Source organism: Vanellus vanellus (genome assembly GCF_965231255.1).
Source record: "Vanellus vanellus genome assembly, chromosome: 10".
In the NCBI taxonomy this organism is placed as follows: domain Eukaryota; kingdom Metazoa; phylum Chordata; class Aves; order Charadriiformes; family Charadriidae; genus Vanellus; species Vanellus vanellus.
In genome coordinates, this window is record NC_138915.1 from 1,744,816 (window position 1) to 1,816,316 (window position 71,501).

Sequence of the window (71,501 nt, forward strand, 5' to 3'; positions counted from 1 at the left end):
CTGCACTGAGTTTGCCAGGGCTCAGCTGCAGCCTGTGACACTGGGGTGGCCAATGCCTCCCCCCCAGTGCCCTGGGCAGAACCAGGGTGGGGGGAATCACCCCATGAACCCCCCCCTCCCCAAAACGCAGATCCCCCCTTCTTCCCCCACCCCATTGTCACCGAGCCACAAGCCCTGAAATGACAGGTAACCCCCCCCCAGAGGACAACTTCATGGGATGGAGAAGGAGCCCCCCCAGGATAAGGGGTCATGTTGGGGCTGGGGGGGCTCTGCAGCTCCCGGGGGGGGGGAGGACCCGGCCCCACAGCGTCGGTGCCTCCTCCAGCAGCTCTGTCCCCAGCCCCAGCCTGGGGATGGTGTCAGCCCCACCTTTATTTATGGAGTTGACCCAGTTCCTCAACCTCCTGCCCCCCCCCCCCAGGAAAGGGGCCACCCGTGTCCATGCTCCGAGTGGTCCTTTGAGTTTTCCCGCAGCAATGGGGACGTTAAACCCCCAAGGAGAAGGTCCGACAGCACCGGCCTGTCGTCTCCAAGAAGTGGCAACGTTGGTTTCAGTATGGAGAACCCAGGTCCATGGGGACGGCCACCACAGGGCTGCAGGAGAGGGCCACCAACCCTCCGCCGCTGGGCTCGTCTCGAGGCTTCGACACCGCACTCGGCAGCCCACCAGGAAAGACAAGGGCTGGTCCCAAAAAGGAACAGCAGAAGGACAAGCGAGAAGGCGCGATGGACATGCTGATGGAAGGCCACCAGCAGCCCTCGAGTCTTTCACGCAGCAGAACACGGGCCAGAAACATCTCCCCGGCGACACAAATGGTACATGTTCTTCTTGCCCACCCTAGGAGTGGCCAAAAAAAATTAAAGCACCCCAGAAATGGATGTGGTTTTGCTCTTCGCCCACCACCCCAAGGTGAGGAGCTCAGCATTGACTAAGACCAGATTCCTCCTCACTAAACCCGGCGCGGTAGCTCCATGCCTCTGCTTTCAAGGCTAACCACAGACACGGTCATCAATTCTCCAAAGGCTCTTGGAGGATCTTGGCAACGCACCGTCCCACCTCTCTTCTCCCCCATGAGCCCGGTCCACCACCGTTGGCATCTTAAGGTCCACCTGTACTGAGCTGTTTACGCCAACCGCTTCGGCTCTGTAGGGGGATGGTCCATCTGGATGCTAAGGTGGAAAATTGAAGGAACTCTTGGAATCAAAGGGTTGTGCTAAGCATTGTCCCAACGGTCACTGGTTACAGAGGAGGCGACTGTTCCTCTCTCTTCAGTGTTTTTGAGACCGTAGTTGGACCCTGTGTTCGGTTTGGGGCTCCCTAGTATAGGAGAAGTAGGCATGGAGATACCGGAGCATGTCCAGGAGGTACAAGGAGAGGCCGAGGGCGTTGGGACAGTTCAGGGGCTCTCAGCGCTGCCAGCAAACGCTTACCAGGAGGGTACGGGAAAGAGCCAGGCTCCTCGTGGAGATGGGTGGTGGTGACAGGACAAGAGGCAACAGCTCAAGTTGGGCCATGGAAAGCTGCGACACATAGATGTTTATTATTCATTGTAAAACCACGAGGGTGACCACCCATTGGAACGGGGCTCTTGGATGGGAACCCCCACTCTTGGAGATGCTCAAGTCTCAGCGAGGCCGGTTCCTGAGCTATCTACCTGGACTTGCTTGGAACAGGACGACGGATGCGGAGATGGGGCCTCGCCTGCACAACACCGCGCCAGCCACAACTGTTTGAGATGCAGCACCATAGGATCTTAATCTCCCCAAATTATCCCTCCCTCATCTCATGTGTGGGGAAGGTCCATCGTCTGCCCAAACGCGATTCCCCAGAGGGTCACAGAGGCTGTACGTGACTTGGATGCAAGATCTTCTCAACTCCAGGCCCTTAGGGGTGGTGCAGATGCCACTCATGAGGTGCCTACAGGCCCCAGTTGAGCAGAGCAAGGCTGTTACCGGGGAACTTGGACTCACTCTGCAGAACCAACATCACCCACTGGACGCGTTTGAGGAGCTCGCTCCCAGCTGGAGAGCAGGACCTGGTGGTGACAGGCACCACAGACCCATCCCACCAGGGTCCGCAGGGGTCATCAGGGGGGGCAACAGCCACTTCTTCACCCTCACGTCAACCCTACTTGAGTCATAAAATCATGGAAAGGTTGGAAGGGACCTTGAAGACCATCTCGTTCCAACCCCTCTGCCATGGGCAGGGACACCTCCCACTAGACCCGGTTGCTCCAAGTGTGGCTGGTCGCTGGCAGGACCCTGCCCGGCGCAGCTACTGATCCCCGGCTCCAAAAGAGGCCCCGAGGTTTGTTTTTGGGAGACAACCAAAACACACCACCGCGCTGGCGGAGAAGGTAACGGGGGCCGCCCTGAAACAAAGCCACCCGCCTATTTGCGGCCACACTACAGGTGTGGTCGCATCTCTGCCGGAGAGCGGAAGGAAAATGTTGGTTTCAAGAGCCCCCAAAATCCCTGTGCTTTGGGAAAACAGATTTGTACTAAGAGAGAACGGCAGAACTTCGGTCATCACATCGCTGGCCCCGGAGAGGCTTCGGAGAGCCGGCGTACCCGCACGCAGGGTTTGGATCCCCATCAGAGGGTGGTTTGGTACCCCACCCCACGTTCCCCCTCCCCCCCCCCTTAACACGAACCCCTTTTCACATGTTTAATCCCTAAGGAAACCCAAAGGCAACTCCTTGTAACCATGGAAATAAGGCAGCGCTTCCCGCTGTCCTTCCCTCCCTCCCCGGCAGGAACGGCTGCCTGCTCCGAGGATGTACTCGCAGCAGAAGGTGCTTCGATCGGCACCGGAATTGTGGCCGTGAGCCATCTTCTGCTCTCCTCAAGCCACGACAGCCGCCCGTTCTCCTGCAAGTGGAGCCCTTCCCGGTAATCCCTCGGAGGTGATGCTCCTGAGGCTCCCACAGCACACGCGTCGGCAGCGACTCATCCTCTCGCTGGGTTTGGGTGCAGAAAGCCGTCAAGTTTCTCCACCGCCTGGAGCGAGAGCAGGGACTGACCTTGTCCAAGCGGTGGGGCAGCACCCGCAAAAGGAAACCGTAGTCGCGTTTCGGCTTGTTCCAGCCCAACGTCAGGCAAAAGCGACCGCGGGCGAGATTTGCTCTTCCCACTCCAGGATTGGCACCATATTCCACACCTATGAGCACCGAAGACAAGAGGAAACCCTCCGTGGCATCTCCATCCCATCCGCAACTTCTCCAGAAACTCCGGCACCTGAATTGTTAATAGGAATCTCCGTAAGTTCCTCTCCCGCCGGGATGCGGACTTGAGGATTCTCATGGAAAACACACCCAGCCCCGACGCATCTGCTGAGGGGGCGGTACAAGACGCGGGCTTTTAACGCCGTAAAGATGGAGAAGGGATGGGAGACTTTGCGCGGAGCCCATCCTCAGCTCTCCGGCCGAGACGTGCCCTTCAGCTCCCTGTTCCCACATCACGGACTCACCCTCTCAGGTTTTTCGTCCCCTCCCAGCGCGCGTGCGGGCAGGGATGCGGGGGGAAAGCACGATTTCGAGGATACGAAGCGGAGAAGCAGGCTCAGAGTCACCACACCCTTTTTTTTTCTTTTATATAGTAATTTGATGCAGCAAGAGAAGGGGGAAAAAAAAAAAAAAAAAAAAAAGCAGAAGAGATGCTGACAAGCATCGGCTCCCACCCAGCACGCCACAGACTCCCCTAACTCACAGTGCTTTTGTTGGTCCTACGTTTAATGGAAACGCACACACAAAAGAATAGTCATTAAAAAAATAAGACAGTAACGTCAAATAACATCGGTGCCAAACGCCGTCCAACTGGCTCGCCGTAAACATAGCTAATATAGCTCATGCACACACCACCCACAACCCCCCCCCAGTTCCTGCGCTCCCCCGTGCCCGCGCCGGTCCCTCCCGGCTCACCGGGATGAAGACCAGGAGCCCCAGGACTATCTCGTCGCTCGGTCAATGAGGATCTCCGGCCCCTTTTCTATTTACCGAGATCTTTCCATCGTTTTGGCAGGCGTCAAGAGGCCAATGCCAGCCTGACTGCTTCACCTGCCGCGTGAATTTTGCCTCCGCGTGGGGGGAAAAAAAATAAAATAATAATTATCTTAAATGAAACTCTGGAGTGGCCTTCAGCCAACAACACCCCCCTCAATAAGGTGAAAGGAGAAGTGCGGCTATTACACATCTGCTTGCCAAAGCTGCCCTCGGTTTTAGAAGAAAGAAAACCCGCTCTCCAAAGCTCTCGGATCCGAAATCCCTGGTAGCAAAAAATTTATTTTCATGACTGAAGACAAGGAGAAATTTATAAACACAGTCTAGCAACCAACCAGTAAAACGGTAAATATTCCAATTCCTGTGACTTATATGATCACCCGGGAGCAAAACATCCAAAACGGCTGTGCCACGTGCCACTACGACAACCAGGAGTACGAGACCATGTGCACATCACCCGTCCTTACTTCTTCCCAACCCCACGCGCACCAGGGAAGTCTCTTTTGAAGGTCCGCAGTGTATCCAGACATCCTCCGAGTGACTAGTGTCCAACGTTAAAAAGGAGAAAAAATAAAGCAGCACACTCATTTCAAAGCCCAACAAAGACATCGACATTGTTAGATTCTCCTAAAAATAAGTAGTTCCAATTCATTTTTTCTCCCCCCAAAGACCGCGTGTGCCTCGGCCAACGTTCAGCGCATGAGCAGGCTGTGCTTTGGTCCGTCCACTCTCTCCAGCTTCTCAAAGTGTTTTCTGGCATTGCGGATGTTGATCAGCGTAGCCGCAGAAGCTGGGACGGAAAAAGGACCGGGGAGATAAAAAAAAAAAAAAAAAATAGAAAAAGTTAAAAGGGATGTGAGTAACCAAGTCCTCGGGAGTTAAGCGCTGCCTAAAAGCCATGTCCCCCCTCAGCAAACTCTCTTATTTCAGCCCCCCCTCTGCTCCCCAGCCGGGCAAAATCTAACGCCGGAAGGTCCGATCCCACCCGCGACAAGTCAGGAAGGGTGAGAGCGAACTACGGTGGAGCGGTTTGCTCACGGGGATGGCCCCACGAGTCACCCCCGCCGCTCGCTCGCCGCTCCTGCGGCGCAATAGTAGCGCGGCTGCTAATTCAGTCACGGGGTTCCCACGGGTTTGCCCTAATTCAGTAAACCATTCGAAAAGAGGAGGACAGGAGGCGTCAATGCCGTAAGCTGTCCTGGATCCTCAAATCCTAACAGCAGCAGTTTCAACCGGGGTTGTGTAAACAGTTGAACAGTCGCCCTGTGCCTGCAAGGGCTGGCGCCGCTGGCTGCAGTTGCTTCTTTAAGATAAATAGATGCTGCTATAATTAGAGTCCTCGCCCACCGCGGCAGCCCAGGCAGCAAGAGGGAAGACTCGACTACGATCCGTCTCTGCTTCCTCTCGGGGGAGAGGAAAAAAAAAAAAAAAAAAACAAACCAACGCTGGGGTTGGCCAGATCAGAACGGCCCAAAATAGGTTATTAGGCATGACCTACTAAATCAGGTCACGTCTGTTAAAGAGTGGTTCCCCACCGCCGCTACGATTCTCCACCCGCCGGCACCAAAGGGCTCGGCCGGCAAAGGCACTCGTCTCTCGCCTTCTGCAAAGTCACTTCTTAACCACCTTCCTCCGCCCTCTGGCTCGGACAGGGCACACCAGTGGGACAGTAGAGCCCTCTCCATCTTTTTAATTACAATAATTTTTATTGCTTTGCCTGGTCTTCGTCGTTCTCTAAGAGAAACGCAGTTTAAACTGGACTTATCCGGCTTTTCGTCCCCGCAAAGAAAAACAGGGCAGAGGTTTATCTTCGCTTCAACTTACGTATTGAAGGGTCTGACATAACCACCATCACATATGTATTTGATGTAAAGATGTCAATGAAAGCAGCAAAGTTAGAGTTCCTGACCTCCATGCTCTGGAAAGAAGCTGCCAGCTTACTAAGAAGGGAGAAAAAAAGAAAAGAAAAGAATAAATTAAAAAAAAAGAGTAAATGAACCATTACTGTAACATTGCTCAAACAGCTTTTGCCCCCACAGAGACACCATCCCGTTATTTGAGCTGTTGGTAACAAAGAAGTGTTTGGAAGCACCAGGTGCGACTACGAGTTTTGTTGTTTGGTTTTGTTTGTTTTTTTTGTTTGTTTGTTTGGATTTTTTGTTTGTTTGTTTGTTTTTTTTTTTTTAAAAGAAAACACTCTTTAGGTTTAGGCTAAACAAGAACAATATAAACCGATTTGCGCATTGAATGGTGACAGTAACTCAAGTTCTACAACCCCACCGGCTGCCCACGCCTGCGCCCAAGCGGTCACTGTCCCTTGGCCCACGGGTGTAACAGCTCGGCCATCGGAAGGACAGTTGAACCCTCCGTGGATAACCAGGTGAAATAAATATAGAACCAAAACATCTGGAGACGGCTCTGCAGACCGTGCAGCCGCTTCTCCAACCTCTTCAGGCTCCCACCGCTGGCAGATATTACTGACAGACTGCAGAACCTGGAGCCTGCTCAAAAGCCAAACTTCTCCAAAGCAAAAACTTTCCACTTTGCCGATGGAAATATCGGTAAGCAGCATCCATAAGCCTCGTCCTCCCGAACCAGCGTTGTGGCACAGGGGCTGAAGCAAAAGCTCTCCACCTGAGCTGCCGCAGCCCCGCTGGCTCTCAACTAATTTATCGGCTCAGTCCTGGAACTTCCCTACCTTGCCCGGGAGAACGAGAAGAAAATGGTTGTTTCGAAACAAACCTCTTTCAACCATCCGCAAAGGAGGAAGTTACAAAAGATAACAATTAACTCAGTTGTGTTTAAACACGGCGCAGTTTAACTACGGCAACTGCTGCGGAGTCACAGAACTAGTAGGAATTTGGAGAGCCTCCGTGCTTCTGGATGAAGCCGCAGTACCTGCTGAGGCATCTTCCCCACCTCATCGTTAAACCAGCTCACCTGCAACTTAGCTTGAATTGTTTAATAATGTTGCTGATTTTCTCAAATCTGTGGACGTCCCGCTGTTCTTTGCATTGATAGTGAGAAATGACCTGGAAGGCAGAAAGAGAGAGAGAGAGGGCAGAGTGCAGTCAGTAATTTATCTCAGCGCGGGTTTCCCAACAGCTATTACAGAAACGGGTGGTGGTGACCAGGACCGGGATTCCCTTTGCTTTTTGCTAATTGAATCATGGAAACTATTGGCAACAACGCCTGTGGTGCTTTCAAGGTAAAATAAGACTCACTGACACAATCACCAGGAAGCCTTTCACAAGTGCAGGTATGCAAGATATGCAAAAGACACTATTGTCCACTTGAGGTCTGAATAATCCAACCTAGCAGCAATTCAAATCTTGATTCAAAGAAACGGAAAGTGCAAGGAGAGGAAAAAAACCAAACAAAAAAAAAAAGGCAAGAGACTCACTTCAGGTAGGGGAAACAGACACTTGACAGATGCTGGAATAGCTTTTCCTTCCTAAGTCTACGGTGCTGCGGATTCTCCAGGGCTGAACCTGAGAAATTTCCCGTTCTGCAGCACGCACTGCGCTGCTCTCAAAGCCAACGCGAGCCCTTCCTCCCCAAGAAAAGCAGAACCGAGGCGGCTGGTTTCCCAGGGAGTTCTCTCTCCATCAGTTAACTGAGTCAGCCCCAGCCGGCGCGAAGCCACCTGCGCTCAGAGCCGTTCCGCTCCTCTTCCTCCCACACAGCCATCCAGCAGCACCCCGCCGACCTCAGCGCCTGGCCGCAAAGATTCCCAGGATCAAGAGTTTTTAGGGAAAGCTTGCGGCATGATCCGCAGCTACCTCTCCCCGACCCTTTTCACAAGGCTGGTGGCCTACAGATCTTAACTCTTCAGCCGAATTAGCTAACGGGCCGAGAACTGCATTTACTGCAGAAGGGGAACGGCGCCCAATCAAATAGTTACATCATCTTTGTTCCCATAGAAAAGCAAACCGGAATATTTTAAGAACCCTGTGCTGCGTGCTTTAAGCTCGTAAGAATCATGAAACCAACAGCCACTGGAAGCGTCAGACACCCTCGCGCGAGGATGTTAAACTCTTTCCTACCTACGGAGTCACATTTAACTTGTGAGAATGAAGTTTTTTGGGTGGGTTTCTTTTTTTTTCCCCCCTTGAGCACCTTAAAAAGATCATCATGTACTGCCTACTTTTTAAACCTGCCCAATTATTCATACAAGTACAGGTTTAGCCAGATTCAAGGATTACATTCATACCAAAGCCTTCATTGTATGCAAGTTCGTTCCTTAACTTTCCAGATGGATTTTTCTGTTACTGTGATTTGAATATAATTTCAGAGCAAGATTTCGCTTCGGGAGAAAGGAGTCCTGGGGAAGTTTAAATATACGAATAAAGTGAGAAGAAAGAGCTTTTTAAGAAGTCGCCACTACACTGAAAATAAGCAGAGCGTTTTTGTAGCAAAGATTATTCTTTTTCAGTAAAAAAAAAAAAATGTACTTATAATGAAAGTACTGTTACATACCACCAAGGTGGAACTATTTATTCTCTCCAAAAAGGTCAAAAAGCAGAACTTGCCAGAAATGGCAGGTGTTTACTTCTGATAGTTTAACAAGTGAGAAAAGTAATGGCTCCCTTTCCCTTTCCACATTCCCTCCGTCATTTCACAAGCAGACATGTGGCCAGCAAAGGAGAGCACTCGGGGGAAAAAAAAAAAAAAAAAAAAAAAATAAAAAGAGTTCAAACCCCTTCCTTCAGGTCAGCAGGAGCTTTGGTGCAAAGTCTGAAGAGACCGATCCAGAAACCGAGAGTACGGACAGACAAGCAGCAATGGTGGCTTTAACCTACATGTTCTACTTTGCAGAGACAACAGGTTGGACACACAGTTACTACGCAGTCGGCAACTTTGAAAGCCACTGCAATCCAATCGCTTGTGATCCTCTATCCATACTCAGGGTTTGTAGAGCATCAAACAAAACAAAACAAAACAAAAAAAGAAATCAAGACCAGTTAAAAGGCCAGGCCAGGAGGAACTGAAAAGGCTTATTTCAAGCTAAAGGAGGTTCTTGCAGAAGCTGTGCAGAAAGGAATTCTCTGAAAAGTCCCACGGCTCACAACAGAATGGGGATATGAAAGGGTCTCACAGCTTGGAAGAGGGAAATACCGATCGAGCCCTGAGTTCAACTGCTAGAAGTGGAAATTTTGGGAAAGTCCCATGAGCCGTGGAGTCCCATCAGCTACTTTCAATATCACAAGGCCTGGATCTGAGCGTTCTGCCATCTGGCGCCTCTCTTTAGGCTACTGCCACAACGGCACTTCCCATGCAGGGAACTCCGTCCTAGGCTGGGCGGAGGAACCCGAGGGGCAGGGCTGCTGTATTCACCAGGAACGTGGCTCTCTCAAACAGAAGCACTTCATCTGCCTCGATGATCTGAGCAAAGTTCCTCAGGTTCATTTCCAGCTGCTGGACATTGGGGATGAGCTGATAGACTATACTGGACCAAGCCTGTCAAGAGAGAAAGACACAACATAAGGGCTGCATTAACGCTACTCTGCCTCATCCTTTTGTGACGAAATGTGCTCAAAACCTGGTTATTTGCAGTTGTCGATAGCCTGGGCAAGATTGAGAAGCTTCTCCCACTTCCCTGTCCAGGTATCTCTCCTGCAGAATACCATTGGTGCCCCAGACCTGAGTAAATTCTTCACTAGGTCAAGTTCTTCTCCACATCAGTCACAGAGAAACTAGAATACTATTAAACAGGCTTAAATCATCCTAATTTTAAGCTGGCAATGCTTCTATCTACTGCTCCCAGATAAACCCGCTCAAGTTTTCAGAGTTTTTTTTTTAATCTTGAGCAAGGTCAACATGCAGACGGATACTTGGCAGCTGGTCACTGGTGCAAACAGAAAGCTCTAATCTAACCCAAGTCAGGAACAAGCCCAGAAGGCACTGGGGACGCTGTAACAGGCATCTGTCCCCATTCAGACTCGGGTCCCCCAAGCTCAGCTTCACCTCACCGCCCACCTACTGCCCCGGGTTTGCGCCAGTGCCTGACCACACGTTCCCCCACTGGGAGTCAGGATGGATATTTGTGTCTCCTATTTACCAAGTACCCAATATTCACCAAACACTCCTACCGTCCCACTTGCCAAACTCAACATTAAAAGCCCAAACCAAAGGCAGGAGCTCTGAAGAGCTCCGGCAGGGCTGTGTCTAGAATACCTCAAATAGGGTAACCAGCGTAACTGATGAACGTTAGGGACGCCAGCAGGATGACAGGGTGTGCCACTGCTCGGGAAGGCCAATTTCTAGAGGGAGCTGGGCACATGCTTTGTGAAGAGCGATATCTGGCGTACGGTACTGCATCAGCCTCAGCCGAACACACCACACTCTGAAGGAAGGGGAATTTGCTACGGCTTTGGATGGATTTGCCAGGATGGTGAAACCTGCCATCCAAAGTCCCACTCAAGTCAAGAGAAAGCGCCAAATGGTCCTCACTTTCAGCGATTCATTGACCTTCACCAGTGGTTCTTCAGTGGCAACCCAGCCACTACGCTACCATCACTGCTTATTAGCATTAGCTGGCAATTATAACTGTCATCTGCTACCAGAGTAGCCCAGGGAGCACTCACCGCTCCCACACCTCGAAGACCTCTGACGCTGCAGTCAAGAGTGACAGCAAAAAAAACATTCCCTCCTGAAAGCAAAGCAAATTCCCCAAAGGGTAAATGCTCATCTTTTAGCAGCGCCGCAGAGCAGCACGGGAAACAATTATCCACGCTGGATAAACAGGACTAAGAGATGCAGAAGCTCCTCCTAAAGTAGCCAGGCAAAGAGTTTAAGCAGTGTTAACACACTGACACCATGACTCCAACGTGTGGAGGGGCTTTACTTTTTCTAATTAAAACCGGGATGCTCTGATGCCATTTACAACAGAAGCAGTTGCTGCAGAACTAAAAAAGGCCAGTCACTAACCAGTCACTAGTAACCAGTAGCAACTAACCGCTCGCCTTCCTCGTGCTTGTGTTTTCAGGTGGGAGGGGGGAAGGCAGATATGGAGAGGAATCTGTACAAACCTTGTAAAGTGTTTCATCCCAGATGGAAGTTCTAAAACAAACACATTCCAAGGGACGGGAAAGGCGCTTCAAGTCTTCCTCACGCTCTTTAAAAATCTGGGAAATAATTAAAAAAAAAAAAAAAAAAAAGAAAAAAGATTAGCAGTTGAGCGTAACTATTTGTCTTCGTTGCGGCTGCTGTGTTGCATTTACAGCACGTATTTCAAACGGATCTCGAGTACCTACAGCACTGGGAGAAAAGACAACAGCAGAGCACGGTGGCCAGGACAGGCTGGCAGAAACCCCCTTCCGCTGGCGCAGCGGGGACAAGCAGACCATGGCTGTCTCGCGATAGATCTGACTGGGACTCAAAGCCGAAATAACTACGGGTGTTGTGGAGTGGGAACGGAAGTGGACACACACGAGCATCTCCGAGGACCTAAATTTTGACAAGTCCCTGGTCACGGGCAAAAAGCTCCGTCACTGAGGACAGGATAGGAAGAAAGCACTCGAGGTTCATCAATATGAGGAGATTTGAGGTATGTCTTCTCTTCTCACACCACACTCTGTCCTTAGTAGTTATGGTTACAAAAAAAAAAAAAAGGGGAACAGCAAAGAGCAGCCAGCCTTGTGCCAGGCTCCTACAGAAGTGCTAAAAAAGCAGCAGGACAGCCAGCAACATTCTCCTGCAGGGGAAGACATGACGACCGCCTTCACCTCAGCTTACTGGTTTTAGGAACACTTAGGAGCATTAACCAATCTTCATGAAATGCTGCGTAGGCTGACAGTTACCACTTGGGTCCTGGGATACCAAAACCTTTAGTAAGACTTACAGAGAGAGCGATTTGGCCCAGCACTTGCACCTTCTTCTGAGAAGCAGATACCTTAAAACAGATCTTGACGGATGTGCAATGATACATGTTGAAAGCGTATCTGAAGTAAGACCCCCGTTCTGTCTACCCCTCACTTCAGGGCCTCGCTAGAGTCTGCAAAACTGCGTAAAACCAGCATTTGCCCACTAGTCCCAAAACAAATCTGGACAGAACAGCATCAAGACGATTTTAGACTCATCCTTCAGTCTGGAGGGAAGGCAGAGGGAAGTGAGGAAAAGCTCCTTGAATCAACCCTATGAACAAGGTCTTTGAGCTCTTTCTGCACTGAGCTGGAGGGAAGAACTAAAACGGGAAGAGGACCACCACACTCAGGCAGCAGCAGCGATCTGAAGCCAACCTGCTACGTGGAGGGAGTCTGGCTATGCAGGGGGGTCAGGGGGTGATTTCAGCCACAGGACCTTGCGCAGCCTCCTTTGCAGCTGCCCAAGCACATACTCACCAGGAATGAGAAGAAAGTTTAGTAAGACTTCTTAATTCAGCCAAAATCCAACAGCCTAAAGGGGCCCCCAAAATTGCTGCAAGCCAGGGAGCGGCCGAGCAGCCAGGGATGTGCTTGTCTAACCCACAAAGCTGATTTTCCTTTTGGTATCGGGAGTAGGTTGCTTTTCAGTCCAAGCTGAAAAAGCAAGGTTGGTAGAAACTCAACATCTTCCAACAGCTCCGAGAAGAACAGAACGCACCAAATAGCTCTGAAAGGTGCATCCCCTGCCTTTGCTGGGGCAGAGGAGTGCTTAAGAGGTGATCTCTGGGCAGGCAGGTCAAACTGATAGAGAACAGCATGAACCGATAGAAACCACCTTCAAGGCAACTGGGAAAGTTTCAACCTCTTTTTTTGTTGTTGTTGTTTTGTTATGTTTTAGAACAGAGGCTACGCTGGACTGAAAGCAACAGCTAAAGAGAAACCAACCATCACCGTCACCACCACCATCTGCAAAACCATCCAGACTGTGAATAATGAGTTTAAGATTACCCGATTTCTTTCAGTTCTACCTTCCTCTCAGTTTTACCTCCATTCTGGAGCCAAGGTCTGGTGAAAGTACTAGAATCAGTGCTATAAAAGAAAAGGCTTAGGGTAGTTGTCATTAAAAATCATTAGTTCTGTTTTCCACTAGATTATACGCAAGAGATAGCAATGACATACAATTTAGAAAAAGGCAGAAAAAGCTTAAAGGGCTTTGACAATTCTTAACTTCCGAGAAACCCTTCTAGGAACGGTGCTGATGGGGTTGTATTTGAAGTATGAAATCACAATGTGTTAACACAGTCAAAAGATGTTCTATTTGAAAGCATTTCTATGGCAACTATCAGCCTCTCACCAAATCCCGCTGATCCTCCTGCACCAAGTCCATCTTGTGCACTAGACAAAAGATCTTTGCATCGGGAGAGTTCTGAAGAATTGCCTCCAAGCATGACTGGTAGTAGTGCATGTCCTTCTCCAGTTCACGGCTCTCCACATCAAAGACATAGATGAGGACTTCTACATTGCGGAAGATGTTGTCCCGCTGACTGGTGAAGTAGTTCTCCATAAAGGTGTCCTGCCTGAAAAGAAGAGCAACGAAACAATGAGATTTCCATTAGAGCAACCAGGTCTTGCTTAGCATTGTCAGGAGAGGTGCTACGCGTAAAAGACCTCCTGCTAGAAAGGCAAGGTTTGCATTTTGAGCTCGAGACCCCATCACAGGAGTCCAGACAAGAGCCCCACAGGTGGCTATACTCCCCATGACATACGGCTCCCTAAGCACTTCCAACCAAGCCAAGCTGGATGCTCCTGAAGAGCATCTGCTCCCCGTTCCCACAGGAAGCTGACGCTTCCCTCACGTCACAGCTGGCTGCACGGTGTCCCGCGCAAACGGAGCTACGTTGCTTCTGGGCCCAGCCTGGCTTTTGGAGAGCTGCATATAAAAAAGCCACACCACAGCAGCAGAAGCTAAAATACAACCAAATCCGTCAGTGTGGCATCTTATTACAGAGTTTAAATATCCTTTAGCTTTTGCTGAACGTGGCTCAGACAACGCATGAGGACACGAGAGCTGATGAAGCTTAGCAAAGTCGGACGGCTCTGCTGGGGCTCTGTCGGCGGGAGAGCGTTCTTCAAAAAAGCTGCTTCCAGGAGCCACAGGATCACTGTCAACCTTCAGCGTCGCTTCTCAACACATGCCCCGTCTGGATCAAGCTGGTGATAAGCAACTCTGAAACCAGCGTCACCTCCCACCACCTCAGGAGAAAGCCCAGGTGAAGGACTCAGGCCTTGTGCCAGCAGAAGAAAGCAGCCAGCAAGGGAAGGGTGGACCTACACGCTGCTCCTTTTACGTAGAGATAACCCAAGAGACAGTGTAATCGTGCCAACCTCTTCCACCCGCCTCCACGCATGTTCACACACAAGCGGCATCCTCATCCCTCGGGGGCAGGAGGACCTCTGTTTGTTACATCCCCAGCCTTATTCCCCAGAGCTAACCCCCAACGGTTTCAAAAGCAAAAGAATAAACAGTACCTACCCTCCGCAGTCCCACAGGTTTAATACCAGGTTTCCTAGAAATCTAACATGGGAGTGCTCCACATCAACTGGAAAGAGACAACAGGAGTTTACCGACTGTGCCACACGCCCAGATCAGAACTACCTCCTCGGGCAGCCAAAAATGCCATTCTTCGCAACACAGCCCACACTTTGTAAAATCCCGTCTAAACAATACTGTTGCACGTAAATCGGTAGCTGAAGGCACTGCGGAAAAAGACAGTTCCCGGAGTAATTCTAGCCTTCCTACTCTCTACCCAGGACACTGTTCTCCTGAGAAGCACAGCAGGTGGTTCCCCTTTAAAAACATGTTCTCTGATCTCTGTGATATTTTAAGAACGACATTAGTTCCAGCACACTCTGCAAGGCCTTAAGCAAGCCTTAAAAATAAATCAGTAACACAAAGACTGTAAACTTTATGAGCAGGCCAAGTTTACAGCAGAGAGGAAGCTTAATGTCACCAATCCGTGACACGAAGTCCTCACAGACGCTTCCCAATGAGGAGCGTTAGATCCTGACAATTCCTACCCCTGTTTCAGAGGAATCGCTTATTGCTTTTTCAGATCTTTGGAGAAAAAAAAAAAAAAAAAAAAAAAAAAAGAGGCAGAAGATCCTAATTAAGCCTAGTGTATTATCCCGCAAAAACCACGGGCGCGGAGCAAGATCACTACATCTCCCGCTGCGCCAGCCATCAGCTGGCTAACACCAGGAAAACTTCACCAACAAGGAGGACCACCCAATAATAGGTGTAGCTGCAGCAAAGGCTGTGTACTGATAAAAAAAAAAAAAAAAAAAAAAAAAAAAAAAAGAGTTAAGGATAAAAGTTCAACAATAAAGCAGCAAAACTGAACCCAGTGCTGCCTTCCCTTTCACTCCAACTTCCCACCTGCCCTCAGCTGAACTCGGGAGTGAAGTTCCCTGTGAGGTGTGGCAGCCAGGAGGACCAGCAGACACCCACCCACCCACCCCAGAGGCAGGGATTGCTGGAGGGAACAGCCTCGCCTCTTTAATGAAGGCGGTTTGAGCCCTGAGAATTTGCAGTTCAAACAAGAGCAGTCTTACTTGTGGCACCCAGGCGCCGCGTGTCCCTGGCGATGTAGTTTGCAAAGATAATGGACCTCATGCTGGTCTTCCCAGACCCACTTTTACCCATCAGCAGCACCTGGGAAGAAAAAAAAAAACAACAAAATGAAGGAAGGATTAGTTACCACAAAACACCAAGTCCTCTACGGCTCTCTCTGGGTTAACATCTCCCTGCCGAAGCCACCAAAACACAGGACCAACATACTTGAGATGTGACTGCATCAGAAGAGAGAGGCAAAGAAGAGTACCACGCCTGGGAAAGCAGGAGACAGACGTTCTCACCTCCTTGCTACGCATGGTCACTGAATTGAGGACAAACTGAACACCTTTCCACCTTGTTCGCATTCTTAAACTATGACCCCACCGTTCTCAGGAATCTCTGCCCTTCCAGGCATCACAATCCCGGTCCTTCAACCGGCTGCCGACCACCCAGGAGGAAGGGCAGCCAGCCCACTGCCGCTGCCCACCAAACCCCCTTTTCCCGACCCGCGTTGGCAGAGGACTCACAGAGCGCACAACCAGCACTCGGGGAAGAGCGGGAGCCGCTCCCAAAGCTGCTGCAGCCTCCCCGGTCCCCAGCCCAGTGCTCCTGCACACTTTCCAAACGCACTGGCACCACAGGTGAAAGCTCGATGTTTTTGATGACAGCAAAGGACTTTGCCAAGACAAAAGAACAGCTTTATCTCAAGCCTTTAAGACCAGGCTGGAGACAACCCCTTGCCTACTCGGTGCTGAGACTGTCCACCCATTACTTCTCTCCTAATCTCACCCTTTTTCTTCTTGTAACATGGCTTGGTTTCTCTTCCCCGACAGAAGTGAGATATGGATTACATTTCAAGTTTCATGCGTCAGAAGACCAGCAAAAAGTTAAAAGTAGATGGGACAGCGCAGTTTAAGTGCACCAGGCTATCGTGCAGGGGAGACACGTGACTCCAGAGTCCAGTTTGCAGATCATCAGGCCAAAGGAGAGGTAGCACCTTTGGCAGCCAAAAACTAGGGGATGATTTAGAATTATAGAATAGAATCATGTAATCGTCTAGGTTGCATGGGACCTTAAAGATCATCAAGTCCAACCTTTACCCTAACACTGCCAAACCCACCTCTAACCATGTCCCTCAGCACCACGTCTGCCTGTCTGTTAAACACCTCCAGGGACGGTGACTCCACTACATCCCTGGGCAGCCTGTGCCAGTGCTTAAGAACCCTTTCGGGGAAGAAATTTCTCCTAATATCCAGATCTGGAGATCCCCCTTGGGGGTTTCTCGCTGTCTCTAGGGCAAGGCGTGGGGGCCGTGCCAGGTGAAGGAAGGACACGGGGGTGCAGCCCCAGGAGAAGCTGAACGGGCCGGGGAGCACAGCTTTGGGAGAGGGGACACACGGCGGGACGTGGGCGCGCACACAGACCTGGCCAGAGTCACAGAATCGTTATGGTCGGAGAAGACCCTTAAGATCATCGAGTACAACCATCAACCTCATACTGCCAAACCCACCACTAACCCACGTCCCTCAGCACCACGTCTGCCCGGCTTTTAAACGCCTCCAGGGATGGTGACTCCACCACGGCCCTGGGCAGCCTGTACCAGTGCTTGACAACCCTTTCGGGGAAGAAATTTCTCCTAATATCCATCCTAAACCTCCCCTGGCGCAACCTGAGGCCGTTTCCTCTTGTCCCATCACCTCTTCCTCAGGAGCAGAGCCCGACACCCCCCTCGCTGCCCCCTCCTTTCAGGGCGCTGTAGAGAGCGAGAAGGTCTCCCCTCAGCCCCCTTTTCTCCAGGCTGAACACCACCAGCTCCCTCAGCCGCTCCTCAGACGTGTGCTCCAGACCCCCCACCAGCTCCATTGCCCCTCTCTGGACACGCTCCAGCACCTCTATGTCTTTCTTGTCATGAGGGTTGGGGCGGGGAAGAGGGGAGACAGTCACACAAGGCAAGACTCTACATTGTGATCTAAAAATAAAAATTAAAAAAAAAAAAAAAAACACAACAGTGACAGCCAACAGACTTGCTCACAGAAACAGCTGTTAAACAAGTTCCAGTTACAAAGTCAAATTCAGCCTTTGGCAACAGCTCTGAAAACGTATCATCAAGGATAGGTTTAACAAGAGTGCAACTGCCCCGACTCTGCCTGCCCAGCCCACACCAGTGCCAAGCGCTAACTGGGAAGGCATTTGCTCGACTCCCAACCTGTCTCTGTGACTGCACAGCAAGAGCTGCCAGACTCTCAGGGCAAAACAGGAGAGGCAGAATTGCACCATCCTGTTTCCACAAGTTAACCTTCTGAGAGTGACTGCAACGTTTCACAGGCTGGCGAGCGCCCGTTCCAAAAAGAAGCTGACCGCACGCCACCATGATTTGGTAATAAGGACTTTTCCTCAGAGATGCGGGCTGGGCCGGTCACACCTTCCAGCCTCTCCAGAGCAAAGCCCCGGAAAGTGATGCTGTCTTCTCCCCTGAGCTACGCACAGAGCGGAAAGAGACAACATCAGCATCTCTTATTTCATACCAGCTGCAGAAAAAGCACACGTAGAAACTCAATACGGCTCCAAGGCACACGGCGAACCCAGTTCCCAAGTTTTAGACTGCAGAGGCCCTTCAAAGGGCTCAGACACCAACACGTAGGGCCAGGCAGGAAACCCAATCCTAGCACACCACAGACAGACAGACACATATTCTCTACGCAGCCACTCTAATGGCTTTGAATATGCTTACTGCTGGAGTATCCCCTCCTGGATTCTCAGTAAAAGTGCTACTCCTTCCCTGTGTGTTAAGTTTCACCCTCCCAGGAGCCCTCAGTGAATCACAGGCTCCCCACATAAGTTTCTATAACACTCCAGAAGCGTCTCCCCACCAGCCAGCGAAGCGGGTTGGAGCATTCCTCTTCCCTGGTGCTGCGGGAGGCAGGCAGCGAGCAGAGGGTTTTGCAACACGTACCAGAGACACTCACACAGCAGTTATCGTGGACGGCTCTGCGGCGAGCCTGCCCCACCGCTCAGGCCAGCAAATAAACTCCAACCTGATATTGATTTCTAGCACTTTAAGCAAAGGATGCATCTGCTGACTCTGAGAGTCTTTAGAGGCAGCTGACAACCAAAGAACAGAGCGAGATGCAGACACACAGCGATGTTAGCAAATGCAGACGGGGGAGGAAACCCCAACTGCAAAGGATTCTCCTTTCAGCTCTTACCTTTTTCTTCATGGCTGTGCTTGGCATCACCCACCTACAGAGAGAAGACCATCGTCTTACATTTTTCTACTCAGTTACAGGCTTCATTCCAACACCCAAATCCCACCCACAGCAGCACCCAGCAAAAGGGGAAGCTCTCCCACACCGACAGAATTCCCCCCAGCCTCCACCGCGCCAGGCGCCTGACAGCTCCTGCTCCAGGCGGCACGGGGGGAAGTTTTGAAGCCCCCCCACGGTCAGAAAAACCCTTTAACGCGCCCGTGATGAACAACGCTCCCCTAAATTACACGGCCGAAACAGGCCTAAGCAGGGCTGAACGCAGCAATGGAAGGCAGCGGCTCGGCTGCCGCAGCGCTCGGCTTTCTTCGCACAGGGCAGCCGGGGCCGCCCTCACCCCCAGCCCCTTCCCCTTCTTCGCCCAGGGATGCTCCGGAGCCCCGTACACAGCGACCTGCTGTCCCCCTCCCCGCCCCCGCCCGGGCCGGTGCCTCCAGCCCCCGACCCCGCTCCCCCTCTCCCCGGCCTGTCCCCGGCCCCACCAGGCCCGGCTGGGCCGGTACCGCCCCCCCCCCCGATACCTCTAGCCGCGACAGGCGCCTCCCGGGCCGGTTTGGCAGTGCCCGCGGGCGGGCGGCGGAGCTCAGCGGGACCGACCGCCACCGCCACCCCCGCCCCGCCCCGCTCCGCTCCGGGGTAGGCCTCAAAGCCGCGGCCTGGCGTGATCCCGCCGCCCCGCCGGGGTCTCTCCCGCTGCCGGGGACCCCCCGCCCCGTCCCGCCCCCCCCCCCCCCAGCGGCGCTCACGAGACCCAGCGCTCGGCAGCCACCGCCGGTCACGTGAGCGCGCAACCCCGCCCTATCCCGCGCGCCCCCCCTCCCGTCATGTGATGCGAGGCCGGGCGAGGCGAGGAGAAGGGAAAGGGGCGGGGCGGCAGAGAGGCACCGGCCGCCATCTTGGGTGAGGGCAGCTCCGTTCTGGCAGCAGGGGCGCTGTGGCGATAGCGGCGGCGGGGGGGTGCAGGTGGAGCTATGGCGCGGGCGGAAATATTGCTACCCAGCGCCTCCCATATGGTCTAGCGGTTAGGATTCCTGGTTTTCACCCAGGCGGCCCGGGTTCGACTCCCGGTATGGGAAGCTTCGCTTTTTTTCTTTCACTCTGCCCGAGAGGAGACAGCACCGCCCTCTTTACCTCAGCGTCTTCCCGGCTTTCTCTCACCGTATTTTTGCACCTTTGCGGCCAAATGCCTCGACCCCGGGAGCCTGCTGGAGCTCTGCCTGCTCAGCAAACCCTGACTCCCGCCTCCGTTTCAAAAGCCTGGGTAAACTGGAGAACAAAGCACCTCACCGAACTACGCGAGTTGATTGCGTTTTTATCTAACGCAGGCGAAAAAATTGCTGCGCGTGCCCCACAGCGTGGTTTAACACCCCTTCCCCCCCCCCCCCGAGTATCGCACTGCAACTCTTAACAGCGAGAAGCTGCTAAAGATACGCACACGTTAAAATACATACGTGTGTGTATACATATAAAAATGAGAACGTAGGTCCCGCCGTATACTAAGGAAATCCCTCAGGTAACCCGGCTCTGCCCAACACCACCTCCACCAACGGGCCGCGGAAGGGCGAAAAGGGGTGAGCGCTCGCGCGCCGCCGTGCTGCTCTGCGCATGCGCGACGCCGCCGACCCTATATAAGCGCGGCGGGAGGCACGCGCCGCCTCAGAGAGGGCTGTGCGCCTGCGGTAACGGGGTGTGTATCGTCCGGCTCCTGTCAGCCCTTTTGAGCTCACTCCAAAAGCAGTGAGAAATTTTTTTCTTCTATGTATCTCTGTGGCTGCGTAGTGCGGATCCGGTGTGCCGCTGACAGAGCGGCTGCTGTAGGCCCTCAGGTGTTACGGGGTCGGTGTCTGAGGGCCGCCGGTGTGTCCCCAGGGGAGAGGGGGCACCCGGACCCCACGGGGGGGACTGGGGGCTGTGTGGGGATGAGAGGGGCGTCACCTGTGGCATCCCAAGGGGATGGACAGGGCAGGGGGTGTCCCAGCGCAGCCTGCCTGAGGCCCCGAGGTAAGGTGGGCTGCTGTGCTCCCGCCGGAGGGTTGTGGAGAATGGTAGGTGCTGCCCTGGGAGTGCCTGTGAATGTGGTAAGCTCTGCTGCTCGTTTTGATGTGAATTAAATGACAGCCAAGAATCATACAGGGTTATAGATGCATGACAGAGTTCTTGGTTTTCAATAATAAGCAGCAACACTGAAAACAACTAAATGTCTGAACTAGGAAGAACTAAAGACTTCAGGCACTACCAGATTTTGCCATGTTATATACCACTGTTATGCACCTCTCTCTATGAATGGGGAACATTCACAGACAGTATTTCTCTTGCTAAGAAATACAGAACCAAAAAATGAAGAGCGTCAATCTGTAGCCTGTATTACTAATAATGATCACTCTTAAGTTACATTGTCCAACATCAGAAAGACATGGACCTGTTGGAGTGGGGCCAGAGGAGGCCCCGGAGATGCTGGGAGGGCTGGAGCCCCTCTGCTGTGAGGACAGGCTGGGAGAGTTGGGGGGGCTCAGCCTGGAGAAGAGAAGGCTCTGGGGAGACCTCCGAGCCCCTTCCAGTGCCTAAAGGGGCTCCAGGAGAGCTGGGGAGGGACTCTTGACCAGGGAGTGCTGCCACAGGATGAGGGGGAACAGTTTTACACTGAAAGAGGAAAGATTTAGATGAGATATCAGGAATAAATTTTTTCCTGTGAGGGTGGTGAGTCCCTGGCCCAGGTTGCCCAGAGAAGCTGTGGCTGCCCCATCACTGGAGGTGTTCAAGGCCAGGTTGGACAGGGCTTTGAGCAACCTGGTCTAGTTGAAGGTGTCCCTGCTTATGGCAGGGGGTTTGGACTAGATGGCTTTTAAAGGTCCCTTCCAACCCAAACTATTCCATGATGCTGTATAAGAACAAGTACAAATGTGATAGTTCTGTAGGCTAAGGACAGATAATGAAAATCAGTTCCATGTCAATTTTGACTTAAGTCAATACAGGTTGAGTAGCCTGATTACGATCCCGGTGCAAAATCCTCTGTGCCCCCATATAGGCTGAGAGGCCTAACTGCTAACAAACCAGAGAAGGGTCCCGTAATTGTAGTCAATATTGGAGTTTCCCTGTCAAACTTGCACTTTCTGTAATGTGTTTGTTACTCCTGCATGCTATTCAAATAGCAACACATGCCATGCTGATGCTCGGTAACAACTGAATTAAAATCAACTAGTTGGTAATTTCTTAAGTGAAGAACAGAACTGCTGTCCCAAAGACTATCAGTAATGCAGTAAGGAGATCTGCTCTCAAATGTTCATTGCCTTTTGGAGTGAGCTCTACAATTTTTAAGAGCTCCTTTTAAAAGGAGTTCTACAATCAGAGCTGTCAGGCTTTTCAGATGAAAAGGCAAGCTGACTAGGGATGCTCAAGATGAATCAGGCCGTGCTTCTGGGTACTATAAGCTGAAGGAAACTTGGAGCTCCGCATCTGATGTTACTACACCACATCTGGGAGCAGAATGTGAGTCATGCAACACTAGAGGGGTCCCGGCATATTGCCATACCAAAAGGGTTTAGAAGTGAGGAGAGAAAGCAGCTTGGCCAGAGCTTTAGTGCCGCAGGAGGCGTCCTCTCACAATGGGGATGCAGATGATAGGAATTTACCTCTGGTAACTCGGGACAGCACCTGTAACAAACACCTCATTCAGCATCTGTGCATCAACCAGGACACAGAGAACTACAGACAGACCGGAGGAGACGGCTAGCAGAGCAGCCTGAAGTTCTGAGAGGGAAGAATCCCTGCAGCAGCTCAAAAGATGAATCTCAACCCAGGATAAGACTGGTTGACCAAGAGAAGACGTGCAGTCTGTTGTCTCAGATGTCTTCAGGGGTGGGACTGTTGCTGCTAGATTCAGTAACTGTCTGCTTAAAAGCCTACATTAGACAATTCTATATATTTAAATCAGCTGATTTTTCAAAAATAATTGATGAAAATTAGGTAGCTTATTCCTCGTGAGCTGAAGCTTTTAGATCAAGGCATGATGTCCTAAGGAAAAAAAAAAGGGGGGGGGGGAAACAAGTTGTCTTACATTAAAAATACAATCTGTGATCTTTGCCAAGAACTGACTTCTGGCTTTAACATTTATGCAGGAATGGCTCTCTGAATATTTGAGTATCAGAAAGGGGAGGGCATAGAATAAGTTGTTTTTTCTCTCTAGGTACTGTAATTTTAATTTTCTCCCAACAGGCCCATCTACATAAAGCGCTACTGTTCCTTTTGCACCAGAAGTCTGTAGGCAGGCTGAAGAAGCTCCCCTGACTGAAGACAGAACTGCTGAAAAGGATGGTTCGAATGCAAAAGGAACAACCCAATCCCACAATCAAGATAATTCTAACATCTCAAAACAGTAAAAGTAACATCTCAAAAGTGGCTTTGTGTGATCTATCTTAAGAGAAAGAATTTCAGCCTACTGGGACAAACACAGTACTGAGAATATTTAGTGTATGATCTCCCAGGAGGATTCTTTGTACTGTCTAGGGAATGTCAGCGATAGTCCTCTTCCACGATGTATCTGGAACACTTCGGCTATTTGCTGCTTTCGAGTGCCTCCTTGTGACTACATCAGCCTTAGCAGCGCTTTCACAGCACTGTTTTGTATTGACTTGGGAAGGTGTTTTTTTTTTTGGGAAATAAATGGAAGGTGGTTCCTGGTAAGAACATCTGTGAATGGAAGCTCCACGTTGTCACATGCAATGAGAATGTTCTGAGACCCCATTATGAAGAATGAATATGCAGCTACAAAGCACGTAAGGGCACAGAGAGGAAAGACAGGACCAATTGATGGTCTGAAAGGCAGCCTGCACTGGTAGGCTAAAGGCATATGTCCTCATGGTTTTAAAAGCTGCAACAGATACAGCAGTTGTTGCAGCCAGTTTCAGCTGAATGAGCTCGGTAGGGGAGACATTAGCAGATACATTACTGGGAAGAAAAGCACACTGCTTCTAAATCAGTGAATGTAGCAGCTAAGGCAGCTAAGGCAGAAAACAATCCCTGTATAATCAAGGAGGACTTCCACATGTGTGCAGTGCATGCAATATATTGGAAGTTTAGCCAGTAAACAAACTACTTTCTTGGATTCTGGATAAAAAGTGTCTACACAGCAGGTGAAAATGTTTTCCAGAGGGTAAATGACAGCTTGAAGAGACCAGTTTCTAAGACAGACAACACCCAACTACCCTGAGCTTATCGCAGAATTGCTGAGGTTGGGACTTTTGAGAGATTCCTCTCCCTTCACCTTAGGCAAGTAAGCTGAATTACTATTAGTTTAATTTAAAAAACAGAAATTGTACAGTCAAAATACTTCAACATTTTGCACTCCGGCAAAATGACCCTCAGCTATTTAACAGCGTTGGAATGGAAGTGATTGCCCCAGAGGATTTTAGGCTTTTAAGCTTTAAGCTTTTTTAAGCTTTAAGCCTTTTTTCCCCATTACTTAAGGCTTTTAAGAGCCACTACAGACATGAAGAATGGTTTTATGTGTCTCCTTTTAAGACTGGGAAAGATGTCAAGAAAACATCCACCCCACTTCCTTTTTATATTTGCTCATTTCAGACATCTAGTACAACATCCTTGTCAGACCTTGAACCTGCAATTGTAGAGAAGCTCTGTAGTTTTGTCTGACTCTGTGGTACGTTCATTTTACATTCTCACAAAAGACATTTCAGTAGCAGCTGTGATAATGACTGCACTCTATAACAATGTGCCAAGGTCCACCTTTGCTGTGGGAATTCAAAGGCATTTCAGCTCATTTCTCTTGCTGAACTCTCAGATGTCCCAATTAAGCAGAAAGAATTAAAGGTGTGATTAGCTGTGAAACAGCACAGAAGCAAGCCTCTTTGCCAGATGTGAGTTTTGAAAGTACTATGCTGTTTAGCAGTTGGTGGAAAGTCATACTACATTATTTTGTATAATCACTATTCCAAGGTGCTGCTACTAGATAGCTGTTCTCTGTCAATTTTTGAAGGGGGAGTACTTCCTTCTGTACAACTTCTCTATTTTTAAAGCACATTTTCAAAGAAAAACCTACAGATTATTCTGATAAAATCCTTCTAATTCCCTGATATTCTTACAGGAGAGAAACTTGTTTCGAATTTTGGAACTGAGTAAGTTCATAATTTAACTGCACAATGCCAACATTCACTTACTGCCAGCACCTAATCTGAGCTATCGTTATTTATAAAATCTCCCTCTGCTACACAGATTCTGTATGTTGTATACTCAAGTTGTTAATGCTAGAAGCTTTATTGGCAAAACTTTCATGTGAACAATCCGAAAGGCTCTAAATCTATAAAAATTACATCTCAGGGACTGTACAGAAATAAGACCGCCACTTCATGAGACAATCTGCAAACACTGAACACGCCATCATACTTCTTTGGACTTCCAAGCTCTTGCTTTTACAATTGTTACACACTGTAAATGGCCAAAACAGATCTAGCTACACTATTTCTTTGACAGCCTGTCCTGGTTATTGCATTAAGCAGTAAGGAGTGTCTGCACAGAGACAAACACATGAAGATATCAGTATTCTGATATCAGTGGTACAGGAAACAAGTGGAAGACTTGCTCAGTTCCAAAAACATCTGGACTTTTGTAATTGTGATCACAGCTTAAGTGCCATTACCATTAGAAAGAGTAAAATAGAGAGTAAATTATAAAAGAGACTAAAATAGCTTCATTGCCCCTCTACTGTTTAGTTGTCTTCACTACTGCACTTAAAATAAATTGCACGGTGACTCCACAGTGTTGTCATCGTTGACAGTACCCACTTTCTTCAAACTGAGTTGTCAAAACTTAAAACATTTTGTCTCAAAGTCAGAACTTCCTGCTCCCCAGGGTAAAAAAGCAGCCTGTGATTCAATGTCCTCTGATATAACTTGTACTAGGCACTCAAGCAAATGACAAGATACCTTCTTCCAAGGGGTCTGACTACTGTACTGCCTTCACCACAGGCTCTTTTTAGTACACTAAATGGTTTAATCTGCTTTAAATGCTGTTATGTAAGACAGAGAGACAGCAAAATGAGGTAATTCAAGATTTAGTCTTCACATGCTACCCTGGTACCATGGACTTACATCAGCAACGAATGCTTCTTGCAATGTTTATGGAATGAATATACACTTGCGCTCAAGTCTGGCTGTTCCCAGAAGACTATGCTAGTGTTACGAGGTGATGTGCAGGCATTCACTCTCCTCCTTCAGCTGCAGGTGCTTCAGCGGATGCAATCAAAGACGTTGTCTTCCCGTTCTACTGGAAGGGCCTTCCCAGCACCGCCTGCAAGTACGGTATGGGTGAGATTTAAAAGGCAGGAGTTTGGTACCACCCTGAGCTGCCAAGGTTAAGACAAACTGCTCTAAGTAGAACAGATTTGCACAGAAACCAGAGATGTTTTCATACAGGTATGAAAGTAATTAAGTATTAATAATTATCCATGCCAAAGGAAATAAGATACTTAATTACCTTTGGAGCTATATGCAATTTTAAAACGAGAAATAGAAAGCCTTCCCTTTTCCCCTCCCCCCCCTCCCGCACCCCTACCTAACTGAAGGGCATCAATAAATCCTGTTTAAAAGAACAGGAAAACAGTGCACCGTGTGGCACTGTGCAGCACTCCGTCTTTTAAAACCCAAGTTGTAGGTTAAAACTCTCCGAACCAGGTGAGGTAGGCTGAAGGGGTGATTTCTTTGTGCCAGTGCTGCCTGTAGGGAAACAGCCACCTCCCCCTGCTCCAGTGGCACCCAGTGTCAGCCCAGAGACAATGACACATTTCAGTCAACCACAGTATTATCAGAAGCATTTCCAATACATTGAGAGAGCAAGGCGAGAAGAGGATCACACAGAGGATGTAACTAAGAAAAACACCTCGCACAAAGGCATGAACTGACCCGTCACGCCCAGGGGTGGCTCTTGGGCACGTTGATTGCAAAGCCCATTTCCACAGCGTGAATTCTTATGTTCTTACTGAATATATCACCACTTGTGAAATACAGGACACTGCAGTAATTCTTTTCTCTGGGGTGAGAGCCTGGAATAAGAGAGAGAGAAAGAAAAATACACAGAAGAGAAATACGAATAGAAGCCATTTGGAATTCAGCCGCTCAGTCATTCTTCTTGATTTACTGCCTGTGAAGCACACATATTCAGAATTCTGTACATTTATTTTCCCAGAAGCCTGACGCTAGGCTGCAACACACATCAACGGAAAGCACTGCACAACTGCCTCGGCCTGCACTGGCATTCAAGCGGTGGCGATGGTGCTGGCCTGCCTGCCCAGCGCTAATGTTACAGACATCAGCACTGCGTGATACAGCGGCTCATAATTCTGGAAGTGGACATAAAGGAGCCTGTTTTGCAGTTCTGAGCTGAGATACAGCATTCTCACTAACAACCCAAGATCAGTTTGCTGTACAATGGCTTCCTTACAACACAAAAGAGCTGGGGACCAACTAAGTACTGTGTTCTCAGAGCGGGATGAGGCACCTGAATGCACATCTTCAACCAAACACTCATCTAGTGTACTTCTCAGGTTTGCTGCCGATAGGCTGTTCCACCTTCTTTATTTGGCAGGTGACAGACACCCTGTGAGGAAGCAAATAAAGCAAAAAAATACAACATTTGAGATAAACAGATTTGGAAGAGTCTCACAGAGTCTTGTTGAACCTCTCCCCCACCACTTTTTGAAGCACATGTCTCTAAATACTTGTAGTTCTGTGACCACATGCAGCCTTGAGAGGCTGATAACAGATGGCGCTTGTTAAACTGGAAAGAAATTCTAACATTGAAGTTTAACAATCTCAAAGGGATTTGCTGCATGGCCATTATGATAAACCAAAAAGGAGAAGCAAAATACTTCTGAAAGGTGCTGAAAGCTTTCAACCACAGCATGCTAACCTCACTCATCTGCATCCAAATTCTGTCCCTTGGACCGAGTACGAGGCTGCGTTCAGCTCGTGATGGAAATCCACCTCCACGAGGCTCAATTTATATCGGGACTCGGGGCTGATCACCAGTCAGCCTGGAGAGCAAAGTTAATGCCCTGCCAAACTGCTTAGTTCAGTATTTTCTAAGAATATCTGGATGTCACGTAGCTGTGCATAAAACTCAAGCTGACAGAAAAGGAAGGCTCTTTCCTGAGAACTCCTCTGTTGCTTTTCATATCAAACTGCTTTGTAGTCTCTTTTCAGCTTTGTTGTTTTATATCTTGCCTGTAATCACCTAAAACGATCGTGCAGTAGGTGGAGGGAGAAAAAAACCCAAACATAAATACGTGAACCCTTAGACATGTTTGCACAGGAGAGAGTCTTGTAAAATGTATCCTCCTGCTTCCTGCTGAGATTTCCCCTTCTATTCTTAGCTTTATTTTGAAAGCCAGACATTGCCTTTGCTTTTTAAGTTATGCAGTCTGTCTGCTGTACTAGGGCTTTGCTCTTCTCAGATTCTCAGCTGTAATCACACTTTTGTTTTCTGCAACATTCCTTTCTTATCTTCCGCTTTGAAGACAACGATTACCAAATCCTTTCTAAAACCTGTCAGGATTACACAGAGCAAGCGGTCAAACTGTTAATGAGCTTGTAGGGCTCTGAATGCAAACTGGGATGCAGCGCCTCTGCTCTGGCTCACAGATGTGCGTTCAGCTTTAAATCAATACAACATTCGCACTAACAAGCATGGCAAGAATAGGAGTTACTCCTCCTCTCACCACACAACTGTCCCGGGAAATCGGATGAGTCTAACAGCCTGCGCCAGCCAGGAGGCAGTGCAGTAAGAGCACAAACGGCAGCGATTTCAGGAAGCTCATCTAACGTGCACCCCTGTGGATAAATCACAGCCTGAAGCAGCTCTTTCCATTTACCCAGCTATTCCAGGGAGGCTTCTCCAGCCAGTGATTTTCATAGAAAAAATGAAAGGTTATCACAGTGCAGTAGGTTAGAGCACCCCCAGCAGCTCCTGCACGTCAGAGGTGATTTTGGCGGGGTTTCACCATGGCCACTCCAGTTACGCCCCTTCTCCTGCTGCTGTCTCCGAGCTCTGGGACACAAACTGAATCGCAGTCCAAAACACAGCTAAGCAGCCGCCTCTCCCACAGTCCTCAACCAGCTCTGTTCTGGTAAAGTCCCAACTAACTCAGCACAACTTTAGCCTCTTTTATGTGCTTTCCCTCAACTGAGGTTTTTAACCCAGAAGTGGCGACGCTTTCACTTAGCCCTCCTAAAGGCCAAGAAAGCAATCGTGTAATTCCCCTCCAGACAGCCCTGCAAGCTACGCCGGTGAAGACAAATTCACTTCAGATTATTTTAGCTCTTCTTTTGAGCAAAAAAGAAGACATCACATGCTCTAACAATTTTTTTCACTTAAGAGACCAAACATCTTTAAGCATTAACACCTTCCAAAAGATTAGCTTAATAAAATATTTTTATTCTTTAGTAGGAATCCATATGGCAGAGCCTTTCGGTTCATGGTCCTCCGGGACCACTCCTCCAAGGAACTTCATAAAGCCATTGCCGTGACTGGTAGAACACATCGCTCCCTGTTTCCCTTCACTGTCACTTATGGTTTTACTTCGCTGTTAGAACTGGCTTTTGCCCAGCCTGCGACCTATCCATGATAGCCGTGGCTCACCAAGAAAACTCTTCAGTGAAGCGAGGCAACACACAAGCCACAAGTTCCAAAAAATAAAAGCTGTGCTGTGAGCAAGGCCGTTAACAAAATGGAGGGCCTGAGCTCACTGTGTGCACCAGACACCTCCCGTATTCTCTGTTACATCCCGAGCCCATCAGTGCATCCTCTGTCCCCACTCTGCAACAAAAGCCATAGGAAAGGGGAAAAAAGTCCATGAAGTAGTAGACAAAACAAGGTAAAGACGCACCCAAAATCAGAAATCATGTTATTCTGTCCTAAACATCTTGAAACTGCTGGGGGGAGGAAATGTGGGCTGAAGAAATGCAGTGGTGCCAAGCTTCTGGGGAAATCCAAGAAAAATAGGGACAGGGACAACGCTGTTGTGACTGTGATGTCAGTGGGGTTCAACTACACAACGTACAGGAACTACAGACATACCTACAGAATTCCTAGCGCTGAAATCTTTACATCAGGCAATGCAACCCCTCCAAAAACCCAACTCTGACCATCTAAGCAACATATTCTGTCTATATTTGAACTTCTGTCATGAGATATAATCCTCCACAGCCTCCGAAAAACCCACTTACCAGGAATTCTGTTTCATGTTTTGGCAGCAGCTGTGCCCACATGGACCTTTTCTTCAGTGGGTTCTATAACCCGATGGCAAAATTTTGGCTAGGAACAGAGACAGCACCACACAAAAAAAAAGAAATAAAATTACTTTACAAATAACAGGAATCTTAGTTCTTTACTAAATAATGGCTCACATACGTACTGTACATTGCTGTAAGTATATATATATTTTTCTACATGAAATACAATCAAGGGAAAGGATTACGACAACTGCGAGGAAAAACTAACAAAATTAAAGACATACATATTTTTTTCCACTGAACCTGCAGTCAGCTTGCCCTTGTTAGAAACGAGGGAACAACTTTCTTAGATGGAAGTTGAGATTTCCAAGTAATTAATTTGTAGGAACAACGTGAAAACCGGCCACATTTCATTAGGATTTCCCCAGAAGATTACAAACCACCTCAGGGTGTTTGTTTCCCTTCCAAAGGGTTGTGGCCGCACGATGAGATGCTTAGTTTGACTTTAATCACTGCTTCATTCAGCTACTTGTTGCAATTAAGAGATTGTAAAATTATTGGGGGGGGGGGAAGGATGAGGGTAAATATGCAAAATATTTCTGCGAAAAGAACAAAACTTAAGATACAGGGACAGAAGCGACTGCAACGCTTTAAACCGAGCACGCTGATCCCAGGGGCAAGGAGAAACAAAATAAACTATAGAAAGCCGCAGTACCAGCCTGAGGCGATGTCATTTAAAGACGGGCACGGTTCGTCCTGGTTCCGCCCCGGCTGCCGTTCAGCCCCCGGTTCTCCCCGCTGCGCTTCTCTCGCCGATACCCGCCGCTGACCATCGTGGCTTTGGGGGGAAAAAAAGGAATTTTAAGTAGAAACATCTCTTTCCCCCAAACAGAGAGCGGCAGCATCGCCCTACATCCCAGAAACCACCCAAAATATTCCGGCGGGACTTTACGGTCAGGCAGTGTCGCCGCTCGGACGGGAAAATAAATGTTTATAGGGGACAAAATACTGCGGGTGATCGCCGCCGCAGCCGCGCGGGCACCCCCAGGGCCGGGCCCCAGTACACCCCGGCTCCCCCGGGGGGAGTCCGCCCCCGCAGGTGCCCCCCGCGCCTCGCCGCCCCCGAGCCCCGGCCTGGGCCTGAACCGCCCCTGAGCCGCCCGCCGCACCGGGCCCGCCCGCTCCCTCACCCCCGGCGGCCATGACAGACGGATGACCCTCCAGCCGGAAGTGGCGTCACACCGCTTCCGGTAGCGCCGTGACCCGGCCACTTCTGTTCCGCCGCCTGCTCACTGCCGCGGCCCGGCGCCGCTCCTGCTGCCCACCGCCCGGCCGCGCAGCCCCATCGTGCCGCCACCGCCCCGCAGCGCTTCTGAGGCAGCCGGTGGGGCATCGCCGGGGCTGTGGGGGCCGACGGAGGCCGCAAGGCCGCACAGCGCATGCGTGAGGCGCGCGGCTCCCCTGGCGCCCCCTGCCGGCGCGCAGCCCGTTCTCACGCATGCGCCGTGCGGACGCGGCCTGGGCGGCCGACGCGCCGAGGCCCAGCGCACACAGCGGGGACCGGAGCCGGACTCCTTCCCCCGGTACCGGCACCGCCGGCCGGGCCCCTTCCCCCGGCAACCGGGCCCCTTCCCCTGGGCACCCAGCCAGCCGCCGGCCCCGCTCCGAGGGCCCCGCCGGCCCCCAGAACCCGTCCCCTGCCGCGACTCCGACCTCCCTTCACCCATCGCCACAGGCGGCCCTCAGCCCTCCCCCCCATCCCCACCGCGCTGATAACGGTGACAGCGCGATGCTGTCAGCGATAGATTAATTTCTGAGAGGTGCTTAAGAAATACGTTACAAGATCTGGCTCCCTCTGTCACAGAAAAGGGAAATTTTCAGCACCTTTTGGTGAAGAAAAGGACAAAGGGAGGCAGAGGTGGCGAACAGATGTTTTCTTTCCAAATCTGCCGTAGGTGGAAGGCACTGCTCGTGGCTGCGGCCGGTCCGGCACAACAGCACCCCGCACAACGCTTAAATGGGGCACAAAGGTACAAGTTGAGGCTGAGGAAGAAAGAAAAGCGTCAGGAAAAGGCAAAGAGGGCGCTGAGGGGCTGCGGAGAGCCCCTGCGCTGCTGTGAGGAGCAGTCTGGCTTTTAGCGCTGCCTTCAGCGACTGGGAAATGGGTTACTGCAGCCCACAGGAGAACGGGTGCCTTTGATTACCGCCTTTAATTACCAAAAATGTAAAAGCAGAAGGGACTAGAGAGGTCTACCTATGGCACGGCACACTGTGGAGCATATGTAAAGTTAAAAAAAAAAAACCAAACCACACACAAAATCAAACAACAATAAAAAGCCCTGAGAACAAACATAAAGGAAACGAGACTTCAGTAAGAGCGATGTGGCTCCATCAGTCACCGTTAAAGTGTGGAATTGTGCTCTGCTGACACGACGGCGGCCTCAGCGCTCCTGGCTGCTTTGGCAGGGTCGCCCTCTGAGGAAGGACAGCACAGAGAGAAGCTGCCTGACGCAGCGGTATAGTTGGGTTCATTTTAGTCATGTTCTTTGAGGCAAGCATCCCCCGTACAGAAGGAATTAAAGAGAGGTATCAAAAGGCAATAGGAGGGAAACGGGGGGAAGATGAAGTGCTGTCCCTCTTCTAGGTAGTGAAACATTGAGAGAACTGGGGGATGAGCATGTGTATAATACGCCTTTTATGGTGAACTACCATGGCTGAAGTTAAACAGTAAATTACAAACAAAGGGAGAAGCAGCAAGGCATGGATCTAACTCAAAGCTGCCTCCACCTCCACATGAGAGAAACCCCATTTCTCTCACTAAGGATAAATGTCCTTCCTCTTGTTATTGTCTATGGTGCTTAACAGATCACCACCATCCCTGTAATACAGAAAATTAGACATATATATAGAGAAATAACTTTTATGTACCTACAAAATATATTTTTGAGATCTAGGAGAAGCTCAGGCAAATCACATAAGTCAACAAACGCTTTCCACGGCACACTGTACTCGAGCAGACTGTTTTGCCCTCAGTGTAGCTTTTCAGCATGGGCACTGGGAGGAGGGCACCTGCATCCAGTCATGCCTTGGAAGAGCAGAAAATTGCACTCCGTGGAAGCCAGAGGTCCCTCAATTACAGGCATTGCAAAGTGCTATATGTCTATGAGACCTACTCACACATCAAGATGATGACAGAGGTTTTTGTTACTGAGGCGATGATGAGTAAATGGGGAAAATGTGTAACTATGGTGTTCCTGTCTTGGGGAAAACAGCAGCAGCCACCAGTACTTACGAGGAAGTTGGCTGATCTGAGGAGCATTTTTCTAAGTCAGGAAAAAGCACAGGCAGCAGATCCACAGAAAGGAACGTGCTTTGAAGTTGAAAACCCTACCAAAAAAAAAAAAAAGCTCTACAAAAAGGAGCTTGCTGTTCTGCAAAGCTGGTCAGAACTGGACTCAGGTGTGTAACAGCAGCGTATCAAAAGTGGCATTTAGTGATTTTTAATGAAAACAACCATCTTGCAGTAACACATCGGGTGTTGTAGGACTGGTTTTGTCCAGTTATTGTGCTATGAGCACTGCAGGCTGCAGTTTTATTGTGTGCTCCCACCTTGTCACTGCTGTATGTGTAAGCCCCAGTCTCTGCTATCTCACAGCTGGTTTTGCAGCTGGATAAGTAGTAACTCACGAGAGCAGAATCCAGAGCACAACAATCACACAACACATCAGTTGTGACAGTCCTTTGCCCTGAGACTATAAATAATACTGGAACCTGCTGACTTCAAGGAAACCTCTGGAACAATTTACAGTGTAATATTAATACTGGAGGCAGAAACTGTTTGGAGGGACCAGAGCAGCAGAATAGAAAGGTGCTCCAAGAAAAGGAGTATTGGTGATCTGTTGCCCTGATCACTGTTACTTGCAGCATGAATAACACCACCCCTCCTCGCCACAAGAAACAGGGTTTCTCTTGTTTGCAGGGACAAAGGCAGCTGTAAGTTGGATCCGTTTGATTTTACTCCTTCAGTCAGATTACCTTTTTGTTTTCTCTTGAACTTATAAATATTGTCTCTTTCCCTTTTTCACACATGCAATCTGATAGCAAAACAAAACAGAAACAGTGAAAGCAAAGCTAAGCCAGGAACAGTTAGCAATAGCCACGTGGTTGGAACGGCTTGTTTATTCCTCTGTGCTAGCCTAAGGAGAGAGAAATAACAAACCATTGTCATCCAGGTAACTTAGGATTTTTATCCAGGCTGGGACACCTCCTTCTGGAGGGCTTTCTGGTGATATCAAAGGGCCCCTCAACTGCATTTCTGCTCCTTTATGTTATTCAGTTCATTAGGTATTATTCAGAAAAACCTGTTCACCCAACCTCTCATGCTACCTGTCACTGTTTCTTATCGTTGGTTCCATCTCTATAGCAAACAGATAAACTTTGCATTTAATTTAAATGAGCTACTACAACATTTAAGCATCATTTTTTACCACCACCTTTTTCTTTTTTGTTTTCCTTAAAGGACAGGTTGTAATACACCACTTGCTATAATACACTGCAGTCAAAACTTTCTGGAAACAGTAGATTCAGTGTTTAGCTTTGGTTATTAGATAGGGAGTCCCCTAATGCCTCACTATACCATCGTCTGTTGGAGTTATTTTTATTCTGGGTCAATCATATTATCACTTACAATAATTCTAATAGGAAGAAAGAGAAATCTGTGTGTGATTCACTACTATGCATTATTCAGCACTTGGTAAACATCCAGCACGCAGCTCTTCCCTAGCTTCTTGAGAGCACTGGCACGAGGCACTGCAAATCAACATTTTGGGGATGAGAATTTCATTCATTCAGCCCGCCCCTGGTCATCAAAACCTGCTTCGTGCAAGGCAGAGCAGCTTGAGAGCCAGAGCTTGACAACCTGCCCAGCTGCTGGGTACGTTTGTTTGGAAACCATTAGCCTCAATCAGTCTCCACGGAGGAGAAAAGCGGTGCTGAGCTCCAGCCCTGGTCTGCGTTGCCTCGCTAAGTTATCAGACTCCAAACAAACAAACAACTGGAGGAGACGCAGCCCTTCAGTAGGAGCCTGGCAAGGGCTGTCCGGAATCCAGTCTTTGGGTCCCCAGCCTGGCAGCGAGAGGGAAGCGGTTTAAGAGTGAGGATTCTGAAAACATGCAGGACATAACATCGTGTGTTCTGTTAGAGGGCGGCGGCACCACACTCGCCCATACAATGCAGCTTCTTAATGACATCCATAGGTGTCGTCGAGACAAACCCCTCAACAAGGCCTTGCTGGCATTAGTTGTGTCATTTTATAGAAAAAGGAGGTCAAATCTATTCTCGTGACTCACTTTTATTTCTAAAAAATACAGACCTTGTTATCGAGGGCTCAAGTTCCACCTTCTTTGCTGAGGAACAAAAGACTCATCAAACAAATCCATAAGGTTTTACCGGCTGATAAATGCAAGCTCTTACCCATGTAAGTGCTAGTTCTGTGCCATGGTAAACCCTGGGAAAATCTGACATAAATACTGAGCGAATATCTAAAATATTCTCTGACTTGCTGTGTTATGTCAGACCGCATCGGCTGAAACAGGTCTTCAGGCTGTGGTTGCAGCATGACATTACCAGTGTAACGAAGACAGCTTTGTCCAAGCAAACTTTCAAGTTAAAAAGCCCCTTTGGTGTTTCCCCTCTCATCAGAAAAAAAAATACAAATAGGATTAGTTGCATAAGTCAGGATTATTCTTAGAAAAATCACATTCGGTGTCTTAACAAGTCCGGGTGAAATCAGAAACTAATGAATTCAGGAGTTTTGCTGCTGGCATTCTCCCTTCGTCCCCCCTAAATTCCCCTGAAGGAAACGCGCTGTGTAGGAAATGGATTCTGTAGAGACACAAGTGCTGTAGTTAAGTCCCTGTGCTCAGCAGCTGTCACTCCTCTCTTTATATATGCACATGCATTTGGAGCCAAAAGGGGCGACTGAACTTGCACAAAGAAAAAGCTGCTCTGGCTTCTGTATTTCCTTGTGCTGACACACAACGTCCAGAGTCCCGGCAGAAAGCTCTCCAAGCGTTTCTGGGCTCTTGCTCATTACAGCAAGTATTAAAAAGAAAAAAAAAAACCATCAAACAACCCAAACTGTCAGACACAAGAAATATTTGCCTCGGTCCAGTATCAGCTTTCCGGCAGGAGAGGATGGGATTAATGGCTGCTGGCAGGCTGCACGGCGTAGCTGAAGCGAGTGCTTCGGGAAGACGGAGAGCTCCAGCAGGCTCAGAGACATAATTCACACCAGATGCCTTTGCTCTGGGTTCTCCTTCTCTCCCCTGGTGTGATAATGATCCTGATTTATTAGTGAAGATAGAGCAGCACCCTCTTCCCAAGCACTGGGCTGTCTTTACAGCCTGTCTGGGTACTTATTAATACTCTCTATCCCTCTCGTTTCAGAAAGAGCAACAGTACGAGGCGGAGGAGAAGCTGTTGCCTGGAGATCAGCCCATGACGTTGACACCCAGGCCATGCTGTTTGCCAAGTGTTATTAACCAAACCTGTGCAATTCCAGCATGGATTATTTGGTTGTAAACAGGCTTATAGGGTGGCAGTATTAAAACAGGCAGGAAGGACACACGGCATCAGTATTCCGTCACCCACAGCGGCCGCACGCACGATCAGTTCAGGTTTGCGATCCGCGTGCTTTAAGGTGCGGGGATTTTCAACCCCGGGCTCATCATAAAGGTGGGAAATACTTTCCAGAATCAGATTTGGATTTTAAACTTTGGCTTTCCTAGCACTATTGTCTTTCCTCTTCCATCCTTTGGTGAATCTGTGGTCTCCTGTCTGGAACTGAAGTGTCGCACGACATTTGGGACCAGTGACAAACCCCGCCGACCGGTAGCTCGCTCAGCTTTCGGTGTGCCGCGGCATATACACCAACAGCACCCGCTTTCTACATGGCACTGTTTGCATCCAGCACTTCACACATACAGGATGAGCCTGTAACATAAATAACAGCACCCCAACTCCCACTCGTTTATGTAATCTCTGCCTCCACACAAACACATGGCTAAACAGACTCCAAAGGAACGCCCCAGTCCCTCAGGACTTGCATCTTGCTATCTGGCCCATCGGCTAAAGCAAACCCCGCCGCACAGAACACTCGTCAGGTCGTGCAGACTTACTCCCTCTTGTCTGGTCCAAAGCTAATCTGGTTAATTTGCTGGGCAGGAGACCTGGGAGCCCTCCGGTCCATCACTGAGCATCAAGCCCAGGCCAGTAAATGAGTCAAGCTTTTAGCATGGTGAAGTTACCAAAGGATAATCCGAAGCATCACCCAAAACGCCTCTTCTATCAGACAAATCCAGTTCTATATCCATACATACCCTGTTCTTAATGCAGGGAGGACCCTGGGCCAAGTTTAGGCTGGTGGAGCCTTTCTTGAGGAAAACAGGGTGACAGCTGGCATTTGACACGGGACGTGAAGCCTGAGAGCATCCAAGCTGAAAAGCAGCTCCATGTCCACTTGCTGAAACTCCTTCCCCAGCATGAACCACTTGGGATTCATTCATGTCACTGGGTACGATTTTGGTTTCAGGTAGATTTAAGCTAATTGCTTCCTCTGGCGGTTTGTTTCTCTCACTAAGCTCAGGTTGTTAAAGGTCTGGAATGAAATTTAAGATACAGCTTTTGTAGACAGCTCATTACGAGAAAACAAGAGGTACAAGCATGCTGAGCCATGTGAATGTTGGGAAAAAGCAAGAACATTTTTACTAAATTATTTATTGTAATTACTAAATATACACACCGTCCTAACTGCAGGGCACTAGCCCTGACTTTTGTTGAAGAAAGGCTGCTTGGGTGGGACAGCAGGATGGAGGCCACCTGGGTAGCAAAACCCACCTGCAATGCAATGTAACACACCTGAAAACTGTTTCTGGAGCAACTACAAAAGGCTTCCCAAGGTGCAGGTATCCTGCAGGCATGTGTTGGGACCCTCTGCCTCTGCAGGAGTCTTGCTGTAACCAGCTATTTTTATTACCTTGGGGTTAGATTTCTACAAAGCATTCTTTGTGGGATTGTGCCTTGAAACTACTGGGGAGCAAAAAGTAATGTGAGATTCTGCTCTGGTGAGACCCCATCTGGAGTACTGTGTCCAGCTCTGGAGTCCCCAGCACAGGAAAGACTTGGACCTCTTGGAGGAGGGCCAGAGGAGGCCACCAAGATGCTGCGAGGGCTGGAGGCCCTCTGCTGGGGGGACAGGCTGGGAGAGTTGGGGGTGTTCAGCCTGGAGAAGAGAAGGCTCTGGGGAGACCTTAGAGCCCCTTCCAGTCCTTAAAAGGGCTCCAGGAGAGCTGGGGAGGGACTCATGATCAGGGAGGGGAGTAATGGGATGAGGGGGAACGGTTTTACACTGGAAGAGGGGAGATTGAGATGAGATATTAGGAAGAAATTCTTGCCTGTGAGGGTGGTGAGCCCCTGGCGCAGGTTGCCCCGAGAAGCTGTGGCTGCCCCATCCCTGGAGGTGTTCAAGGCCGGGTTGGACGGGGCTGGGAGCGACCTGGGCTGGGGGGAGGTGTCCCTGCCCAGGGCAGGGGGTGGGACTGGATGATCTTCACGGTCCCTTCCAACTTAAACCATTCTATGATCCTGCTTACCAGGTCACATGTCATCGTGAGGAAAAACACCACGTAACTGCTCTGGGCCCTGCATTCGCTGCCAGCAGGCTCCAGGTGGAATTCAAGCTGTTTGGTTTTCATCCGTAAAGCACCGAGTTCGTTAGCAGCAGCGAGTGCCATTTCCCTGTGCCAAAATGCTGCAGCTGAGACCAGAGAGGGAGAAATGAGTTTGGGGTATTGTTCCTGTGAGGAGGAGTGAACTGATGGCAGAGAATTCTTTATGGAGCTGCTGCAGCCCTCAAATTCTTAGCAAAGTTGGCTAAAGCCAAAAGTTAATAGTCTCTTTGTGTGCTGAAATACTCATCAATATTTCATCGGTTGTAGGAAAATAGGGCCTAAGGAGAAAAAAGGGAAGTATTTCAACATCAACAGCTCTGTTACATGTTTTAGTGTATGGCATTGGCCTTTCAACACTTTCAGACCTTATGCTGTCACCAGTTAAATCACAGCTACACTTGCATTGTTGTTGAAGTTGGGCCAGAACCCCACCTCCGAGTCTTAAATTGTCTCACATCCAAACTCTTCTGGGTGTAAACATGGTCTAGAGCGCTTCCCAGCCTTGAGATTTCGTGCATGGAACAGGCCCTGTGGTGGCTGGCACATTGGGAAGCTGCCTGGATGCAGAGCGAACAGGTATGTAACGATGTTCCCTAGCTCCAAATGTCTATTTAAAGACTCCACCCTCCTGTCCCCTTTCTAGAGTTTTTTGGCTCTCTTTTCACTTTCTCCCCTTCCACCCATTTCTCCCTGTCTAACCATCCCCCATCTCTAAAGGCAAGAAATTTTCTCTGCTGTCAAAGTCCCTTTGTCCTTGTGCTGAGCCTTCATTATTGCATTCTTCTCTGCCAACGCACTTGTGTCCAGACCCACAGCTCTGCCCACTGTCCACATCACCCCGGTGCCAATCCACCCTGGTCCCGATTCGCCCTCCTGTTCATTATTGCACTCTGGGTGCCCATCGCAAGCCGCACGGTGCCATTCAAACCCCCAAGACTCTTCACCTCGCGCTCCCACTGGCCCCCCAGCAGTGTCAGCTCTCACTATGTGGTGCTCCAGTCGGGTGGGATGTCCCCTGTATCGCAGGTCAGGCATGACGCAGAGCCTTGGCATTTCAAAGCAGGGTCGGTGCAGGTATCCGCGTGGTCTCAGAGGAGTGGGAAGTGTTGGGGAGCTGCGGAGCACACCCGGGTCTAGCAGCTCTCACAGCCTCACTCTCCCAGCTGGCAGAAGGGGAAGCAGGAGGCACCTGGATGGAATTTAGGAGGATGGAAAGGAGGGAAGAACAGGGCAATGAGATGGCAGGAAATGAACCCAGTGAAAGGCAGAACCTTCCCTGTGTCTAAGACTCAGTTATTTTGGGAAAAAAAACCCAACAAATGGGGAGTCATGACATTACCCAATGCCCAAACTCCTTCCCAAGCAGCACAACACCTGCTCTGGAGGGACACCACCCCTGGGACATGTCCAGTAAGACAACTCCTGCCTACACTAGCCGTGGTGAAAAGTATATTTTTAAACAAATTGCAGGAAACTGTTCATTCACAGTTTGGGGTTTTTTTGCTGTCATTAACAGGCAGGAGAAAATAAGTGGTTGCCTGTCTAAGGGGAAGAAAAGCTGGTAATAAACTGTCCCGTTAAAACAAATTACGTGGATCTCCTCTCTAAAGCCGTCAGCCCAGCAGTGTTAAGTCTCCTATCTGCCCATGCTTGGCTTGTTATTTAATTATGACAGAGATATGGATGACAATCTAATTACACTGAAATGTGAATGTGGGCTTGGAACAGCACATCCCATATACGACCCAGGAGATACTGAGGGAAGAGTTTCCAGGCTGGAAAGAGACACTACTTTCATTTATTAATGGTTTTTCAAACAAGGGCTGTGTCAGAACCTGTTGAGGAGAGGCCCCAGCAGAGATCCACCGTAACCATCAGGATTGTGCCTCAGGCAGTTTAACGGGGTGCGTGTAAACCACTCAACTGACCACGAGCCAAGGATGGAACTCAAGGTTTGACCTTCTTCAGTCCAGCCGCCTGCCCAGACCACGATCTCGTTCCTGAGCAGATGGAGAGGAAAACACTTCTCCTACCTACTTTGTGACTGGGAAAAGGTGCTTTTTTTTTTTCCCCTCTCACTCTCATTATCCATCGATGCCTCAAAACCAGTAAAGCCTTAAACAAAATGTGTAGCTGAAGTACCATCCCCTTGTTATTGAACCGGGGACAGACACAGCACTGACCAGTCAGTGGGTACAGCAGCAGTGCTCTATCCCCCCTCTTCTCCCCCCATCCTCCTTTCCACGTTTAGAGCACAGTTACTCCTGTTTGAAGGATAACAACAATGAAAGTCTACAGGGAGCCTCCTGCGTAGTCCAATTAAATGCAACTGCTCCAAAATATCAGTCCATCTTACAGCTGCGGTGTTACCTTCCCCGCCTCGCAGCACCCCTGCTGCTTGCAGAGAACAGGGCACAGAAGATCTCCTCTCTCCCGGCTCACACTGGCCAAGCGCCACCTCCCCATCGGAAGCCTGCTGCTTACCTCCTGTCCTGTCCTTGTTATCCCTCTCCTCTATTTGAGTACTGCACAAGTTTTCTTTTGCGCTTGACTCCAGGTTAGTTAAGGGGAGACGGCAGCTGCTTCCGACGAGTGCTGGTGCTGCCAAGAGCTGAAAAGAATAAACATGATCTGTGCACTCCTGGACTGAAGTGAGACGAAGACAGCTAAGGCTCAGGATACTGGAAGTTACATTTCAAAATAAGAATTAAAAGCAAAGCCCTTCCTGTCAGCCCTTACAATGCTTCAGGAGAACCAAATGTTTCCTTGGGCAATAGGAGATGAACGGGTGTTTCTTACAGCAGTACTCACACGTCGGCATGAGGCAGCGCTTTAACTGGCTCTGGGTGTTATCTTGGGGGATGTCAAGGACTGAGGGACTTGAACAGCTCAAAAGTCACTTTCTGATTCTTCGCACTGTCAGATTTCTCTCCAGCTCGGGGCTGAGAAGAGGTCACAGAAAAAAGTTTGATTTCCTGAAGCTACCGGTGAAGCTGCCCCATTGATTAATGGAGCTGCAATATCCCAAACTGCAAAATTGGTTCATTTTCCAGCATTAAATTCCACCCCCCTCCTTTTTTAAAAAGAGGAAAAAAAACCCCTAAGCTGAACACTAATCCAGCACCATTTCAAGTCTGTCTATCGCAGACTGACAATCCTCTTAGCGTTTACTGTCACCCTAGGAAACGGACTTGACACATTCTATATAGGAAATGTATTTTTATGGCCAGGTAATGAGCTGATAGTTGTTTGTCCCCTCCAACAGCCAGGCGAGCGTTCGTGGCTCTGGGTAACCTCCTTCTCCATTCCAGTCACAGGCATGCCAGACTGGAGCCTGCAGATGAAATGGAAACACTATTTTCATCTATGTCGAAACATGTTTTCAGCTTCTGATGGAGACAGAAAGGGTCGTATTCAGCTGGATGGATGCCTGAGGAGCCACGCTGGGCCAGCAGCTACAGAGAGGTATTAGGAGGGAGGACTGGAACCAAATTAATCTTTCCAAGAAATTAGTTTACCATCTTGTAATCGCAACTGGATTCAAGCCTTCAGGTTTGGAAAGAATCACACTAATACGTTTTTCACCACTCCACTTCAGAATAATTTCTAACCTACAGATGAGGTGAAGGGTTTCAGCCCATACGGAACCAGCGATCTGCCAGAACAAGCAGCGCAGTGTCGCACAAGTGACCTGCATGTGCTGATCGGACCTTCCCCCATTGCAACAGATCCAGCCTATTGGCTCGCAGGCGGTGGAGCAGAAAGAGGAAAATTAAGTAGGTAAAAAAGCTACATGAGAACCATCACAGGTCAGATACAGATTTGAAAACCAGGCGGGATTCAAGTCAGATATATCGCTATTTGGGGCAGGACTCAGACTGGCTTTAGCAAAGCCCTGAGTACGCTGCTGCCTTGAACAGGAGACTTAAGACATAATTTTTTGAATGTTTAGATACAAAACGGTGCATGAAAGATGCATGTGCCATCACCACAAATGCACAACCAATTAGCCAAAGGGTATGTATTAACCCACCTACCCCGTGCAGCACCAAATACACGTAATCATGTAAAAGTCTCATCCTTCGGTCCTTTATACTCTTTCCCCTGTGTGAAAAAAAAAAAAAAGAAGATTGTGCAGAGGGTGTCACCATCTTAGAGGTGTGCTTTGAGCTGTCACTGCTGCTTAAATACTTTGGAAGCAGGGGATGAAAGGTGCCACACAAGCCCCCGGCAGCCCAGGGAGGATGAGCTGGCCTGGCTCTGCTCCGCGATGGGAGCACCTGCATGCAGAGGGGGAAGCCCCGCTATTTTTTTTCATCGTCCTGAAATCCTCTGCTGATCCAGCTCTGAGGCTTGCAGGACCTCTGCTTTTTTGTTTTCAGGGGTGGAAAGGGAGGGCTGGGTTTCAACGAAATGCATGACGCAAAAGGAGTTCTGTTATTCCAGGATTGTACTGGGATAATTTCCAATGATCAGACTGATGGATTTACATCGGCTTACGCTAATGATAAATTGTGATGTTGGCCTCCAACTTGGCAAATTAGGAATCTGAAATCAGAGTTAATTTAATGAAAACCAAAATGTTTGCCGATCCAGTTTGCTGTTACAGCCTCGCCATTTCAGCAAGTGGAGCCTCAGTGCTCCGTGTAAAGGATGTTCCACGGTAGAGTAAGAGTGAAATAAGGGGAGGTGGTTTCCATCTCGGCTAAGGAGAGCAAATGACCAAAATGCCTGTTCTGAGTACATAAAAGCTGTAATTACAAGCTTATTATTTAAGCGGTGTATTTCTGATGCTTAATCTTCCTGGATTCATTCAGTCACTTGGAAATCTTTCTGAAAGGATCCTCAAAAACTCAGTGGGTCTGAGTAATTTTGAATATTTTATTCTACATTCCTCGGAACAGATTTAAATAAATTACATTATAACCTCTCTATTTTAATAATTGTAAAACCTGCAGGGGAAGAAGTAAAACCACTTTCCACTTAATATGAGTTTACCAACATCATCCATAACGTTTAGAAAAACTCAACACCAAGAAAACCACACCAACGCTCTCCCCCTTGATTTGAAGAACAATTTACATCTTTTAACATATTTTTTTTTCTGATTTAGCAAGGCAATGATACGGAGATGAAATTAGCAGAAATACTACAATAACAACATTATTTTCTGTGTTATTTATGAGCTAATGGCTTGAGGCTCTGAAACAATTTTTATGTCGGGGAAGATGGAGCCTGGCTTCCAAGCAGACAAAAGCACAGTGTCTTTCAGCAGACGAAGCAGCTCGTACCTGCTAGCGATAGATTAAGCTCCTTATTTATTGTTCTTACAGGAACTTTGTTTCATTGTATATTAGTTAGTACTCTTGTGGTCAATGAAATGTGCCATACTGAACCCTCCTGCTCCGTTCTCGCTTCTCTCTGTTATCCTGCCAAGCAATTTAGTTCTTTCTTAGTCAATAAATTGCTACAGAATTAAATTAGTATCACTGTAGAAATTAGTCACGGAGTACAGGCAATATTACACGGGGTCTGATTAAAATATTCTCCTGAACAGAGCACGACAGCTGTATTCAACTCCATAAAAGTGATACAGCAGTTCTTTTCAGTCTTTTGGGGCCAAATTCTATTACCTGAGTGTAAAACTAGAATGAGTCTGCTGGCCGTGGAGATGCTGCGAGGGCTGGAGCCCCTCTGCTGGGAGGACAGGCTGGGAGAGTTGGGGGGGTTCAGCCTGGAGAAGAGAAGGCTCTGGGGAGCCCTTAGAGCCCCTTCCAGTCCCTAAAGGGGCTCCAGGAGAGCTGGGGAGGTGTTCAAGGCCAGGTTGGACGGGGCTTGGAGCAACCTGGGCTGGTGGGAGGTGTCCCTGCCCAGGGCAGGGGGGGTTGAAACGAGATGATCTGCAAGGCCCCTTCCAATCCAAACCATTCCACGATTCTATGATTACACTGCAATCCCACATGTTTTACTCTAATGAAGCAGGGAGCAGAATCTGGCCGTTAGCCTTCATCGAAGAATTTGCATTGACATTATTCTCTTACTGTTAATTCTGAGATTCAGCAGGGCTTGTCCAGCCCTTGCTAGCTGGGTCGCAAAATGTCTCAAGTACATAACAAAATAAACCGGCCATGTCATTTCTAGGAACCGTACATCTTTTTCTTCTTCACTAGTAGAACAGCACTGACCTGATGGCCGGTACTTCAGAGGTTTATCTTTACCACCCCGGAGCCTGAAAGCTGGCTAACAATGACTGAAGGTGCGTTATTAAACAACCAGCAGTACCAAAACGAATGCATCTGTCTCCCTTTAGCCCGTTCTGGGAAGACGCTGGATTTGAAATGAAGGCGGTGGGAGAGGAAGGGGCACAAAAAGCAGCGGCTCCATTCCCTACGGCTGCAGTGCGGTGGGGCTGCTGCCCCTAACAAACATGGAGAGCTTTTAACTTGTGCTGCAACGCGAAGGTCCCTCCCGCTCCCTAACACTGCAGCCTAACGGATTTACCAGTCTTCTGCATTCTTCTAAAACTCTTATAAACAGGGGTGAACTCTGAAGGTTTACAATTACTAGCAGGACTCAGAGGCGCGGCCAAAAGGAATTACTGCGCTTTTGCTGTTTCCACGGCACATAGAGTTAAGATTTAAGCAGGTGAGAACAGACTTCTCATATCTCAGTGGTTTATTCACCGAAGAGTGACCACGCTGTAACTCGCCCCCACGGCCACCTCGCACCAGGATCTCCAATCTAGCAGTTCTTGGGCGGTTCCAAAATGGAGATTCACTTGTTTAACATGTACAAACGGTGATAAATTTATACAATCTGTTAGCTTTGTTCTCCAGGAAAGCAAAACTTCTAATTGTTTCACAGGGCGATGAAAATCAGCACCGAATGAGACACAAATGAGGAACCGAGGAATGTAATAGAACTGTAGATTTAATTGTTCAGGCGACTGCTTGAAGCATATTGGGAAGCGGGTTCCCAGGTAAGCGTTCTGAGCACACTGCAATACTCGCTTGCTTCTGTTAAACAATGATGCCCTGTATATCTCACACCTTACCCTCACACAACTGCCATCACATATGGCCATAATAAGTAACTTAGAAAAAAATGGGTTTGGAGCATATTTGTTTTCTCTCTTTTTGCTTATTTTCATTCTGTTTCTCAACAATGGCCAGATAATAATAGTAAAATGTTTGTGACCGTGTCTGAAAGGAAAGAAAAAAAGACGAGTCTGTGATGTATTTCCCCATTTTTCCTAAAAGGGGATGTCTGCGTCTGTTCTTAACCCTTGCGAGTGACCCTAAAATATTTTTAGACAGAAGCAAATAAAAGCAAAGGCTATAAATAGCTTGAGTTTCAAACACATGAAATGATAAACTGGAAAAAAATGACCATTTGCCAAAAGATAATTAAGATATATAACCCTCTGTCAGAAGAAAGAAAAAAACCAAGATGAGTAGGATGTAGCAAAAATATCATGAGACGGTTCCAGTACGGTATTCTTTCTATTCCCTCCAAATATGGGGACAAAGACTCCTTGAGAGAAATCAGCACTGTATCCAAATTAAAAACAACAGCTGCCGCCTTCTATAAGGTAGCCATTAAATTAATAACTATGCAGGGGGTGGGGGTGCAAAAAAAACCCTAAGCACACCCCGGGACTTGACTTGCTAACAATGTTCCAGTAAAGCTGAGTCAGATGTTAAATGGATCCGCACAACCAACAAAGGACAGCAAAGAGCCCGGTGACAAACCCCGCGGTGCTTCTTGCTGCTCATTCTGCTCGGCCGGCAACGGGCTGGCCAAGGCCTGCAAAGGCCCATCCGTCTTTGGGATCCTTGGCAAGGAAAGAGCGCCATTGTTATGGTTTGAGAAAGCCACAATAATTTATTGGCGTTTAGACAACTATTCTCTCACCCGATGACCCCTCCCCACATGGGAAGGGGAATCGGGGAAAACCAAGGAAACCCGAGGGCTGAAATATAAACAGATTTCATAGAATAAGACCAGATAATTAACATTAATAACACTAAAGAGCCAATATTGATCCGGATGCCAATATAAATCCCCAGGGATTACCCCCAGCCCGTTCCATCGGTAGGAGCCGGGCGCTCCCAGCAGTGACAGCCCATGGGGGACCCTGCGAGCGCTGCGGCTGCGGGAGGAAGGGAAGGGCTCCGGGCTGCGGCACCGGGGCGAGGAGTTCTCATGGCGGCAGCCGTCACGGGGGAGAGAGAACTCCTCAGCAAACGTTCTGATTGATACGGAATGGGCCGTTCACGGTATGAACTAACCCTGTTGGGCAGCGTGGGCCGAGCGCCTGCGTCTCGCTCCTCCTCATCCCCGCACCCGGCGAGCTCGGAAACACCGAGACCCTGAAACCCGCACACCATCGCTGGCTGTAAAGCCAATATTTTCACCAGTTCAGACACTGGAGTCTTCTAAAAGTGCAGTTTTCCCAAGCATTAGAAGATAAATTAGTCCTGTGTCACTCAAACCAGGACAGTCATGTTTCACCGGTGGCTTTAATAATAGTACATACCTAGAATGTGCCGAGAATATTTCTGCTTCTTCACTTTTTTTGTTGCTAAAGAGTAAAACGGGAGTCCAGATCAACTTAAGCTGACCCACACAAAACCTATGAGGGGGGAGAAAAAAAGAAATCAGTTACCTGATTCTTCTGCCTATCACTAATAGGGGTTAATCTGCATTTTACGGTCATTCATCATCTTAAAGTACAGGCGCACAGCTGAGAATGAACACATTGCTGCAAATTGCCACCCCTCTGCTAACTTGTGTAATGAAGCGCGTATTCACTCTTAGCCCATCGCACGTGTGAAATGGATGTTATCTCACCACGGGCGTAGACCAAAAACCCACATATGAACTGTTACTGCAGCCTGGCTGACAGGAAACAATTCGCTAAGCCGCTTTTTTCTTTTGATCACATCCTAATATATTGGGTTAGTTTCCCTTCATATGTATAGTTTGCCTCACTTTTTGGCTTTTCAGGTACTGGTCCAGTACAACCTTGTTCGGTTCATGTTTTCCACACAAATAGGGGAATATTTTAACCTTTCCATTCCCTTTCAACCCATTTTTGTCTATCAAAAGTCTATCAAAATGGACTTCAGCCTGGCCCACTTCCAGTATGATCTTTAATCAGGGAGTCGAACTATCTCCTGCAGAAAAAAAACCCCAAGCTATACACGATAGGTATGTTAAGTACAACCTTCAGGACAAAACTTACAATTTAAGGTTATTTCGTGGCATGTTTTCTCAGCTTCGGAAGAGCTAGATTTACCTGGACGACTTTAACCTTCCACCTAAGTGAAGAATGATCTGAAGTCCTTTCCTCTGGTGTGATTTATTGGGTGGTTTTCAGTCTGGTATAATGTAAGAGACGGGATTTTCTGAGTGCAAAGTAGCTTCAGGACAGGAGATCACGCGTCTCGACACCAGCAGAATTCTCAGTGGTAAACAGACCCGTAAATAAGGTGTTCGAGACCAATTTGTTTGCAGTTCAGCTGAGCAAGAGCACCAAGAGAGCTGCAAATGGTTTACATTTCCATTTATACTCCTAGAAACAATCTTCTCCGGTATCCTTTAGTCACTCTTTCACTGTGCAGACAGACCAGCCTGAACTCTTCTGGTTTAATTCTTGTCGTCAGTGATATATATAATGATGTACAGTTTAAAATAAAGATACTGGAATATTTAAGTCTGTGGAAAATAAGCTTAAAACTAAAGAAGCTTTTCAGAACGTGCCAAGGACAGTGGTTTTGGAAACCTTTTAAAAACATGAGCGCTCCCCAGAATGAAGGGGACCCCAGAAGGTTGAATTAGCAAAACCGAACCCAGAAACGGAAGCAGCTAAAAGCAGCGGGAAAATAATCAACCAGGATTTCACCTTCCCATCCAAGAGATGGCGATAAATAGGATACGCACAAATATGACCTTTAAAATGTGACATAGATGCTTCCGCTCAGCTCAGCGAGTACGCCAAAGAAGAAAACCTGCACAGAAGGGAAAGTTTTTGCCATCTCTGCTTTTAGGCTGAGGGGTTTATCAATGCCAGTTACTCCTGATCCCAAATGTGATGGAAACAGACCAAAATCTGTTGGTTTGAACTGGCAGTCTTGTCCTCTGGTATACATATTCTTGGCCTCAAAATATTGGCATTTGTTTTAAATTTCTTGCACAGACCTTGTTGCTGCCCTGGAAATAACTTTAACCTCATAGGTTATTTTGCTGGATGCTAAACTCATTCTTAGGTTTATTCACTTCAGCAAGTAAAATCTGGCCTGTACCTGGTTTTGTTTCCAGAAACAAAACCAAACCAGTGGTGCCTTATGCTTTTGTGACTTTTGCTCCCATCCAACGTGTTCCCTGGCCACCCAATGACAAAAAATAACGCTAATCCGGGCAACATTTGCTGCAATGGTAAAACTGTACCATCCTCCCAGCACTGCTAAGGAAGGCAATACTTCTTCCACCCCAACAACTATCCAGAGCACTTCGGCTCTCTAAAACACTGACACACTCTCTGACATGCTAAATGTGTTCTAAATAACGTTGGTGTGTTATAGTATGTCATCCTTAATTGTCGCCAGTTTTGATTCTCTTAAGAAATGGTACTTAATCCCTCTACCATTCGTAGCTTTTCTTGGTGCTAACTTTCACAGCTCCTTAATAATTTTACTGATGTTTAGCTTACATTTTTGCTGCCTTAGCTTCAGGTCATCATTCTCTGTCCTATCGCCACATGAAATGGATTATACTGTCCCACAGGAAAAGAATTAACGAAGGAAGGGATATATGCTAGGTTACCTTGAAGACAGTTAGAGCCTCCGGTTATGTCTCCTCAGAGAAATCTCTTGCCTAAATTATATAAATGTAGTTGTCTCTGTCATTTTGTTGCCAAAGTCTTTATTCCATTGCCCTCCAAGACAGAAGCAGTCCACCAAATAGCACGGTTTATCATTGATCACCAGTGATTAAGTTACTTTGAATAGTACAAGAGAGCGCTAATTTTCTCTCAGGAGTTTCACATTCTCTAACCTAAACAGTCACATCCTTGGGCTTCAAAAGAAAGTTCGGGCTGCTTACGCTGTTCAAGAGAAAATTCTCCTAAGGATTGAAGCTGAGACTCTCATAACCATCCCCACAAACACCAGCTTCTAAGTAGCACGCTCAGAGCAGCACGAAAGAGAAGAGGATGTCTTTTACAAGACAGATGATCCCATCAAGAAAAGCTAATCTGGGCCTGATGCTACAAGTCCTTGTATAAAGGACAGAGAGCTACTAATCCGAGCAGAGACGCTGCAGAGAAGGCAACTGATTTATTTGTCTCAGAGCTCATATTGTGCAGATACGTACTTCAGAGCTGTATCTTCCAGCAGAGGAAGAGGAGTACGAAAGACAGAGCTGATCAAATTGGCAACAAAAATAAATGCAGAGTAAACAACTTCACAGAATGTATAAGGCTTCTGTAAAGCTTCTTTGCTGTTCTCCAGAAAATCAACTGGTTTTAGCAGAAGGATGGCAAGAAGAAGAGGGCCTTAAAGAAGCCCTAATCCTGAGAAAGTGAATCGACTCAAACAGACAAACTGGCTGAAAATCAATGAGAGAGAAGTTACAGACACTTTACTTGTATCAGATGATAGGGGAATTTCATGCATTTTTTTACCCTAAGGAAAAATTAGTCACCTCATTTGAACATAGCAACAAACTCATCTGTTACAGACAGGGGGAGATCTACCTTATCGGGGTTTCAAGAAGGTTAAAAACTCTTCCTAATTGTTTTAGGATGAGATTAAGATTATCTAAATACCCCTCAGGTTTGTATTTGATGCAATAGTGGCAGTTATGTGCCACAGAGGATTCAGAAAACTGATGCTCTGCGCAGCCCTTCCTGTATTTGGAAGGACCTGATGGTCGGTCAGTCATTCCTGGACGTTGTGAGGACGCAGATTCCTGGCATGCAGCTCTGTATCCAGTACACAAGGTCCAGAGAGAGACACTGCAGACACTGCTGATGGGCTGCACAGCCCACTTCGCGTTGGTGAACAAGACTAAAGCAAGAACCCCCAAATTACCTTCTGACACCACTTAGAGTCCCTCTGCAGCCAGTGGGGAGAGGATGGTGCCTCCCTTTGATGCTCTGGATCCCTCGGTGGTGGGAACCAATTCTGCCCACAGAGTGGACAGGAAATTCCTTCTTAAAGCAGTTCTGATGCCTAAATCAAGTGCCTCAATCAAGTTGTGTGAATCTCAGCATATGAGGACAGGAGGTGAGAGCCCTGTACTTTCACGGACTGAAAACTGAACAAGAGCGAGCAAGGTTGAGTGGGGTTCAGACACCGGCTGTGGCAGAGAGAGCAGAGCAGGCTCTCCGAGGGAATCATTGTCACAGCTCCTCTGAAGCCACTGCAGCAATGACAACTGACTGACAGTTTGCCTCAGAGAGAATGTCTATAATCATATGAACAGGATAAAAGCAATGTGTAAATGTGGCCTGTGTCAGACACTCGCTCACAACTAGAAGCGTTCTCCTCAGACAGGTACCTCCGTGATTGTTCTCTACAAAAGTCCTCAAAAGGCAGGTGGCCACTCTTCGAGATGGGAGAAAGGATGAGATGAGGCTCTTGCTATAACCTCCTGCAGCAATTCCCATCTTCCTACAGCCAAAACTATCTGAAGAAAGCAGAACTGTAGGATTTCACACTCCGTACGTAGCTTCTGGTGCTGCCTGCCAGTCCCACTGTTCACAGGAATGTGCAAAACTGGCCAGCAGATTCCTCTTCTAGCCAGCAGACAGGCTACGCTTTTGCTACTGCTATCCCTCTTTTAATTCTGTGAATGGAATAGGGAAATATGAAATTCCTTTCTAGAACTGTGAAATCAAAAGAAAATCACTCCCATCAATTCCAGCAAAACCAAGAGTTACCCTTAGAAGGGCTCAGAAAGCACACAAGGTCTTTGTCCTTACACTGGATTTGATTTTCAGTTACCTAATGTAAATTCTCTTATTAAGAAAGCAGGACATCCTTCGATAGCATGTTTATGAAGGATTGTGCTTATAACACAAAATTAATAAAAATTTGTAATGGTTCATGTGAGAACCATATCAGACAGTGGTTACTGTTAAAACCAGTACTATTACTACTAAGATTAATAAACAAATACTGATTAGAATCAAAAGAAACCAATAAATTTTCTTAAGATGCTGTTTAAGGGAATATAGGGAATTTCTACACACACCTTCTACGCATGACGGCAGGTACTCTTGTCCCACATGCCTGTGGATTGGTAATGTTTATACTATTGTTCTGTGTGCCTGTAACTATCCTGCCACTTCCAAAATATATCAATTCCTTTTTTTGTTGTTTGTTTTTTTTTTTTTACACTGATATAAGCTTACAAGCTCCTTTTTCCCAGTTAAAAAGAATAACCCTCTTATGTTCTTTGATGTGAGGCCCCAAACCGAGCTACAACACAGACAGGTTTGCATGATAAAACAAAAAAACCATGGAACAATAAGAAACAAGAGAGACAGTTACCAACACTGGCATCTTTGGTCATGAAGGATCCAAAGCTACCAATTTCCCTAACTGCAGCTCAGCCGATCCAGAAGGTCTTTTCAGCCAAGAACTCATCTAAATGGTAGAACCTGTATTGCTCAAAGGACCCTGCCAAGGTATATACTAATTAGAGAAACGCCTTTCTTTTGCAAAACAACTGTTTAACTTAGTCCAATAAATTACATATATTTTGCAATTTGTTAAATAGATAGAAAAAACAGCCAGGTCCAAGGTCAATCCAGGAAATAAAGACAGTAATTCAGGAACAGGCACAATCCGCAACACGGCTCGGGGAAGGATGCGGTGCCCTGGGCTGAGCTCGCCCCACGGGGCTCCTGCACCAGGTGAGACCGATCAGAGCCCTCAGGGCCCGGACACAGGTCTGAGGGGTTATTTATAAATTCAGTAGCCTCATCTAAGCCTTTACCTTCGAACACGTGTGAAGAATTTTCCCACTCATTGTCACTACATCCAAAAAGTATCTGGGAAGAAGAATGAAAAGAAATGGTATCAGCCAAGATCTGGGGATGAGGATATCCAACTTCCAAACCCAAACTGGACACAGAGTTTACCACATTCTTGGGGGGAAAAAAGCATCTGGAAGGATTTCAAACCTTCACAAATAGATCACAGAATCCCAGACTGGTGAGGGCTGGAAGGGCCCTCTGGAGCTCCCCCAGTCCCACCCCCCGCCAGAGCAGGGGCACCTCCAGCAGTGGCACAGGACACCTCCAGGCGGGTTTGGAATGGCTCCAGAGGGGGAGACTCCCCCCCTCTCTGGGCAGCTGTGCCAGTGCTCTGCCGCCCACACAGAAGTCCCTCCTCAGGTTGAGATGGGACTTCTGATGGTCACGTTTGTGCCCATTCCCTCTTGTCCTGTCACTGGGCACCGCTGGAAAAAGACTGTTCCCATCCCCCCGGCACCCTCCCTTTAACTATTTATAAGCGCTGATAAGATCCCCCAATAAAAGGGGGATTGCTTGTCAGGGCTTTACTAACGCTACCAACAGCTCCTATCCCCAAACTCCTCTCACTCCCACAGACACCAGTTCACAACAGTGCCCAGATGAAATAACCATTTTTTACCATATTTTTTTGGTACCTTTTTGCCTTGATATTGCATCTAAGAAAAAGCTCCACCCAATTGTCTTAGGTGCATTAGTCTCTGCGCTTCAGCCCTTTTGTGGCAGCTCTGAAGGAGGTATCGCCAAGACAGTATTTCTCAGCTCCTGAGGAAAGAACAAATAGTCACAGAGACGCTCGTAGAAATAGGTCTCCCAAAAACAACAGGCATAAAGAACAAACTGAAATTTGGCTCTAGACAGACATATACTGAAACAAGGACTGGTGAGATGAAAGGACAAAGTGAGGAGTGAAACAGCATCTCCAAGGCCTTGTCCTCCTTTTATTTACGCCATCCCAAGACATTCCAGACAACAAAGTTACACTAATACACAACAGCCAAGTTTTTGTTTTTCTTTGTGATTATATGTGTCGAGCAAAGGGGTGAGTTCTATACAAGAAATGTACAATTCTGTCTGAAACACCCCATTTTCGTGCCTTTGAACCAGACTGCAAGGTATTAATTGAAGAGAAAAAAAAAATCACCAACTTCTGTTTATTAAAACAAAAAATGTTCAGCATCTTGGGACTGTAACGAGAACAAGAGGTTTATTAGCAAGCCTATTTTCTACTCAACAGTCTAACTAGTTTCCTGCTGTGCTGTTTCCCTAATAGGCCTGTGGATTAAATGCAAAGTTTCATCTACTAAATGAGGCTTCAGACTAATGCTGGAAAAGACTGTGTGTTTCAATGAACAGAAAGTGGGGTGTTTGTTTTTTAAAAAAAGTTGTTGTTTAAGCCCTTTGCTGCCCTCTAGTCTCCCTGGAGAATTCAGAGCCAGAAGCAAAGACACAGAGAAACAGACTAAATCACTGGAGGCTGAGCTGGAACTTTCTCTGCGTATTTTGAAGACTGACATGGACAAAGCGGTAGTACCAGCGCATACGAGAGGCCAACAGCAGAGTAAGTGCTGCAGCAAGTGCTATTAACTCCTTCTTCCTCCTCTTACCGATCTAGCTCTGCCAGCCTTTTCCGGCTTTTAGCAGACCAAATATCCATTTGCTTCCGTAGACACTCGGCTTCTGCTTTTTCTCTGCCTCTCTTCTGTTGCCTCTACAAATCCACGGTTCCCACTCAGGCTCTCTTCCTGCTGTTCTGCAGTTTTTCCCCCTCCGTGCTCTGCCACCTTCCTTCTGTTCTCCCTTCGCACAGTGCCATGCTTTGCCCGAATCTGTCTAGAGAAGTTTCGCACGCTTGATTTTTGTCTTGTGCACCCAGATTGGATTGTGCCTTAGTTTGGCAATGCCAAACCTCAGACCCACAAATAGTCCCTGGTATCATAATACCTATCGATAAAAAAATGTATGCCACAAAACTATTAAGTAATTTGCATGACATCTGAATCCATAACTGCTGACTGTTACCTGCAGGAACTATGTAGGTAAGGTGGATGAAATATTAAGGTAAGTTTTAAAGAAAAGCTGTTGTGAACTACGCGGACTGCGGACTTTTCTATGCGGTGTCACAGTTAAGGGAGTTCCTCTCCCATTTTTCCCATTTTGCCTTCTTACTGGTCCATGGCACTGCTTGGCCATGGAGGGGGGAGGCACCAACATCCAATTTGTCTTTCTCCAAAGGGGCAGAACACGAACTGTTGACTCAGCAGGTCCAGAAGACCATTCCACACACTCCTCTCTGAACAGCCACTGCAGGGAAAACAAACAGTTTACATCAATATACTCTGGAAAATATTCGGCTTGATTACTGCTGGTATAAGCAAGGAATTAACTTGGGCTAACCTCCCGGAATCGAGACGCAGCTCCCCCTTTCCCTCTGTGTTCATACTCCTTTTTACACCCTTATCCTAAAAATTTTTCTTGTATTAAAATTGCTTCCTGTGATGGTCTTTAAATCCACCCGTGAACCACTGCTGCCCAGAGCAGACGCTCCCACCCTGCCGACAAAAACTGCCTTTCTCCGACCGAGCTAGATACTTGGCTGCAGCTGCATTTTGAACCCCCACTGATGCTACATCAGCACCAAACTCAGTGACAAATCGGGGAATAAAGGGTGTTCTTCCCCTCTCCTACCTCTACCGCAGCAATCTCTGTGCGGCCAGTGCAATGTAACACCCAACGTTTCCGTCATCACAAAGATGAAGGGCTTTTGCTTCCAGCCAGTAGAAAAGATCTGCTTTTTTTCTCTCCCGCTTCCTAAACGTGTTTTCAGTCTGTGTAATGTGTCTTCTTAATACAACGCAAACCACGGGATGAAAAAGATTTTAAGACAAATGCTGTGGGGAAATCCTAAACCAGCCTGTGAAATAGTGCCGGCCTGCACTGGATGTGTAGCAAAAGGGCCATTATAAACTTCTGTATCACTATTTCAGATGTATTTGGGGAAAATTTTCATTTCATCTGAAGTTCCTGGAAGGTTTCACTGCTTTCAGTGATCCTAGTTTCAGCCCAGCAAGAGCCGACCTAAATCTAGAGTAAGGTGTACAGAAGGAAACGGATTAAGATTCTAATCTCAACTCCATCACAGACTTTCTTCATGAGTTCTGGTAAATCACATTCACTTTTATTACTTCTACTTCCCATTCTCAATCTGTGAGATAAGCATCAGCTTTTTTTCACAGGGCACCGCAAGGCTTTTTTTTTTTAATGTAAAATACAATGACACCTTCTGAGGGAAGATGGATAGACAATTGAATATATTTTCTTTGAGGAAAACAGCTTTAAAAAGCCAAAAAATCTCTCTTTTTGCCCCCCTGAAAAGTCTTCTTTAGCCGAAAACCTAAGTAGACTTTAGAAAAGGCTGCAACGTGTGCTTAGATCTGCCAATAAAGTCCCAAACAAACGAGAGTTTCTGATTCTAGCGCTAATTTTCAAAGATTTTGCTTTTAAAGACAAAGTCCGTATGAATGTTTTGGTGCTGCCATTATCTGGTCTTGAAAGGCGGTTGGGACCGCAGACGTCCTGCCAGCCCATCCAGCTCAGTATTGGGCCCTCACTCGCATCACAGATAACACAAAGAAAGGCTGAAAGACTAATTTCAAGATTATCTGCAGAGTTGTTTGTTCTAAAAACTTATTCAAAATGTAGAGAGGAAGAATAATTCAGTGTATCCATTTCTCCTGAGCGGTTTAAATCAGGTGGCAAGGAAAGCAAGAGTTTCTTTCAACCTGTTATTTTCCCAGGGCCAGCGGTACAGATTTCACATGTTTTAGAGAAAGGGGAGGAACTCAAGGTCACTGTCCTCAGTTAGAATTTGGAGGTGGGAATAAGAGCTGGTTTCCCTGCAGTTATTTTACCTGGTCTCTGTCAAACTATTAATCAGCTCAGAAAAGTTGATTAATCAATGTAGAGACTGTTAAGAGAAGGATACATAAGAACTTATAAATTATTTTGAGGCTCGAAGCTGGTGTGAATAATCAGGCAATTCCAGGAATGGTGAAGAGGAACCAAATCTGTCTTCACAGCACTTGAAAAAAGAGAGAAGTACGAGACGTACTTACAGCCACCATCACAAAACACTAAGAGGTGGCTGTAAATTGAATTTCTCTTGGGAAGCGTCACAACAACTTCATGAAGGTCAAGTTCAAGATGATTGTCAGAAGGCTGAGTGGGGTAGAAAATAGGGCTTTACCTCATCCTTTGCCTAGGTCTTGATATATCCAGACTTGGACGACAAGCTGCATCGCTGCTTTGTAAGTCTAGTGGTACCTTTCCCACATCCTTTATTTTCCCACCAAGAGAGCACAGTAAAGTCACCCGTTGTCCCTTATTCCCCCTTAGACATGTCCACACACACTGCAGTCAACACACACTCCTTCATGGCACTAACTCCAACCTTTAATTCCTTTCTCTCATCTGCACGTAGGCAAAACTAGGGAAAATGTGGGCCCTCTCCGGAAGGAAACACAAGAACTGGTTACCCGGGACACAGACAGAGCTGAGGTACTCAATGACTTTTTTGCCTCAGTCTTCACTGGCAAGGACTGCAGCCACACTGCCCTTGAGGCAGAATGCAAAGGCGAGGATTGGGAAAATGGAGAACCACCCACTGTAGGTGAAGATCAAGTTCAAGACCACCTGAGGAATCTGAAGGTGCACGAGTCCGTGGGACCTGATGAGATACATCCGCGGGTCCTGAGGGAACTGGCAGATGAAGTCGCTAAGCCACTAGCCATCATATTTGAGAAGTCGTGGCGGTCTGGCGAGGTTCCTGCCGACTGGAAAAGGGGAAACATAACCCCTATTTTCAAAAAGGGAAACAAGGAAGACCAGGGAACTACAGGCCAGTCAGTCTCACCTCTGTGCCTGGCAAGATCATGGAGCAGATCCTCCTGGAAACTCTGCTGAGGCACATAGAAAACAAGGAGGTGATTGGTGACAGCCAGCATGGCTTCACCAAGGGCAAGTCATGCCTGACAGATTTAGTGGCCTTCTACGAAGGGGTTACAGCAGCAGTGGACAAGGGAAGACCAACTGATGTCCTCTACTTGGATTTGTGCAAAGCGTTTGACACCGTCCCACACGATATCCTGGTCTCTAAATTGAAGAGACGTGGATTTGACAAATGGACCACTCGGTGGATAAAGAACTGGCTGGACGGTCGCACTCAAAGAGTTGCGGTCAAAGGCTCGATGTCCAACTGTAGAAAAGTGTCAAGTGGCATTCCATCATAGAATGGTTTAGAGTTGGAAGGGACCTTGAAGATCATCTCGTTCCAACCCCCTGCCATGGGCAGGGACACCTCCTGCTAGACCAGGTTGCCCAAGGCCATGTCCAGCCTGGCCTTGAACACCTCCAGGGATGGGGCCTCAACAACCTCTCTGGGAAACCTGCGCCAGGGGCTCACCACCCTCAGAGTCAAGAATTTCTTCCTAATATCTCATCTAAATCTCCCCTCTTCCAGTTTGAAGCCATTCCCCCTCGTCCTATCACTCCATGCCCTCGTAGAAAGTCCCTCCCCAGCTCTCCTGGAGCCCCTTTAGGGACTGGAAGGGGCTCTAAGGTCTCCCTGGAGCCTTCTCTTCTCCAGGCTGAACACCCCCAACTCTCCCAGCCTGTCCTCCCAGCAGAGGGGCTCCAGCCCTCGCAGCATCTCTGGGGCCTCCTCTGGCCCTGCTCCAACAGGTCCACGTCTTTCCTATCTTGTGGGCTCCAGAGCTGGAGGCAGCACTCCACGTGGGGTCTCCCCAGAGCAGAGGGGCACAATCCCCTTCCTCACCCTGCTGGCCACACCTCTTCTGGTGCAGCCCCGGATACGGGCAGCTTTCTGGGCTGCGATCGCACATTTTGCACTATGCAATTTATTTCAGGACCAAAGGCCTTGCACACAGAAAGCCAGGTGTGTCCATTTGGCAGGATTCAGGAATTGGTGTGGATTGAAGCTAGAATGGGATCCCCCAAACAAGCTAGACCTTGAACTCGCAGCCCCAACACTGGAAAGTTGGTAGTGTCCCTAAATATAAGGGCTCTTCACCCGGTGTGAGAAAGCCAATCAACACACCGAGTTGAGATATTTGTCTTTATTTCAGTTCTGCAGAATCAGGTGCTGGCATCTAACGGAGCCAGCACACCTGTCAGGAAACACCTCGGGTCTTTTGTACAAAAAGGTAACGAAGGCAAATCCCATCAAAATAGCCAATTGGTCACTTGTAATTACATAACAAAAACTCATTTGCGCGTGTCCCAATCTCTGTCCAGCTCATTATACTAAGGTGGTCTTACATTTATATACAAAATCTCCTCCTAGAGGTGTGATTTTTACTATTAAAATTATCTAAGGTAACTAGAGCTTATACCTTCATCCTATCAGCTCCCACTAGGGTACTGTTTAACTTTCCATTCTGTTGGGGCTCCGCTTGGAACAATGGCTAACTTCAGGCCTGGATTATTTATGTTTATGGGCTTTTTGTTTTAGGGACTTTCTATTCCCGTTGCTATGGTTTCAGAGTAGGCCATCATGGTAGCTGTGTTTGGTGGATTTTTAACCCTTTTTGACATCACTAGGGCTCTAGCACGCTGCCCATGAGCTGCTCTGTACCTGTTCATGCTATCACACGCAGTAGAGACACCGACTATCAACCCCTGCTTCACGAGGACGTGTCCTCCTGGATCCAGCCTTCAATGAAGTCCCAGCACTCAAGTAGGTTGTTGCTTCCACCCTACAGTGGAACGAGCATTTCTCCCTGCACAAGCTATGGCAGCTGAAATCCCTCTGCGTGCCAATGCTGAGGCTGGTACCCAGCGCGGTTGGCCCTGCAGGATTACATTTAACCTGTCAGAGCTCATCTTCAATCTCGTTATTCCGGGGGCGGGCGCCCCGCCAACCCATCTCCCACGGCAGCACCAGTTCCCCCGGGGGTGCGCTTTGATTTCAAATGTCTCTCTCCAGCCTTACACAACACAAAGCTCTGTCACAAAGCCTGTGCGGGGAGCAAGATTTCTGTGCCTACTAGACGCAAACGAGTGGCGTGCGTGTCTGGGTCTGAAAGGCGATGCCAGCGTTGTCTGCCGGCCCTCCTAAGCATCTCTGCTTGGTCTGACAGTCCCCGTATCTTGGCACACGGAACGAATCACAGAATAGCCTTCCTATAGTAGGAAAATCCTTCGTGGAAATACACGTTTCTATTTTCACACTCCCCGTGTTGAACAGTAAGTAAATATGCAGCAGGTCAAATCAGCTGGAGTTGTTTTTAAATGTGTTTTCCCTCTCCTTTCCACCCCCTACCTCCTTCTCACCGTATCTCTTCTTGTAGCCCATATTAATAGTACTGTAAGAAATATTGTACATCTGTTACCTGTTCTTCCTGCCCCACCCTCTGCATAAACAGGCAGACATGCCACGCTGTATGGATCGGCACGCACCAGGCAGAAAGGATTTCAGCTTCAGGGACCTTGAAGAGGAAAGAAGACGGAGTTTAGGGATGTCAAGTCTAGAAGCACACTGTGTCCCCTTAAAACAATCCAAAAAATATAATGATTCATAAAATGTGCAGACAGGGAATAGTGCTTGAAGTTGGAAAGTGAAGTAACAAGTTTCCAATCTTCCAAAAAGAAAGGAAAAAAACAAAAAGAAATCACAAACATTTGAGAATACATACAGTGTTTTCTTGCCTTGCTAGAAGCTTATGGCAGATTCCTGTAAAGGACACGTTATCATTCCACCCGTGATAAGATACATGCTCTTTTCTTGAAATGCAGTAGGAAGACCTACTTTCCCTGAGTTAAGATGTGAAAGTCCTGAGAAACTAAAGGAGCAGTTACACATCTCACTGGCAGAGTGTGCTCTGGGCTTCATTACATACTGAATACAAATGCAAACTACGCAATGTAGAATTTAAAAGGATATCTCTTTAAGATAATAGGATCCCTCCTTTATCAGATCCTCTACTGTGTTTCAGGCCTTGAATGGTCACAGCGTGGTGCCTCTTGGCGTTGGTTTGATGTCGGTTTGATAAGAGATGGATTTAAATACCAAATCTGGGACTAGACATTAAGTTTCCTAGATTTCTAAGATTTGAAAAACTTGACCTGGATTTTCTGAAGAGCACCTCAGATGGGCTCTAAATCTTGAAAAATCAAGATAAGAGAGACCAAAAGAATGACCAGCAGGCTAAGACTCCTAATTACGACCCTGTAATCAATTGCATCCATAGCCTTAGGCAACTACTTCAGCTTTGCAGGGTCTGACAGTTAAGGAGGAGGAAGGAGCAATGAGCAGCAGTACAGAGGCTTTTTAATGTGCATTACAACTTGCCATTTCATGTGGATAAAATACTTACCAAGCCCTGATGGACTGGTTGAGTTTAAAGTACTACAGAAATCTCAATATCCACTCTAAATCCCGGCCAGTCCATGGTCTGCCTGATCCCTATCCTTAAGCAGCATGCTCAAGAGTGGACTTTCTTCTGTGGTTCCTGTTTTCCTCCTCCTATATACTAAACAAGAAAATGCATGCCAAATGAACAGGGTAAAAAAAAAAACAAACACCAAAATCACACAAAAGCACACTATCGGCATCGCTGAGCCCAGCCAAATTGCTAAAGACCTTCCAGAAGTAGTCAAAACTAAACCTGTGCTTTGAAACAAGAATAAAACCATTTGCTTAACCAGTTATCAATCCAGTCTCTTTAAACTAATGACTTAAAACTATTCACCCCGATCCTGGCAGCAAGAAACAAAAAAGAAATTGTATGTCATCATAAATAGTAACAGATATCCTTAAACTTCTCCCCATTCCCATCCTCAGGAAAGGCTGGAGTCGAGTCCATTTTCCTCTTCTCTCCCTTTGCTCTCCCCTCCTTTTTGCTTCCCTGGGCGAGCCCCATCCCTTTTCCTTAGCTCTGGCTCCAGTGCCGTGGAGCAGAACATCGCTCTTAGTCTGCACCTTTACTCCCTTTGCAGCAAACTACATTTCTCGCATAATTTATGGCTTAAACATCTTTAAAAGTAGTCAACTAGCGCTGAGCAGTCTAGCGTCGCTTGGTTGTATTTTGTAACGTTTTTAGTGGAACAAGACACAAATAATTTTGACAAGTTTTCTTCTATGGTGGGTTATAGGTAACAAAAAAGGCATTGCACTGTCAGATTGGGATATTCTTGACAACACATTTGTCCCCAGTACAGTAACGCCACCAGCCCTGGGATTTACATCAGCACCACCCCACGGTGCTGAAAGCCTCCGGGCTCAGCCCTGCTCACGATCCCGCAGAGACTACGGGGTAAGCTTCAAATACAGGAAAGACCTCGGAGCTTCTGAACACAAATCCCTCTCATATCTCAGTACTTGACTCACCGCTTGCACAGATGGCACTACGGTGTCTGGAGTACACAGAACAACCTTACTGCTGCAGAAAAAGTAAGCCCTACTCAAAACTTCAAGTGCTCACCTACTTTTCAGTGGCGGGAATACTTTTGTCCTGAAACTGGCAACTCTCCTTCTCTCCCCAAAATCAGTTTGTATTGAGATTGCTGTGAACAGGATTAACATGGTCGTTTGAAGAACCGGGAATGAAGAAAATCCTGCAGCTCAAAGACAGGCTTCAGTTTTCAGACGGCAACACGGATAGCCTCACCCACATGGGCTCTGCTCATACACAGACACACACATCTGTCAGACTGTCGGAGAACACTTAACTGCTTGACATGGTGAAGCTGCAAATTCTAACTTTTTAATGAAACCCTCAGGTGAACACACTGTTCAGATATGAGTCTGGCTGTTCATAAAGAACGTTAATCACAAGGTACTGACTTTTCAAGCTGGGACCTTGGAGATCATTCTTGGAGTGTGCAAACCATCTCAGAAACTACTGAAAGATTCAGTTTGGTATTTTCAGATTCCTCAATTGCTTCCGCTTATACCTAAGCATGACCTCAGCCTCCTGTTACGAGACTCAGATGTGATGAATTACTATCACAAACGTGCCTCTGGATGTCTGATATGGTGGTACCCGTGGTGCAAAACACACCGATGCATCAGACTCTGGGGCAGAAGTCAGCTGGCTCTGTAGTGCCGGCATCTGAGTTACAAGAATGTTATTTTGGATTGGTTTTGTGAACTACAGTCTTGAACCCTATCCAAATATGAAATCATTAGATATTTAATATTTTGACGTATCTGTGACCACCTTTGACTACTCTACAGTGACCAGAAAGATTTTGAATCTGTCTGCTGCCAAAAATACCACTTACTTTGCTTGGCCTTGTGCAGAATCTCTCCTAGCACCTTGCTGGCCCCATTTAAGACACCTTAAACGACACATCAGTCCCACAGAGACCTGCTGCAAACACGGACCTTCACCACTTCTGTACCAGCCTGGCTACCTTAGAAAATTCAGCTTCAAGGGAGAACAGCGCCCGTTTGACAGTCACACAGACAGGTGACATGCAACTGCTGATTTTAGCCCATAAAAATCATTCTCTCCCGGAAAGTCTGTAGCAACATTTTCAAGCAGTCAGTTAACCTTACCAGGGCTCCGGGATATTCTTTGAGGCTTTTTTTTGAATGCTCATTGATAATTAGAATGGCTTGTACAACGCACGTACGCCAGCTTTCCTTCTCTGTCTTGTTCTCTAAACGCTTATTTCTCAAAAGCAGAGGGATGGCAGCGAGGCAGAGTTCAACAACGGTGTACATCGTGCAGCGAAACACAAGTCTGAGAGGAAGGGGAAACAAATGTTCTGCATTTGCTGCCCTTCTTCAAGCCTTACCAAGAGTCTTAGCAAGCGAACAGGAAAGGATTCTTATTTCATTTAGTATGTCGTCGCATATCACGACATTATTCTCTTCCGTGGTAACGTCAGGGGCACTAACCATTGCCTTCCAGCATCAGCACCTTGTCAGGGAGATGATCCCCATCAAATGGATATCGTGAGTCTGCATTTTCACCTTGTATTTAACTTTCAACCTTTTATTGACCTACTACTCCTTGCAATAACCACTGGCTATGTAATTGCAACAAGAGCTGTAGTCTGATATTTAGCCGCATATATGTAGACACACAGTTTGCTACAATACTTTGTTTGCTGTGTATGACACAATCTCAGACTGTAACTTTAAATATTCCAGTAATTTTAAAACAGGATGCTAGCATATATAAATACTTTTTCATCCACAGGACTCAAAGCATGAGGCAGATGTATTATCGCCATGTATTATCACCATAACTTTTTTTTTTTTCAGTAGAGAAGGTAATATTTAATGTACAGAGAAAAGACTCTTAATTAAATTCTTCTATCAGAATTGAAGGAGACGACACAGCAGCAACCATCCACCTGTATGTTCTCAGAGAACAATGTGGCTTCAGGACTCCACTGAAAAATTGTTCAGCAGCAACAAGAAATCAAGTTTCCAGCACTATGCAAGAGAAGTGACAGCCAAATAAAGTAAGTAACTTGTTCAGGATCATTCCAGAAATCGGTTTCAGTGCTGGGAATAGAACATACTTTGTCTGCTTTCCTGCTGTTTACTTTATTCACTGACCCCAGCGGCTCCTCCACAGCTCCCACCAACAGCCTCTCCCTCCTTTGCCTTCATATGCTCCCAATTCTTTACTTTCTTGCCATACCCTCCCAGCTTGCCCTTAAGGCAAATGATGCATGTTGAGCAATTTTAACCACCTCTCCAAGTCAGTCCTTCCGATTCCTTGACCATTTTTTGCTGATCCCTTTGACATGGAGGCAACAGAATTGGATGTAAATACTGTGGCTCCAAGTTTTCTGCAATTTAGAGTGATGGAGACCTGGAGGCAGCCTGTCACCCTCCCCCCCCCCCCCAGGCTCTGGTGCAGACAGCCCCCAGGGCAGGGACAGGCTGCCTTCCCCCAGTGATGGCTCCTCCACCCCGTGCTCCCTGTGGGGCCGGCAGCCTCTTCCCTCTGTCCCTCACTGCCTGACACAGCTCCCGTATTACTGAGATTACCAATTCCTAGTTTCTGTGTAGTTCTGTCCTCCCTGACTGAGCCCTCTGTTGCAGGAACAAGTAACCCCAAATCAAAGCCCAATCTCCCATATTAAGTATAAAAGACAGTCGTGGCAATCAGCGTGATTTCCTGCAGCTCTGTTGATGGTATTAAAAATTCATTCATCTCTATATCAGCAAAGCTTGCCACAGAAACTGAGGAATGCATTCTGCACCCTTCCACACGAGCTTTATTTTAGACTTCTACTTGAGAACAGAGCTGACCCACAGCAGACAATTCCAATTCCCTTTCTATACGGACAGATTTTTTTTGGCTGTCATCTACAAGCCACTCCAGCTGCAGATCCCCGAAACGACCTGTTCACAGATGTTTCACTATGACACCTGGGAAGAAATCAGCATTAAGTTTACAAAATATCTCAGCTAGAAGCTGCCCTTGCCTGTCAGGCTCATGATAAGAGGAGACCTAGGAAGTTCAAATGCAAAAAAAATTGGCTTCGGAGACTCACCAGCTTGCTGTGTCCTGCAATATATCCAGAGGCAACAAACCACGTCAAGAAGAGTTCAAAGTGTGCAAGAGCTGAAGTGATCTGCAGAAGAAAATCAATACAGGCAAACCCGTGTTAAGTAGCCCCATGAGAGATGAGCAAAGAGCAGTACCTCAATAAAGAAATTTTTTTTTGAGAAACAGGAGTATGAATTGTATTTATTATGCTTCATACTGCCTTTCGAGGCAGAGCTTGCCTAGCAGGGCTCCTGTATTTCCATAGATTTCCCCATAATGTCCGTGATTTGTGAAACACCGAGTAGCAGCGTTGATAAATTCTTTGACAGAGCGAGACTGGAAAGTCAGCTTTGCAAAAGTAAACGCACGTAACTTGTGTAAAGCAGAAGAAAAAAATGTCACAGTCCACAATAGGGCAAGAAAACCAGCTCAGAGTAAGATGCAAAGCCTATAAAAGCAGGTTGTGTTAACAACCACCATGCTGAAGAGGTTATGATAATGTCTGCAAAGAATTTTTGCTGCCTGGGCAACCCATCAAGCTCACGGTATGTCTGTGCAGAGCAGAGAGAGGGCCACTTCATGGACATTTATGTGGTCATGGCAAAAGGGGAAGAGAGGAAGGAAACATTTTCCAGCTTCAGGAAGCTACATTGGAAAGGGACTCCTGTGTTTTTTTAATAAAAAAAAAAAAAAAAAAAAAAAGTTGGGTTTACTCAGCTGCTGAAATCCTGTCTTAAATTTCAAAGCCAGGGCACGACGCTATTTGTGGAGACAGAATCCCATTATCCCACATGCAAACCTGCCAGAACCCGCCACCTCTGGAGTGAAGCGTTCCAGCCGTGTCCCCGAGGGATCAGCAATCACCACTGATGAAATTTAGACAGCGCAACAGATATTACAGCCTGGCCTGCTGCCGCTTGCAAGCCTTCTTCTTTGGGATATTCCTTCTTTCTCCCCGATGCAAACTGCATTTCCATGAGACCCGGGAGACTAACTGTGATTTTGAACATACTAAGAGTGACAAAGTTTCCCCTAAACACATGCACATAATGCTTTTTCAGTGTTTTCCAACCAGCAGATGTTTGGCTAATTTTATTCAGTCAAAATGTTTTTGCTCACAAGTGCCTTGATGGCCACTTATTTCTCCACTGGAGAAATAACCCGTACCATTAGCCCTGCGAGAGCATCCACCGAGCAGCTGGGCAAGCTCTACGCTACGTGGTAAAAACCAGACAACGCTGTTCACTACCCCGTTCACTACCCAGGGCCTGAGCGTGACAAGATTCATTTTTTCTTCTCAGCTCCTTTGTTCCTCTGCACACTCAGGTGTATCCTGGCTTCACAGCTATTTCTTCGGCTGATGGATGAGGCAGCCGCACTGCAGCACCAGTAGCCCAGCCTGTCCCTGCAGTGCTGGTACCCAGCCGGTCTGCAGCCCTGGTACCCAGCCGGTCTCTGCAGGATGCAGAAGTGCCTGGAGTGGTGGCAGTGCTGGGGGTACTTCAGTGACACATTTGCTCCAAGAAAGCATTCCTACAGCCTTTTTTTCTTTGCAAGGCTCTCCCTGATTCACTCTTTGCAGCACACCTTCCTTTAATTTTCAGCAGGAAGAATCCATTCCAGAAGTGCCTTTTATTTCCTTCATTCAGAGCAGTCCAAGACAGGGTGTTAAAAAGCACCATTTCCACCTGGGCACCTCGCAGAAGCTGCTTGCAGTGTACCAAACCCACGGAGAATTTCTACCACGGCCATATTCTCCTTTACTGTACAGCAAAGACAGGAGTCCATATTCCCAATGTAGAAAGCAGAAGAAATTCTGCACCACCTTGTTTTGAACTGGACAGAAAGAAGCGTGATGCTTTCCTTTCCTCAGCTGTTTGCAAGATGAAATACTGACACTTTCCCATAGGACATAATCCCTCCTGAAATCCTGCTAAGGATTCTGGACTGACAGACATTAAGCCTTGGAGGAATTTCCACAGAGGATACATCCAAATGTTACAACACTAAAAAAGTCCATTAATGCCATAATAATGTGGCATACCAGTACCAGGGTAGTCACATACAAGAGCCCTGCATGGTGGCAAGCGCGAGACACCATGCACCACCCTGAAGAAGACTGAAGAAGAGTGAAGAAGGACAAACGTTTACACCACTTTTGTGACCATGAAGACCAAACCTGTGACCGAATTCCTGTGAGATGGCTGTTCAAAGGAGACCAATTTCAACAAGCAACTGGGACTAAAGGATTTTCCAGCACCAGCTTTCTCCCACTGTATCTACTGCCCTTCCTAAGTGAACTGTGCTACGCTCAGCCCTGTGCTGCTGCGCCCGCCCCGCCGTCAGTTCCCGGTGCTAGCGAGTTTAAAGCAAATTCAGGTTTAGCTACATCTTTGTCTTCCCAGTAGATACACCTCATTGCTTGAGGCAAAAACATCTCAGCCCATATCTCTCTCGGCTTCAACAGCCCAAGACGAACTATCATCTCTCGGTTGGCACCCTTTGTCACCTTGATGCGTACTCACAGTGGAGAGCCACCCTGGGCTTGTGGGGGGCTGTTCGGGAGCGCAGCCTCCCCGCCGTAGCTCACACTGAGCTGGAATGAGCCATCACTTACCCAGCCCTCTCATACATTTCTTTTCCTGCCAGCATTAAAATTGTCGGATTGGCATTTTCAGCATGAGTCTGCCAAGATGAACTTGAACTACACACACATCTGTCTTCTTCACATCAGCGTGAATCTTCTTTCATTGCTTCCATGGTTGTTAATCCTTCTCCTCTGGGACCGCACCAGGACGGTCCTTTCTTCTTGAGGATAATCGGACTGTCAAACAGGATTCTAGAAAGGACAGAACAGTTCCTTCAATTTTTCCTTACTTCTTTATAATTAGGTGTTCAGTCCCATCAGAGCAGAAAAAGGACAGACGAGTTCAAGGACAATTCTGGTATTTTTTTAATGGCATTCATAGGTGATGGTTAATCAGAACCCCATTTCAGAACTTACAGTTAAGAAGATTCCTAAAGATAAAGCTAGCAAACATGAAAAGAAGGATCCAGAGGGGGTAGGAGAGAGAAAGAAGTATCCCCTCGCAGTAAACAGCCGACACAGAACTGTTCAGACAGCCGCAAATGGGGGACCCATAATGCGTAAGGCAGAGCCACAGGACAAACTTCAGAGAGCCAAAGGCTTACGGAAGGAGCCCTTCAGTGTCCCTTCAGCCATAAGACCCGTGTCCCACCAGCAACGTAAATCACGGAAGAACAAGACTGGAGTATAAAACCCAGGCATGTACGTAAATCATTGCAACGCCTCGCAATGTCTTGACACGAGTGTAGCACAATCCCCAGCACACCAGTGGCACGCATGTTCTGCTTGCCTTTGGAACACGAAGAGAAGGAGGAAGGTATTTCCTGCTATGCCAATCTTTTTTCCCCCATTTACACTGCACATGCAAATTCTAATGAAATGCAGGCACTTCTGCGAAACACAGAACACAAAGCAACTGTTTTTTTTGACATGAGGGAGGGAAAACACAGGGGACTTCCAGTTTGACTACACGAGACACAAAAGCTACATCTATCAAACAGCTATGTCTGCAGAAAGACCATAATTTACCATCCCACCTGAAAAACAATTTTCAGCAGTATAAGGCTGCTAGCAGCAAAGTGTCTCGCTGGTTTATTGGTAAATCACAAGAGAGAGCATCTTCAGCTGAAGCATCAATGCCAGGCAATGATTTCTACATAATCCTGTGCTCACAGCCTTGGAAAATTGCCTGGGTGTCCCAGCAGAATCAAACAAGATAAAGAGAGAGTGATTCAAGTAATGAGTAATAACAAGGCCTGGAAAAGACTGCCTGCTTAGAGACAAACGTGATATTTGCAGTAATTAATAAATGTGACAAGACAGAAAGGAGCTGATAGTAAAGTAAGCACGAACAGGTTACAGTTCGGACCCGATACAGTTTAAAGTTTCCACTCCCAATTTGGAAAGTCCGAACTTTGTTTTAATATTTTTTAAAGGTGAACTCAGATCTGCAGCAAATTGGAGTAGTCTAAGACTAGTTTTCTGTTTTAACTGTAGGGCAGTTTTGCAAGACCTGTGTTCATTAGCAGTCCCCAATAATCCCTGCAGGACCTGTAACCAGGCATATGTGGGAGAGTGAAACGTAGTACTGGCCCCCAGGAGCATTCCTGAACTTCATTTTTTATTATTACAATTCACCTAGAAACTTTAACCATGACAAAGCCATCCCTGGGACAGACAGCATAGAAACTATCCTCAGAAAGGAATTCCCTGCTCCAAAGGTGTTATAACCTTAAGTAAAGCCTAAGACAGGAATGAGAAATGATCTTTCAAGACTGCAGAGCAGCTCAGCAACACAAATGGTATCCAAACGTGAGTTTTTCTGGCTCCCAGGCTACAATTCCATCAGCCAGCTCAAAGGAAAGCAGTACGGATATTTTCACTCGTGTAATCTAAACGCACATTGCCCAGCTCTTCGGCATCAGTCAGTGAAACTACACATACCCCGAGACAAATGCCATCCCTACCGCATCCAGGCACTATGGCAGGGATGGAAGATGCACCCAACACGCTGGTTTCTCGACAGGTGGCTGCGCTGAAGAACAGCCTGTGGTTGGAACTTGCTCATCCATCCACGTGGGGATGCCGAGGCCGCACAAAGCCAGCAGCGCCAGCTCTGGGTGACATCGCTGTGGCTCCGGGTGACACGGAGAAGGGGAGGGTGCCGGGGGCCCTCCTGTCCTCTTTCTGTATCTACACAATCAGGCCATGATTCCCCTCTCTGTTTTTATCCTGGTGACAGAAGGTGAAAGCTTGCTATTCCCAGCCACATTTATTTATCACTTTACGCCGGTCTCCATGGAAACAAGCCGTGATATTACTGGCTGCAACTGGGAGGTCGGGAGGTCTGCAGAAGCTGCTGGGAGCCAGTGGCACAGCGCAGAACAAATGCTAAAACTAGAAAAGTGTAATTTCTCTGCAAAGAGCAATGAAATAAGTGGCAGGAGGGTTGAAAAGCACTAAATGTGAGAGGCTTGAACTTAATACCACTTCAATTATTTAACAAGATTGTCTCATCTATGTATTTGGATGGGTATGATCAAACCTCAGGACTGCCGAGGTCGTCTCATCACCGCTTACAGACAGCGCCGGCATATTGTATCTCTGCGCCTGCTGGGCACCTTGGAATTGCTTTTTATCAGCCTTCTCTAGAAAAGATGAACAAGATAAAAAAACAACCAAAGCCAGATGCTCAGAGCCGAGCTTGATCCTGCAGAAATCAAGGACATCAGGTCTGTCCAGACTTGGCTCTAAACAAATAAACACAGATGACAGCAATAACAGAGGAACATAGGTAGCAGGGGCACAGCCTGCAGGCCTGTCCCTGGAGGCGGGGATAGTTTTGCGAGGGACCGGAGCCAGATTGTGTCATTAGTTCAGTACCGTCAAACTCTCCTGAGCTACTTAAATGTCTAAATTGTGAAGAATGTGAAATGCCTTCCCTTATCCATTTTGTAAGCTAGAGAAGTATTAAATTAAAACATATCTTTCCAACAAGGACCATACGAGCCGGTAGGAGACACTGATCTGTCCCACTTCCAGTATTTTATGTTTCACTTACAGAATGTCCATCATCCGCTCCCCAGGATAAACGCATACAACAATTAGCCTCTTCAGAAGGAGAAAATGGGAATGTCCCAACAGATCTTCTGCCTCTACACCCACCTGATATGCCTCACTTGTACCTCATGGTAACCACAAACGCAGCAATCTCCTAACCAAATTTCATGACACAGCCTGTGTACATCTCAGACCGTAACCCAACTTCCCGAGGAAGCCCGGGAGAACCCTCCAGCAAGGATGGCATGATGCAGCCTGTTACTATTTATAAGAATCACAGACTCTGTTTTCATGGCCAGAAAGAAGCATTTGAATAATTTAATCCGATCTATAACAAAGAGCATAAACTCTCTCTTGTCTGAGCGACAGAATCGAGTCTGGAAGGTGAGCCCAACCAAAAACCCTGGTTATAAGAAATAATTGCAATGCCTGGACAGGGTTTGCTGCAATTCACCACTGGCATAATTAAAAATGAGAACCCTACCTCCAGTTTGCTTCAACCCAGGTTACGTTACGCATCTGCCATGCTGAAAAGCAAAACAAGTTTTGCTCCCTGTGCACAGACTGTC

The 71,501-nt window shown here is 47.6% G+C and overlaps 1 protein-coding gene and 1 long non-coding RNA gene across 3 annotated transcripts; both read right to left on the reverse strand.

Moving 5' to 3' along the window:
* Positions 1-4,248: 4,248 nt before the first annotated feature.
* On the reverse strand, positions 4,249-19,463 carry LOC309675882 (ras-related GTP-binding protein A). The gene is made up of 10 exons (XM_082488300.1): positions 19,261-19,463; positions 18,683-18,716; positions 15,476-15,575; positions 14,397-14,463; positions 13,218-13,440; positions 11,030-11,125; positions 9,336-9,458; positions 6,939-7,030; positions 5,823-5,938; positions 4,249-4,788 (listed from the first exon to the last, which is right to left on the reverse strand). Exons 2-10 carry the CDS (start codon positions 18,707-18,709, stop codon positions 4,691-4,693), a joined length of 942 nt encoding a protein of 313 aa, XP_082344426.1. The 5' UTR covers positions 18,710-18,716; positions 19,261-19,463; the 3' UTR covers positions 4,249-4,690.
* A 2,536-nt stretch (positions 19,464-21,999) lies between these two features.
* On the reverse strand, positions 22,000-31,195 carry LOC309675773. Of its 2 annotated transcripts, XR_014269535.1 has the most exons (7): positions 31,167-31,195; positions 30,692-30,814; positions 29,971-30,058; positions 27,245-27,343; positions 26,650-26,789; positions 25,840-26,038; positions 22,000-22,750 (listed from the first exon to the last, which is right to left on the reverse strand). It is a non-coding gene; the product is annotated as an uncharacterized lncRNA (long non-coding RNA). The 2 variants fall into 2 exon arrangements; XR_014269534.1 differs by lacking the exon at positions 27,245-27,343.
* Positions 31,196-71,501: the final 40,306 nt, after the last annotated feature.

What these genes read in the sequence shown, in the direction of transcription:
- LOC309675882 (XM_082488300.1), bottom strand. Translation starts at nt 18,709, where the DNA reads ATGCCAAGCACAGCCATGAAGAAAAAG. An exon ending in GCACAGCCATGAAGAAAAAG is followed by an intron (nt 15,576 to 18,682) that starts GTAAGAGCTGAA and finishes TTTTCTTCCCAG; the next exon opens with GTGCTGCTGATGGGTAAAAG. An exon ending in AACCTGTGGGACTGCGGAGG is followed by an intron (nt 13,441 to 14,396) that starts GTAGGTACTGTT and finishes TCTTCTTTTCAG; the next exon opens with GCAGGACACCTTTATGGAGA.